The following is a 69,789-nucleotide window of genomic DNA, read 5'->3' as shown; positions in this document are numbered from 1 at the left end:
TATGACAGCCTTGTCTGATCAGGGTGATATCGTAGCCAGGGCACAAGGAAAGCATGAAGGTGATTTGACTATGTTACCCACTGACAGTGCGAAAACTTGTAACAAGGAAAACAATGCTTCTGATCTTGTGACTATGAAGTCTTGAAGTTTGCCTGAAAGGGGTTTTTGTGAAAATCCTCCTGATGGGACAGAGGTGATTCTGGATTTAAGTGAAGCCCAGAAAGAGTCTGTTGTTGCTCAGAAAAATTTTCCTTTAGAGCAAGTCCTAGTTTGCTGCAACTGATGGGTGTGCAAGTGATTTGATTGAGTTAACTCAGGGTGAATCACTGTATAGAGAAAGCAACAGTTTGTCTGGGAGACTTGTTCCAGTTCCTAACTGCCAGAGTCTTTCTGAGGTGTATAGATCCACTGACTTTGCTTTAAAAAGACCCAGTGTGGATAGCTTTGAAAAGTTTTCAAACAAAATACAAATTGTTAGCGAATTTAAACAGCCCTAAAAGCTTAACCAGCTTGTTGGGGAGACAATGTTGTTGGAACATGAATGTCTCTATGTTGATTCTTTAAGTAAGCAGTCTGTGACTCAGGTACTGAGGAAAGATCGGGATACTGGTTACTGGGTTACAAGAATGGAGGAGAGAGCAGGCAAACTCTCATCTCTAGATATTTTGGATATGACTTGTAGTCTCTTAGTGGACTTGACATCTGATTCCATGTGGAAGCAGAGGTTGGTAATGGAAGGACAAAAGAACCTTGAGTCTAACATGCTAGTGAAAATGGATGGAATTTCTTTAAGACATAGTCCAGCCGTGGAATTGGTAAAGGTTGAGAATCTGAAAACTAGTAAACAGGTGAGTGTCTGTGTTGATGCAAATTACCTGACTGACTGGAGGGAGAAAGACTTGCCTGTAGCTGTTAGCAAAAAGGACATACCCAGCCGGCCAATGAATGTTAAGCAAAAGACCTCAGATTCTGACCCTCTGGAACAGGGAGAAAGGGGAAAAGTTTATCATGCAAATAAAGCCACAGGTTAACCCCTAAATACCAAAACCCCAAGGAAGTGGTTAAACTGAAAGCCTATGTTAAGGAAGACCCCGAGGTCAAGAAAAAGCTGCAAAGGTTCAAAAGGGATATTGAACAAGCTGACCTAAAGAATGATTTGTCTGAACCAAAGACTTGGCATGACAAAAATGATTGTAAATGTACACTTGTGATAGAACTGATGTTAATGTTCTTGCTGATGATTGCAACTAACTTAGAATCATAGAATCATAGAATATAAGGGTTGGAAGGGACCCCAGAAGGTCATCTAGTCCAACCCCCTGCTCGAAGCAGGATCAATTCCCAGTTAAATCATCCCAGCCAGGGCTTTGTCAAGCCTGACCTTAAAAACCTCTAAGGAAGGAGATTCTACCACCTCCCTAGGTAACGCATTCCAGTGTTTCACCACCCTCTTAGTGAAAAAGTTTTTCCTAATATCCAATCTAAACCTCCCCCACTGCAACTTGAGACCATTACTCCTCGTTCTGTCATCTGATACCATTGAGAACAGTCTAGAGCCATCCTCTTTGGAACCCCCTTTCAGGTAGTTGAAAGCAGCTATCAAATCCCCCCTCATTCTTCTCTTCTGCAGGCTAAACAATCCCAGCTCCCTCAGTCTCTCCTCATAACTCATGAGTTCCAGACCCCTAATCATTTTTGTTGCCCTTCGCTGGACTCTCTCCAATTTATCCACATCCTTCTTGAAGTGTGGGGCCCAAAACTGGACACAGTACTCCAGATGAGGCCTCACCAATGTCGAATAGAGGGGAACGATCACGTCCCTCGATCTGCTCGCTATGCACCTACTTATACATCCCAAAATGCCATTGGCCTTCTTGGCAACAAGGGCACACTGCTGACTCATATCCAGCTTCTCGTCCACTGTCACCCCTAGGTCCTTTTCCGCAGAACTGCTGCCTAGCCATTCGGTCCCTAGTCTGTAGCTGTGCATTGGGTTCTTCCGTCCTAAGTGCAGGACCCTGCACTTATCCTTATTGAACCTCATCAGATTTCTTTTGGCCCAATCCTCCAATTTGTCTAGGTCCTTCTGTATCCTATCCCTCCCCTCCAGCGTATCTACCACTCCTCCCAGTTTAGTATCATCCGCAAATTTGCTGAGAGTGCAATCCACACCATCCTCCAGATCATTTATGAAGATATTGAACAAAACCGGCCCCAGGACCGACCCTTGGGGCACTCCACTTGATACCGGCTGCCAACTAGACATGGAGCCATTGATAACTACCCGTTGAGCCCGACAATCTAGCCAGCTTTCTACCCACCTTGTAGTGCATTCATCCAGCCCATACTTCCTTAACTTGCTGACAAGAATACTGTGGGAGACCGTGTCAAAAGCTTTGCTAAAGCTTGTTGCTGATACCAAGAACTGTAAAAATGTACAAAGTGCATGGTCTTTTGGAAAAGCCCGTGATCGTTTTAAGAATGGTACATAATAGAAACCCTTATGATTATGTGGTTGGTTCAACAAAAAAACACTTTGTGTTAAAAAGCCTAATAATGTTGAGGCTTCACAGCTAATGCATAGATATATTTCTAAAACTTTCCACAGCAGAAAAACCAGTACAAGCTTGAACTGCTGTGCATGAAGGGAAACTGACTTACAACAGCTCCCAGCCTTCATGGCTGAATACCAGAGTAAGTGCTCTCCGAAGAACATTAATGGCTATGTTAAGTTAACACATAGACCAAGCCCTGGAATCACTGAAGTGTTTCACAAAGTATGGACTAAGTTTTTGGCTGGAGCCAAAGCATGCCTCAATAATTTGGCCTTACAAATAATTCAGTGTAAACACAGCTCATATCAATGTGGGGAGATCCTTAAGGTGTATCCAGGACCTCTCATTTCACCCTTCCACACCAGTCTCACGTTCGGGGTGTGACACATGGCTAGAAAGGGTTAAAAATCCTGCAAAATAAATAGCCCCAAAAAGGCATGTGGGGACATAATGTCTGTGGTTTTGTGTATTTACATATGTATGAGTAGGGAGGACAGTGTAATTAACAGTCCCTGTCTGTGCTGTATTCTGATAATTCAGAAGTCAAAAGAACATCTTATCATGTAAATGAATTGTAAACAGGGGATATCTCAGTATTCATCTCTCTTTGAAATGTACTGTGAAACGGGGAGGAACAAGCAAAAGGCCTTATGTTAATTCGTATAGCTAAGTATCAGTGATGGACCTCCTTCAAAGCCATCCTAATTACCTTTTGTTCCCCCAAGGAAATCGCAACTTGTCAAAGAGGACATGAAATTGTATAAAAGAGCCTTGGGTCCTGATTCTGTCATCTCAGATCTGCTTAGACTTCATCAGGGGAAGTCTGAGGTCAAGACTGAGGTCCCAGTTATGCTGGTACACCCTGAATATGAGATTCGGACATTGGACTATCACCTATGAACTATTTCCGAAAGAACTCTTTGCCACTACAAAGCTCACCGTCTCTGCTGTGAATCTGCACCTCAATGGATTGAACTCATGTCTGTCTGTATATTGATCGTTTAACCAGACTCTCTCTCTTTTGTGTTTTAATACATTTTAGTTAATAAGAATTGGCTGAAGCGTGTGTTTGGGTAAGATCGGAAACATGCGTTCACCTGGGTGGTGACGTGTCCGACCCTTCGGGATAGGGAGAACCTTTTCTTTTATATGAGGAAACAAGATTTACAGAAATTTTCATCATATTTGATGTGGGTATTTGGATGGAGGCCGAGGCTGGATCATTTTAAGGGAACTGTGTTGTTTGGACTTCTGAGTAACCAGTGAGGTAATAAAGAAGCTGTTTTATGCTGGCTTGGTCAATCTAAGTTTTGGAATATCCACCAGCTTTTGGGGGTTTGGCTGCCCCATTTTTTGCAGTTCACCCTAATTGAGTGACCACAGCTGGCTCCCCATTAGGACCCCGGTCACAGGGATACAAACTGAGTCTGACCTCTCTGAGTAGCAGGAGTTATGTAGAGGTTTGTGATCAAATGATGCCTTTGGAGGGAAGGTTATTGCTGGCTGATGGGTGGTGCATAAGAGAGTCACGCATTCAGGTCTATGATGTTGAGAATTAGGATACGGAACCATTTACTATGGCTGATAACACTAGTAGCAGCTAGAGCTGGTTACAAGTTTTCATTTGATTGTGTTAATGAAAATTAGCCTTAAAAAGTAGAAAACTTGGGAAAACACTGACATTTTCGTGATGTTTTCTAATTTCTTAAAACTGAAAATGTGTTTTCGGTGCTTGGCTACTTGAGGTCTGGTGTGAACATGCCCATGTGCCCCCCTCCACTCCATGGTGTCTCTTACTCACCTACCCCCGCCTGACTGGCCACATTAGCTCCCCAGTGGCATTTCTTGAAAATCAAAACTTTTTGGCTTTGGAAAGTTTCCAAAAAACTCTCTGAGAGACAAACACCTTGATGGGAAAACTACTAACATGGAAACAAAAAAACCCACCAGTTTGTGTCTTTTTGAAACCAAGTGAGAATTTCAAAACTCAGGCTGCTACACAATTCACTGTAATAAAATGACCAGCTACAGCGACCCCACCCAGCCAGCGTCTATGCTGAGCCAGAGACAAGCATGCTGGGCTAGCCTGGGATTGGGAGCTTTTACTTACCATTAGCTGCCCTCTGGAAAAGGTGGAAATTCAGCTCCTCTGACTCCTGCTGCACCTCTGGGCCTGGGAGATGAACAAAGAGCAAACAGCAGAGCTGTGATCTCCCAGGGCATCCTTTACACTAGAAACTGCTCCAGGCCCCAGTGGCTGGGTTTCTTCCCCTGCTAGGGGAATCGGTTTGATGGGGAGGAAGGGGAGTCACTTAGTGCTGTCAGTGATAGATTTTTCCAATGCCAGGTGTTCAAAAAGTTATGAATCACGCCCCCACCCCCACCCAAAAAAAAAAAAAACATTAATCCTTTTAAAATAATTTTGGGGATTCTTCTTGTTTGCCCTCTGGTCTCTTGAGCTATTAGTAATTGTGTGTACAAAGGCAGTGTGTAGGGACCAGCCAAGATCGGCGCCCTGTTGGACCGGGCACTGCACAAGCTCAGAGTAGACAGTCCCTGCCCTGAAGAGCTTACGATCTGCATAGCCAAGAGAGACGCAGAGTAGGAGGAAAGGGTCTAACACACAAGACCCCTTGGGGATTGTGTTCTCCAGCTATTCCTTTCCCAGCCATGAGGGCTAAGCATTTATTGGTTTGTTTGGAAATGAGCTAAGAGTCTCCCATCATCCCAGGACTCCGGGAGCTGGGGCTTTAAGGGAAAATGCCAAATATAGTGAGGGTTGGCAGCACTATTAACACCAACCCCTTACTCTTAGGTGGTGATTCCTCATGTTTATAGACCAGGTGCTGAGTGGAGTAAATCCAGAGTTACTCCCTTGCCGATACAGCTCCTTCTGCTGCACTTTGCTCTTCTGCAACTTAGCCTGGGTGCTGATCCTTTAGGGTCCGGCCCTGCTGAGTGCTTCCCTTGCAGGTTTGGGCTCTTCGGTTTGGAGCAAGGACCCACCCTGCCTTCTGGGCCGGATTCGGATCACACTCCTGGCACAGCTACTACGCTGGTTTCAGCGGAGTGATGCTGGATTTCCATCGGGGCCAGTGAGAGCAGAATCGCAGCGTAACACTTTTCAGATACGAATTCTGGCTCCAGGGGAAGAGCGTCCGCTACTGAGATGCAGAGTTGCTCGAGATTTGCCCCCCACCCCCTTCAGATCTGGTGACGCTCGAGTCCGGGTGGCCTTGCCTGTGGACAGAGCTTGCTGGAAAATGCCAGACTTGTCCCCCAGACATTTTTTACACACACACACAAAACTTTAATTTTTGACTAAAATTCATGGAAAATTGATTTTTTTAAGACCTTTTTTCTTCCTATGGTGGAAATCCAAATACTGAAAAACTTTGATTTGGAAATTCTGCCCCGGCACCTCATGGGAGTTGTAGTTTGGATGCCTCATGCCCTCTTCCCCAGTAGGAACTCATCTCCCCACCCAGACTTCATCTCCCATGATGCACCACCACCAGGCCCCATGATGCACTGCCTGTCCTCTCCAAGAGGGGAGACCGTCGCACACCATGTGAGATTTTAATGGTCCAATCAGGGAGCCATCCCTCTCTCCCATGATGCACTGCAGTCTCCCCTCTTGGAAAGTGGAGGTGGTGCATCATGGGAATCCCTGGCAGGGGTGCATTCTGGGAGGTGTAGTCCAGTTGAGGAGACCAGCCCAGAGAGGAGAATGGGGACACGTGGTAGCTGAACTCAGCTCCTTTGAGGCACCATGGCAGCATTTCTGAATGAAAATATTTCTTCTTTCCAGTGCTTGTTTTTTCTCTGACAAAGGCAAAAAGTTTCTGTGGAAACCGACCCCTTTTTGTGAAATTTAGTGGAATCAAAACCTCAATTTTCTGCCCCCAAGTCTCACTGGGAAATTCCTGAGCAGTCCCGTCCCTGTGAGGAATCATTCCTGGCACGGAGAGCCCAGCCTGCATGACCCCACTTGCAGCTGTCCTGACACACCCGGGACCGTACCACACTCACGTTTCATGAGGGCCAGGATGAGGAACACGCTGCACATGAGGAAGCAAACCCCCAGCAGGACGTAGGTGATCAGCAGAGACCTTCCAGGGCAGCCTCTCCGTGAGGCAGGCTTAGGGAGGGGAAGATCTATGGGAAACAGCAGCACTTAGCTCTCTGAGGGGCGAGGGTATCAGGATAGGGGGGAAGCAGGGAGGGCTGGGTAGGACAGGTTATAGCAAAGGACTCTCCCTTCAGTGGGTGACTGGGAAATGTCGGCAGGAGGTACTTGCTGGTACAAATGGGTTTATGGAAAGGAGGAGAGGTTTATGGGGCATCCCACCAGATAGCTGGGTAACTCTACAGAGAGCACCTCCATTTGGCAAGAGCCAAGAAGCCAGACCCCCAGCTCCCTCTTCCCAGCTGTGTCCATACAGGGATCGCTTGTCCCAGCACTTCAGTGCAGCCACCTCTGGGGCGGCGTGCTGCAGCCATTGGAGAGTTGTGTAGCACAGGGCCTGGCTGGATGGAGAGTTCCCTGGGCGGTTGACAGGGCAGGGGGAATCCAGGGAGAGGGAATGGAATTCCCCCCCAATGGGCAGGACGCGGGGGTGAGCACCCCGACTCTCCCCAAAAGCTGCCCCAGGAGCTTTGCTAATTGGCTGTGTTTGGGCGTAATCGTCTGATTGTATGCCTTGCCTAAAAGAGATCACAGCGCCCCCTATGGCACTGGGGCCAGCACTGACTGCGAGGAGAGAGCCCCCTAGCGCTGCACTGTGGCACTGGGGGGTCAGCATTGACAGTGAGGAGAGCGCGCCCCCTACTGAGCCCTCTGGCCCACTCCCAGCACCATAGTGCCCCCTAGGGCCGCACTGGGGTCAGCACTGACGGGGAGGGAAGAGAGCCCCCAACAGAGCCCCCACCCTGCAGCACAGCACCCCCTAGTGCCCCCCTGCCCTGGCAGACTCTACTCACCTCCTCCCGGGGGCTGGAAGGCAGCTGCCACGGCTGCAGATGACAGGTCCAGCCCTGGGCATGGGGGACAAAGAGCGTTAAATCTGCCAGCTCTGCTGGCAAAGGCCATGAAATCGTACCCTCCTTCCTGGGCTGCAGAGGGGGCCGTGCACACAGCCCCTACCTTGCTGGGCTTCACCCTCCCCACGCATCATGGCTTGCTGCTCTGGGACAGTCTGTGCCCCAGTCTGGGGTGCTCCTGCTGGGACCCCCCATCTCCCCACCAACCAGCACTCAGCTACCCCAGCCACCCAGGAAGCAACCGGGCCCCAAGGGATGGACCAGCCGGGATTGATAGCCCCGGGGAACAGACTGGAGGGACGGATTCTGCCCTGGGCCGGGATGTGGGTGCAGGGGGTGTTCTGCCTCAAGCCGAGCAGAGCTCCGAGTCCTCACCGAGCTTGGAAGGCCTAAGGGCCGGGTCCCCCGAGATCACTGAAATGGCCAGGTCTGAAAGGAAACAGGAGGGATTATACCGTGCGAGCTCCCAGCGCCGGGATGGGGGTTTGCATGGGCGAGGGGCAGCCCTGAACTCGGGCAGGGGATGTTCCTTCCAGTGCCGTAGTGAGCAAGGGGGTGCCAGGGAGGTAAAGCCTGCGATGCCCTGGAAATGGGGGGGGGGAATGGGACACACACTGCACAGCCGGGACGTGTCAAAGCAGCTCGGGTATGTGGCGCTGCCCCCTGCTGGCTGGGACATGTCACGGCTGCGTTAGGCCAGCAGTCGTGAGAACAGAAGGTCGCGAGTTCTGTCCCCCGATGCTGCCTGTACATGACGAGCCCTCAGCTGCATGGACCTGCTGCTGGATGGCAGGGGCTGCTCTGTACCCAGGCCTCACTTGCTCCCCAGCAAAAAACTGGAACGTTTCTCACCGGTTTTGGGGGGTCTGCCTGGTGTCGCTGCCGGACCTGGAGAGGAGAGAGAAGGGTGAGTCTGGCCGGTGGCTTGGGGCGCCTAACAGAGACGGGTGCCTGAGTCTGTGCATCAGGGACCCGGGCAGTGCCCAGGGGTCAGGAACTGACCACAGGCCCAGCCTTCCCCTCCGTGTACCCAGCCTGCTCGTTCTGTGCTACCACCTCCCACTGTGGGCTTGCCCAGCCGTTTCCAGCCGGGCCGGTTTGCCAGCAGCCAAGCCAGGCCCAGACTCACTGGCTCCCACGGACCCAAAGGTGGCTCGGGGCTGGATGCTGAGTTCTGCGCTGACAACCCCTCCCCAGCCTCTGAGCAGTGGGGCAAGAGCGATCCCTGCGGAGCGGGGCAGCTGGGGCTCCCTGGTACCTGCTCCTCCTTTGTCCTTCTGGTTCAGCACGGCCGCCTTCGCCTTCTTCCCGCGCGGCAGGGGCGGGGGCTTGGGACAGTTCTCCAGGGACACATTCTCATAGTCATCGTCATTGTCGTACTCAGCGGCCACACCTGGAGATTACAGAGCCACTCAGTCTCACCAGGACAGGCTGGGCCAGCATGGGGGGAATGGGAGATCTCCACGGGAGGGAGCTAGCCATGGGAAGAGAGGCTGGCTGGTCACATACCCTCCCTTGGGTGGGAAGGAAGAGGGAGGGTGGGGGCTCTTTTTGGGCAGCAGACGAGCTGGCTCAGCTGGAGGAGGGGGCTGCTTCACCCAGGGTGGGAGCATGCTCACACACACTGATACAGTCTCTTGACTCTCCCTTTCATCCCAAGGCACTTCATGGGCTCTGGGTGTATTTCTATTGATCTATCACCTCACCCATGCCTGAGATGCAGCCACCTCTGGGGTGGGACACAGGGCTGTTTATACAAGGCTCTCGCACCCAGCGCTGAGATGATGCTGCCTCTGGGGTGTGGCATAGAGGCTGTTTATACAGGGATCCTTCAGCCTGAGATGCAGCCGTCTCTGGGGTGGGGTGTAGGGCTGTTTACACATGCAAATCCTTCATCCAGCATTGAGATGCAACCACTTCTGGGGTAGGACTCAGGGGCTGTTTATACAGGGATTCTTCACCCAGCACTGAGATGCAGTCATCTCTAGGGTGGGGGCACTGAGGGCTATTTAACAGCTATACAGGGTGGGAACAACGAATCCAGTTCTCAGTTGAAACCACAGTGGGGCTTTGGGGGGACAGCTGGAATTGCCTAGGGTGGAATTTGGCCAGGACACAATGGGTAACACCCAGACTTTTATGGAAGGGGCCAGAGGATCTTTAACAACCACACATGGCAAGACTTTGGGTGTACAACTTGTGTGAAAGGCAGCCCTGCACCCTCTAGCACCATGCTGGGGCATTGGGGTCAGCCCTGCCGGGGTGGGAGAGCACCCACCCTGTGACACAGCATCGCCTAGCACCATGCCAGGACATGAGGGTAGCACAGACTAGCAGGGGAGAGAGCCCCTACTAATTTCCCCACTATGCTCCCTGCAGCAGCCTGGGTTTTCCTCTGAGACCTCCCATCCGAGTACCTAGCAAGTGAGATCTGCCAACCCAACAGCCCCCGGAAGGTCTGGTAGCCAGGCCCCCACTCAGATTACTTGGCCATTTACCTCTGCGCTCCGCTGGCTTTTTGCCCTTTGACTGCGAATGACCCATCCAGTTTCCGTAGTCACTTATGTGAGCCATGCCGATCCCCGACCGACGGACTCGAAGGACGTCTGTGGGGACCAGCAACAGCCTGGCTCTACCAGGAGCTCTGTGATTTTCACATGCATGTAACTTCCTTCCTCCCCCAGCCCTACCATGGGTCACTGCCCACATTACCATACGTACCACACCCTGCTCCCAGCTGTGGGTTCAGTTAGCAGAAGAGGAACCCAGCCCATAGCCTTGCCCTTTAGATGCCAGAAAACAGAGTGACTGAAGGTAAGTCCCGTTCTGCAGTGCTTGGGCTGCAGGGATTTCTTATACGGCAGCCGTTGTCCTCTTTTTCATCTTCTACCAAGTGGGATCCAGTCAAGGGCTCGTCTAAGAATACATTTCTTTGGCATCCATGCAACAGGCCCAAACCACGTCAGCCTTCTTTTTCAAATCATTGGCTTTACGGCTGTTGGCCAGGCCTTTGTGACATATCAACGTTTGTCACATTTTCCCGCCTGTGGACGCCAACTATTCTCTGCAAGCGTCTCTGATGGAATGCGTGTTTCCTACTGGGGGCATCTCACATTTGCCAAGTGCCAGAGGTATATCCCAATGTGGATATCACAGCCATATTGTACATCTTCATCTTGGGTCTTGCGTGAAACTCCTTGTTTTCCCATATATTTGCCAGTCTCAGAACAGTTCCGCTTCCCTTCCCAGATCTTACTTCCACCTCCTTGGCCATCAGCACTGATTGTGCTTCCAAGATAAACAAACTTGTTAGCCATGTCGTATTCTTCACTGTCTATCACAGATGCCCCGTCATGGCTGGTTCCTCTTTCAACGAACACAACTTTTGTCTTCTTTTGGCTAATTCTTAATCCTCCTTTGGTGGTCTCATGTTTGACTTTGGTGAGCGTCATCATCTGTGTCCAATGGAACAAAATTGAGATCTTGACGTTTTCCTCTGCTTGACATAACTCTGGTATCTTCCTTTGATGTTGCATTTCACTTTCGCATCACGTAATCTATCATCACACCAAAAAGAAGGAGTGAAGAGATGCGACCGTGCTGCTCTCCAGCAATGATAATCAGCTCCATTGGCCTCCCCACTTTCTGTCCTTACATAGCATTTTACCCTTTGTACAGCATCTTAACCAGCGATATGATCTTTCTAGGAAGCCATATTGTTTCAAGATTTTCCATTGCAATTCTGGATGAATGCAGTCAAACATTTTGATGGACTCTGTGAAAATCTCAGAGTAGCAGCCATGTTAGTCTGTATTCGCAAAAAGAAAAGGAGGACTTGTGGCACCTTAGAAACTAACCAATTTATTTGAGCATAAGCTTTCACGAGCTCCAGTCAAGACTAAGTTTCTCTGCCAGGCAAGCCCTTTCTCTATCAGTCATCTCAGGGCAAATCTTTGGGCTCCACACACTCTCTTTTCAGTCTAAAACCTGCATGCTCATTACAGAGTTTTTCATACATGACCAATTTCATTCCATCCAATAGCACACTACCAAACACTTTTCCAGGTACTGAAAATAATGTTATTTCTGGCCAGTTATCACACACCAAATAGTTGCCTTTCTTTGGTAATTTACAGATCACACCTTTCTTCCAGTCCTCTGGGTAAAATTCTTTCTCCCAAACTATATTACAAAGTTTATAGGTCTCAAATATAACCACATCCTCACCAGCTCTGAGCTTTAAAGGTTCCTCTCTCTGAGAGCCCCTGGCAGGTGGCAAACACACCCACAGGGACCAGAATAGAAACCCCACCAGCTGCAGCCTCCACGCTCCAGTGGAGGGGAGACCCTGGTTTGTGTAAACGCCTGTTTTACAAAACAAGTGCAGCTCATTAGAAGCCAGGCCTAAAGTGGGGCATTGGGATATTCTCAGCAGGATTGCGGGGGGTAAGGGGGGATGCGAACTGGTAAAAGGCCTGTAGCCACCCCACCTTGGACTGAGAGCTCATCAGATCCCACAAGGCTGGGTCTAAAGATCTACAATTTCCCAGGAACAGGCGGGGTGCTGGGGGAGGGGGCAACACAGATGACTTAATGAGGGTGAGGTTTTGTCTAGTTAACTCAGAGGCCAATGCCCAAGCATGGCACTAGAGGGCGCTGTGTGGTTTCCTCAGAAATGGGATCCGAGATGGCTGCGTTTCAATGCACGAAGAGGCATTTTTCCAGAAACCGTGCCTAGAAGCCTCAACCCTGGCCCAAAACCCCATAGTGCTAGGTCCTGCATGTTATTTATTAGCTGTATTATGGTAGTGCCCAGGGCCCTGTAGTGCTAGGCACTGTACATTAGTTATTAGGTTGTGACGTTCCCCTGGTGTTATCTGGACTGGTGATCTGGTAAGTCGCTCCAATCCTTGACTCTGGGAGCCAGCCTTACCTTGCTCTGCTGTGAGAACCCCCACTCCGGGGCTGTTCACGCACAGCCTCTGGCATGGAAGCTGCTCCCAGCTACGTGAGTGAGCACTTTGGGCCAGCCGCTGCTTGGATTGTGCAACCAAATGGCACTAGCCAATATCTCCAGTCCCAGACACAACCCTAGGAACCTCCGTCTTACAGTATCCAATTATGCCCACTGGACGCTGCAAGCTTATATGAGTTTGTCAGTTTAACACAGAAATTGATATATACCAGGCTTGTTATCCCAAGGGGAGCCTCTGACACACTTCAAACCAAATGCACTGCTTCAGGTAGAATAAACAAACAAATTTATTAACTATAAAGGTAGATTTTAAGTGATTAGAAGCCAAAGCATAACAAGTCAGATTTGGTCAAATGAAATAAAAGCAAAACGCATTCTAAGCTGCTCTTAACATGTTCAGTGCCCTTACAAACTTAGATGCTTCTCGCCACAGGCTGGCTGGTTGCCCTTCAGCCAGGCTCTCCCCTTTGATCAGCGCTTCAGTCGTTTGGTGTGGTATCTGTAGATGGAGGTGGAAGAGAGAGAGAGAGCATGGCAAACGTCTCTCCCTTTTATCATGTTCTTTCTTCCCTCTTGGTTTTGCCTGCCCACACTCCCTCTGCCTTCAGAGTCAGGTGAGCATTACCTTATTGTAGTCCCAAACTGACCAAGGGAAGGGGGGTGACTCACTCGAGAGTCCAACAGATCTTTTGTTGCTGCCTAGGACAGTGTCCTTTGTTCCTGTGAGGCTGGGCTGGGTTTGTCCCATACATGCCCTGATGAGGCATGAACTGCCCCTCTGCTCCTGGAGAGTGTTTACCTGGCCTTGTTTTAAGCCATGAGGACACATTTTCAGCCTCATAACTATATACATGACATTATAACCTATAACATCATATAACAACAATGCTCAGTGCATCATGAGCCTTCCGAAGACACCCGACATGACAAACTTTGCATTGGATACCACACAATCATTTTATAAGGATGAACATGGGGGTGCAGGGTGTTCCCCTGAGGCACAGAGCATCACATAGGTGTATTATGGTAGTGCCCAGGGCCCCATGGTGGTAGGTGCTGTACGTTAGTAATTAGGGGCATTATGGCAGCACCCAGGGCCCCGTGGTGCAGGGCACTGTACGTTATTTAGTACATAAGAACATAAGAATGGCCATGCTGGATCAGACTAAAGGTCCATATAGTCCAGTATCCTGTCTTCTGACAGTGGCCAATGCCAGGTGCCCCATAGGGAATGAACAGAACAGGTCATCATCAAGTGATCAATTCCCATTGCCCATACCCAGCTTCTGGCAAATAGAAGCTAGGGACACCATCCCTGCCCATCCTGGCTATTAGCCATTGATGGACCTATCCTCCATGAATTTATCTAGTTCTTTTTTTGAACCCTGTTATAGTCTTGGCCTTCACAACATCCTCTGGCAAGGAGTTCCAGAGGTTGACTGTATGCTGTATGAAGAAATACTTCCTTTTGTTTGTTTTCAACCTGTTGCCTATTAATTTCATTTGGTGACCTTTAGTTCTCGTGTTATGAGAAGGAGTAAATAATACTTCCTTTTTTATTTTCTCCACATCAGTCATGATTTTATAAACCTCTATCATATTCCCCCTTAGTCGTCTCTTTTCCAAGATGAAAAGGCCCAGTTTTATTAATCTCTCCTCATATGGAAGCAGTTCCATACCCCTAATCATTTTTGTAACGCTTTTCTGTACCTTTTCCAATTCCAATATATCTTTTTTGAGATGGAGCGACAACATCTGAATGCAATATTCAAGATGTGGGCATACTATCGATTTATACAGAGGCAATATGATATTTTCTATCTCTTTCTTAATGATTCCCAACATTCTATTAGTTTTTGACGGCCGCTGCACATTGAGTGGATGTTTTCCACAATGACTCCAAGATCTCTTTCTTGAGTGGTAACAGCTAATTCAGATCCCATCATTGTACATATATAGTTGGGATTCTGTTTTCCAATGTGCATTACTTTGCATTTATCAACATTGAATTTCATCTGTCATTTTGTTACCCTGTCACCCAGTTTTGTGAGATCCCTTTGTAACTCTTCGCAGTCTGCTTTGGACTTAACTATCTTGAGTTGTTTTGTATCATCTTCAAATTTTGCCAACTCACTGTTTACCCCTTTTTCCAGATCATTTATGAATATGTTGAATAGGACTGGGCCCAATACAGACCCTTGGGAGAGACCACTATTTACCTCTTTCCGTTCTGAGAACTGACTATTTATTCCTACCCTTTGCTTTATATCTTTTAACCAGTTACAGACCCATGAAAGGATCTTCCCTTTTATTCCATAACAACTTTCTTTGCTTAAGAGCCTTTGCTGAGGGACCTTGTCAAGGGCTTTCTGAAAATCCAAGAACACTACATCCACTGGATCCCTCTCATGCACATGCTTGTTGACTCCCTCAAAGAATTCTAGTAGATTGGTGAGGCATGATTTCCATTTACAAAAACCATGTTGACAATTCCCCCAACAAATCGTGTTCATCTATGTGTCTACTAATTCTGTTCTTTACTATAGTTTCTACCAGTTTGCCCAGTACTGAAGTCAGGCTTACTACCCTGTAATTACCAGGATCGCCTCTGGAGCCTTTTTTAAAAATTGGCGTCACATTAGCTACCCTCCAGTCATGTGCTATAGAAGCTGATTTAAAAGATAGGTTACATACCACAGGTATTAGTTCTGCAATTTCACATTTGAGTTCCTTCAGAACTTTTGGGTGAATACCATCTGGTCCTTGTGACTTATTACTGTTTAATTTATCAGTTTGCTCCAAAACCTCTGTGACGTTGCACCCCCTACTGCTTTATAGAAATATGCTTATGAGTGTAAATATGACATAACTGGAATATGTTTTATGCTAGATATGCCATGTAGCATATCTTTGCAAAGGTTGTGTTCTTCTGCATGTATTCTTCCTATCCATATGCATGTATCATTTTTATATCTGAAGTTATGAGCGTTGGCTCTATGCTTGTATTTAAAGTGTTTGCTGTAGAAAGCACCTAAGGCAAATTTGATCAACATAGTGTGAGGGGATTATTCAAGTAAATGAAAGTACTTGGCAAACTATGGACCTTGATGGACACCAATCCACATCTGAGCTTTTCTGGAAACATTCCTGTAAAGAACTAAGTCATGCATGGACATGGGACTTGCCCATATGACTCCAAAACTCCGTCTTGTAGAAGGGATTCTACACAGGGGGAGGGAGGGGTTAAGACCAACTAGGAGAAACTATATAAAGCCTTGGGAGACCCCTCCATTTTGTCTTCAGCTGACTCAAGAGATAGCTTCTCCACCCCCAAAGCATACCTAAAAGAAATTGGAACAAAGGACAGTAACCACAGCTGGACCCAGACTAGAAGGAGGCTAGTCTGTAAAAGAAATGTATTGGAACATCTCTGAGGGTGAGATTTCATCTGTAATCACGTTCTTACTGTATTAGGGAGTGTTTTATTTTATTTTGCTTGGTAATTCACTTTGTTCTGTCTGTTATTACTTGGAACCACTTAAATCCTACTTTTTATATTTAATAAAATCACTTTTTACTTATTAATTAACCCAGAGTATGTATTAATACCTGGGGCAGGGGGAACAGCTGTGCATATCTCTCTATCAGTGTAATAGAGAGCAAACAATTTATGAGTTTACCCTGTATAAGCTATATACAGGGTAAAACGGATTTATTTGGGGTTTGGACCCCCTTGGGAGTTGGGTATCTGAGTGCTGGAGACAGGAGCACTTCTTAAGCTGTTTTCAGTTAAGCCTGCAGCTTTTGGGGGACATGGTTCAGACGTTGGTCTGTGTTTGCAGCAGGCTAGCATGTCTGGCACAACCAGACCGGGCACTGAAGTGCCAAGCTGCCAGGGAAAACGGGCTTAGAGATAGTCTTAGCACATGAGGTGGCAGTTCCCAACGGGGTTTCTGTGACCCAACCCATCACAACTTCCTCTAATGGCACCTCAGTCTGGGACAGCTCCTCAGATTTGTCACCTAAAAAGAAGGGCTTGGGTTTGGGAATCTCCCTCAAATTCTCAGCCGTGAAGACTGACGCAAAGAATTCATTTAGTTTCTCCGCAATGGCCTTATCGTCCTTGAGTGCTCCTTTAGCATCTCGGTAATCCAGCGGCTCCACTGATGGTTTAGCCGGCTTCCTCTTCTGAGGTACTTAAAAAAAAAATTGCTGTTATTTTTTGAGTCTTTGGCTAGCTGTTCTTCAAATTATTTTTTGGCCTTCCTAATTATATTTTTACATTTCACTTGCCAGAGCGAACAGAATGTTAGGATCATTAAGAAAGGGGTAGATAATAAGACAGAAAATATATTAGCTCTATATAAATCCATGGTACGCCCACATCTTGAATACGGCGTGCAGATGTGGTCGCCCCATCTCAAAAAAGATATATTGGAATTGGAAAAGGTTCGGAAAAGGGCAATAAAAATGATTAGGGGCATGGTAGGCTATGAGGAGAGATTAATAAGACTGGGCCTTTTCAGCTTGGAAAAGAGACAATTAAGGGGGGACATGATTGAGGTCTATAAAATCATGACTGATGTGGAGAAAGTAAATAAGGAAGTGTTATTTACTCCTTCTCATAACATAAGAACTAAAGGTCACCAAATGAAATTAATAGGCAACAGGTTGAAAACAAACAAAAGGAAGAATTTCTTCACACAACACACAGTCAACCTGTGGAACTCCTTGCCAGAGGATGTTGTGAAGGCCAAGACTATAACAGGGTTCAAAAAAGAACTAGATAAATTCATGGAGGATAGGTCCATCAATGGCTATTAGCCAGGATGGGCAGGAATGGTGTCCCTAGACTCTGTTTGCCAGAAGCTGGGAATGAGCAACACTTGATGATGACCTGTTCTGTTCATTGCCTCTGAGGCACCTGGCACTGGCCACTGTCAGAAGACAGGATACTGGGCTAAATGGACTTTGGTCTGACCCAATATTGCCATTCTTATGTTATGTACCATTTATGCTCCTTTCTATTTTACTCAATAGGATTTAACTTCCACTTTTAAAAGGTTGCTCTTCTGCCTCTAATTGCTTCTTTTACTTCGCTGTTCAGCCACAGTGGCTCTTTTTTGGTCCTTTTACTATGGTTTTTAATTTGGGGGTATACATTTAAGTTGAGCCTCTATCATGGCGTCTTTAAAAAGTTTCCATGCAGCTTGCAGGGATTTCACTTTTGGCACTATACCTTTTAACTTCTGTTTAACCAGCTTCCTCATTTTTGTGTAGTTCCCGTTTCTGAAATTAAATGCTACCGTGGTGGGCTGCTCTGGTGTTTTCCCCACCACAGGGATGTTCAATTTTATTATATTGTGGTCAGTATTACCAGTGGTTCAGCTATATTCACCTCTTGGACCAGATCCTCTGCTCCATCTAGAACTAAATCAAGAATTGCTTCCCCTCTTGTGGGTCCCAGGGCTAGCTGCTCCAAGAAGCAGCCATGTAAGGTGTCAAGAAACTTTGTCTCTGCACCCCGTCCTGAGATGACATGTACCCAGCCAATCTGGGGCTAGCAGACATTTATTAGGTGTATTACGGTAGGGCCCCAGTTGTGCTCGGTGCTGTACATTATTAGGTGCACTGTGGTCGCGCTAGGCGCTGTACATACACAGACAAGGAGGGGTCCCAGCACGGGCAGCGGGCGGACACTGGCGGAGGCTGGGGAACAGGCCCCCCTTGGGCCTCACCCACCGGGAGGCCCATGTCTTACCCCAGGAGCTGTGGCAGCCAATAGAATGTTACATGCAAATTCCGCCCCCCCCTCCCGCCCAGCAGAAGGGTGGTGATTGGCTGAGGTGTCCCTGCTCCTGGCGAACGGGATCACACCCTCTGGGGGACCCACGCGCCGGAGGGAGGGACAGCAGCAGGGGTCTCAGGGGAAAAGAGGCGGGGCGAACAGAGGGCCCGCCCCCACGACGACATCGGCCAGAAACCGGAAATCCTCCCCCCCCTATCTAGGAACTGCCCGGTGAACTCTCTGGTACTGGGGGGCGGAGCCATCTCGTCACGTCCGGTTCCGGGTGTGGGGGAAGTGCTTCCGCGGCGGCGCGGCCCCGAGGTGACCGCGGCGGGCATGGGGGCGCACCTGGCCCGGCGCTACCTGGGCGGCGAGGACGTGGAGCCGGACCCGCTCCGCATGCCGAGCTTCGACCCGGAGCTGGGCTTCGCGGAGCGCAAGGAGCGGGGTGAGCCCGGGGCACGGCGGCCTGGCCCCGCCCCTTCGCCACTGGCCCCGCCCTCCCCGGGGGGGCTCAGGCCCCCCCACCCCCTCCAGCGCAGAGGCCCGGGGGCCTGGCGGGGGGGGCCGGGGTGAGCCCCCGGGGGGAGGGGCCGGGGTGAGCCGGGCGGGCTGGGAGGTTCAGGGACCGAGGGGCGAGGGCGGAGCCCCCTGCTTCGAGCTGGGAGTAGCCCGTGGGGGTCCCGCCTGCACCGGCCCGGCGCATGGGGGGCAGAAGGGAGCCGATGTCGCCAATGTAGGGCCCTAATGTGGGGAGGGGGGGAGCCTCCCGCAGGGCTCTGTCCTTGCTGCGGGGGAGGCTGGTGCCATTGAGCCTGTAGGGTCAGCGGATCCCCCTTCACCCTTGTTCTGGGTGAGTGTTTAACAGCTGCCTTGCCCCACCCCAGAGGTGGCCGCGTTTCAACACTGGAGGAGCGTCTGAACTGCCTGTTACAAGGGTCAGTCAGTGCTCTGCGTTGGAAGGACCGGTGTAAACCCAAGATCTTTACAGAGGGCAGCCGAACCCCGTCCTGTGTGTAGAGGCATCGATCCTGAGACAAGTATAAATAATAATCCGTGTAATTGAAATGGAGAGAGAGAGAGCTTGGAGCTAAAGACTCCTGACTTGTATCCCTAGCTCTCCCTCTGTGAGCCTGGACAAGTTGCTTCCTCTCCCCATGCCTCAGTTTCCCCTTGGGGCTTCATCAGAAGGGGTCCTGTATAGGGCGTTCAGAGTCCCACTCTGTGCCCGATCCACGTAGGAGGCAGCTGTTACGGGCCCCCCTGTGGAGCCTGGCTTTTTGCCCAGGAGGTGGGGGGACGCTCGTGTTTTTAGCTCTGGAGGTCCCAGGTTCAGTTCCCACGTCCTGCTCCCAGCCTCACCTCTGCCCCTCCTCTCTGTCCCCCGCAGTGATGGTAGCGACGCAGCAGCAGATGAATGACGCTCAGCTGCCCCTGGATCAGCGCGACTACTGCGCCCACTACCTCATCAAGCTGATGAAGTGCAAGCGCGACAACTTCCCCAACTTCCTGGCCTGCCAGCATGAGCGGCACGACTGGGACTACTGCGAGCACCTTGAGTACGAGGCCACCTGTGCCGGGGAGCTCCTGGCACCATCCACAGGCTACTCCAATCCCAGGGCCACAGAGCTGGGGGTGGCAGCCCTAGGGGTAGAGAGAGGCAGCATGGCCTAGTGGAGAGAGCACAAAGGAGACCAGGGTTTCTATTCCCAGCTGCCACCGGTGTCCTGGGTGACCTGGGGCAAACTGGCCTGCTTTGCGTGGTATTTTGAGATCTACTGATGAGAGGTGCTGCCAGAGCTAGGTGTGATTGGCACCTGCCCTTCCCACATAGGGTATTTAAGCCGAAGAATGTGCTGATGGTCCCCAGTAACCAGCTATGGCAGGGGTTTAGCACAGAAATAAACCGTCTCCTCTCTCCCTCTTTGCGGAAGCCATCTCAGAATGCAGCATTCTGGGCCATTGCTGATTCCCTGGGCTCCACTGTTATGGCTAACCCTGCAGGATGGTGATGAAACACATGCGTAGTGCCCTTCCCACAGAGGGTCAAGCCCTGGGCCTAGGCTGAGTAGACCCCAGGGAGTGAAGGGAGGGGTACTACATAGAACGTGGTTATGTGGTTGGCCTGGCTGTGTCACCGTGGGGATTGTGGGTTGGAGGAGGGATCTGGAGGTGGAAGATGTGGGGCAGAGGATTGTGGGGGGTGGAGGGGCCAGAGATCCCAGGGATTGGTTTAAAGCAGTGAACCTAATTTCAGTGAGCCCCCCCAGCAAGTGGGACAGTCAAACAGCTCTGAGATCTGCCTGTACCTAATGCAGAGTGTGCCAGTCTGCCCCTGCAGTGTGGGGTGCAGCATGCCGGGGCAGGGGCTTGCTTCTAATGGAGATGCAGGTGGACCCCCACCCCCGACTAGTGTCTCCTCTCCCCCCAGCTACGTGATGCGTATGAAGGAATTTGAGCGGGAGCGGCGCTTGCTGGTGAGGAAGAAGAGGCTGGAGCAGGAGAAGGCGGCTGGAGCATAGCAAAGCCCCGTGTCCCCATCCACATGAGAGGCTGGAGGAATCCTCTACTTGTGTCATATGTAAGGGAATAAATAATGGCTCATCAGCATCTGGAGTGGTGACTGGAGTGGGGTGGGCAGGGCAGGGCATGAGCGCGTATCGCACTGAGGCTGTAATGCCCCATCACTGCAGGTGCTGGTAGGGATGGGGAAGCCAGGGTGACTGAGGTAATCTCTCTCACTGGACCAGCTTCAGAGCTTCTTCAGATTTGGACCTGAAGTTATGGGAGCAGAGAGCGGTGGCATAGAGTGGGAGGCGTCAGGACTCCTGGGCTACGTTCCCATTAAGCTGCGTGGCCACGCAGCTGCCTGTTAAACCCTGTGCAGAGGCTCAGGGCTGTGGTGGGGAGAGGTGCTCGTCCATGCCGGCCCCAGCACAGTCCTGCCTGGGGCGAGGCGCCCCTCCCCGCTGGCTCCAGCGGACCTGCCCTGGACTTGCCATGGCCTGGGGAGAGGCACCGCACCCTTGGCCCAGCCCAGCCCTGCCCTGCCCCGAGCTGCTGCAGCAAGAGAGGGCTGAGGGGAGTCCTCTCTCCTCACCGTAGCCTGGGGGCAGCCCGCACCCCAAAGCCCTCACCCCCCAAACCCTCTGCCCCAGCCCTGCGCCCCCTCCCACACTCCAGTGTGCTTGGCCCCACCCCCACATTAATTTTATGTGCACCAATATGAAGGTGATATGTCACCTCATCTCCATATTGGTGCACATAACAAAATTCATTCCGCACATGGACATAAAAAATTAGAGGGAACACTGGTCCTGGGTTCTGTTCCTGCTCTGGGAGGGGGACATGGTCTAGTGACTAGAGCCAGGAGTCCCTGGGCTACCCCCTCTCCCCTCAGTGAGGGGGTGATGCTCTGCTCCTCCCAGAGTTGGAGTGTGTGTGGTTGCGACATGTGTAAAGCACCCTCTGGCTGCCTCAGCACCGACGAGCTCCGCTGGGCTCAGACGCACTCATGCTCTTTGCTGTGAGTTCCAGTTCCCACAGGCACTTGGCTCAGTTCTTGCCCTGGCAGCCAGTGCTGGGAATCTACCCCCGGCCTGGAGCCTGCTCAGACTCGCTCCCTGCTCTCTGTGTGGGGAACCTTTGGACTGAGGCCATGTCTACACTGCACGCACTGCCATGGCACAGCTCCCGTAGTGTCGACATGCACTAAAGCCAAGGAAGGGTTTTATGGCACCCATCTTGCTAAGTGATGGTCACGCTAGCTGTGTCCACAGTGGGGGTTAGGTTGGCACAGCTCTGACTCAGGGGGGTGGATTTGTCACACCCTGAGCCCAGCTTCCCTTGCCCCTCAAGGGCATGTGGGGGCAGCATGCTGTCAGCTGCTCTGGAGAGCCTAGGGTGTGCTGCACCTGCCCAGGGGACTATTTTCTTGCTTCCCTGCCCCTGCCATGGCCTTGGAGAAATGTCTGCCAGCAGCAGAGGGCAGAGCTAGGCTTGCTTCATCCCAAGTGCCTAGTCTCTGCTGCTGCTGTTGTGTACAAAGAAGCCAGAGCTGCCCCTCCCCAGCTGTGCTGCATGGCTGGGTGCAGGGAGGCATGGGTGGCATCAGCTGTGGCTGCACCTGGCCCTTAAGTAGGGCACAGTGCCTGCTGTTCAGGGGCAGGGGCCATGCAAAGAGCACCCCACACATGCCTAGAGCCCAGCTGATCCCCTCTGTAGAGGTGGGGGGGAGCACTGAGACATGGCTGGGCAGGGGCTGGCTTGGTTTATTGCTGTGTCTTGGACAGGGAGAATGATCCTGGACACACGCTTTGGCAGAGGCTCCTTGCAGCTCCTGTGCTAGGGCAGGGCCATTTTCAGTCCTACTTGCGTAGTGGTTGCTGCTCTGGGGGGGGCCTAGCTGGAGCAAGACGCTAGTTCAGCTGTCCAAATCAGAGCCACAATGGGACAAAACAGCGGCCCAAGGAAGCGAGCCTGGCTTATAGCAAGGAATCCTGGGCACAGGGGCCATGATGCATTCATGCTGCAGTGGAGGTGTGGTGGCACGCAGGGAGGCCCCTGTCCTAGGTGCAGCCCCTCTGGGAGACTCAGAGCTCCAGGTGTAGCCATTCAGAGAGGAAGAGCCTGGCCCCTGGCCAGTCTCTGCCCTCCCTGACCCCTTGCCCCATTGGTTTCTCTCCTGCAGACCCCAGAGCCTTCCCCAGGACTCCTCTCAGTGATGGGTTACTTAGCCCAGCCCTCCCCCCGGGGCCTGTGCCTTGTCCAACATGCACCAAACCCCCAGGGCAGGGAAAGACCAGCTCTTCAGGGCCACCCCTCACTCCCCAGCAATCACACGGAGTAAGAGCAAAGGAGACAGAAGCAGCCAAGGAGCCAGTGCAGGAGGGAGCTGAATGGCCTCACCCCATGTCTTTATTAGAATAGCCTGCTCTAGCCCCTGCCATCCCGGCAGAGCCAGGCCTGAGCTACAGCCTGGGACTGCAGGCCAGGGCAGCTGCTCAGCAACACGGGGAAGGATAGAACAGAAGAATGGTACAAAAGAAAACACTTTACTGTGCTTACAATTAACGGTGCTGGCTTGAGTCAAGCAGCTGCCATCTGAGCTCCCCCACACAGCCCTGCTACTGCCCCTCAATCTTGACCTGCTGCTCCTTGCTTTCCCTACACAGTAGTGCTGTTACTCTTCCCTTTTCTCTTGTCACCCCACTCCTGGCTCAGTTCTGCCCCACACCACCCCCACCTACCACCCTGCCTTAGTCCTGACTCCTGCTTGTCCCAGCATGAGACCCTGGAGCATCATTTTAAACAGACTGATCTGTAAACTCGCTGCCCAGGGGGCCTGCTCCAGGCCTGATGCCCTTAACACCTGGGCCAGCAGAGCACAGGGGAAAGGCAGCCTGGGGCTAGGGGACTGACCAGACCCTGCCAGCCTTAGCTACCATCCTGCCCTCTTTCCATCAGCCTGGGGTGCAGGGTAGAAGCCAGAGCCCAGCCGTGTCTTGCAGCAGCCCCCTGGCTCCCTGGGCAGCTTTAGAAGGAGAGGAGTGCTGAACAGGGCCCATGCCTCAGCCCAGCACTCGCCCCCGAGGCCCTGCCATGGAGCTATGACCCAGGAAAGAAGTTGTCTTCCTGCTCAAGAGCCTAAAATGAGGCACCTATGATCCTGAGCTGATACCTAGAGAAGGGGCCTGGTCTCCAGTAGGGCTGAGCACCTGCCACTCCCACCAGCTCCACTGGGGGCACGAGCGCTCAGCTCCTCTGGGATCAGGCCGCATTGGCAGGTGCCTAGGGCCAGGTTAGATGCCTGAGGTTAGGCCAGAGTCCTTCCTCCAGGCCACAGCTCTGAGTGGTTGCATCCAGCCAGAGGCAGCTGCAGCTTCTCCCTGGGTTAGTTTCCAGTTAGGCAGGGTTGTAGATCTGGGCTCACTGGGTGCATGGCGCAGCTGGAGGAGAGCATGGAAACTAGCTCTGAGCAGGGCTTGGATGTTGGCTTCCCTGGGAGGGTGGGGCCAGCCCCCACAGGAGCACAGGGGCAGCTGCAGAAACCCCAGCAGCGAGGAGGGTGAGAGTTTGCACAGCTTCCCCCGAGCCCTGTGCCAGCTGGCCAGATGAGGGGTGCAGAGACCCCCGTGGGGAATGGGCTCCTCCCTGGACTGCACCAATACACAAAGCCCCAGCAGCCCCTGGTGGCTCAGAGCAGGAAGGGGATGATAGGTGAGCGCAGGGGTGGGTAGTCCCGGAACTCCTTCAGGTAGCTGCGGTGCTTCCCCTTCGCCCAAATGGTCATTTGGATGAAGCCGACCAGAGAGAACAGGGCCACTGTGAGCAGAGAGGAAAATGGTGAGGAATGGGGGGGGCACTCTCTTGGCCCCCCCAGCATCACCCCCACCCTACAGTCCTGAGGGGACCCTACTCCAGGGGTTGGATAGGTAAACAGGACCTTGCGGGTCAGCTCTCCCCTTGCCAGGGGGGTTGGCACAACTGCGTGCCCTGCTCCTGTTGGCCACCTCCACCGAGGAGTGTCAGCACCTCTCACATTGCAGCAGGGGCTGGCAGGACCCAGGTAAACAGTCATGGTGCCCTGGGCCCAGCTGAGTCAGCCTCCTGGCATCCCGGCCGGAGGCGGCAGCAACACTGACTCAGGTTCAATGGGAAGGGTCAGGTTGAAAAAACGACTCGAGCCGCTTGGGCTTGGCTCTGGTTCGGCTCGGACGTAAAATGAGAGCTGCCCCCTTGGGCCAGCCCCCACACTAGCTCCCCTCCTCCTCCCACCAAAGGGACTAAGAACCAGATGTTGACAAGATGTGGTGCCTGCATTTCCCTAAGGCAGCAGCCGGGGGCTTCTGCCTGATGGGCTGGAGGCCCCTGGGCAGTGCCACTCCTGAGAAAAGGCAGCCAGCGGATGCCAGGGAAAGCAGCTCACAGCAGGGCAAATCATCCAAGAGCCTCGGCTGCAGGGCAGCTCATGCTGCAGTCTTTGCTTCACCTACTCCCTGCAGACCGGGGCAGGTCCCTCAGAGCTGGGCACCAGGACGAGCCTCGAGCGCAGGAAGCCTAGGGAGGTGGGCTATGAACCCAGCTCATCCTACTTGCCAGGAACTGGGCTGATACCCAACAAACTCCTTGAGTGTGGTCAAGTAGACAGGGGTGGGAATCAGGATTCCTGGATTCTATTCCCCATCTACAGCGACTCCTCAGGCAGGTCCCTTGGCCTGCCTTTGCCTCGGTTTCCCCCTGCGAGAGGGAGATGATCTCTGTGACATGCTGGGAGCCCTATTGCTGGCCATGTAGGGGCTTATTGTTCCCACAGAACAAGGATGGGTGGCCCTGGCAGCAAGAAGGCAAGACCCGCCTGGCCTGTGCCCCCTGGACGTTGTGGGGAGACAATGTGGCATCCCTGGGCCCTGGCGCCTTCCCCCACACCGCGCTCACCTGGGAGACACTGGGTCATGATGGCGAAGCCGATCCAGGAGCCCAGCTGGAAGGGAAGCAGCTGCAGTTAGTGCTGGGGAAGCCAGGGGCTGGGCAGAAGCCTCCCCCCGCATGGCCACAGGGGAGGCCAGGCCCCGGCAAGTGGCGCTCATTCACAGAAAGGGGGCACTCAGTCAAGTTCACTGAGCCATTTGCAGCCAACTGACCAGCCCACATCAGGACTTTTAACATACCTGTCCCTGGGGTGGGGGGAGAGACAACTGAGCTGCGCAATACAACCCCTGGTACACGGGGAAGCAGCCTGGTGACACTGGCCGCTAAGACTCCCTGCACTCGCCTCTACGCGAAACGCCCCTGCCAGGCCCCAGCTCTGACGCCCTCATGGGCAGGGAGAATGATTGTGGGAAGATGGACTGGCCTCTGGGTGGGGGCACATCCTGGGCTCCAGCAGGGCACCTCACAGCCTGCTGCCTTGGCCAAGCAGGACTTCACCAGCTAGGCATGCACTTAATGCTGGCAATCCCATCCCAGTGCCTACCTGCTGCCCCTGCCCTGGGCTTCTCCCCCCATCTCTGCCAGTGCCCCTCAAGCCCAACCCAGTCCCCTGCTATCCCAGCTAGTACAGGGCTGTTGTGAGCAGGAGCTGCAGACCCTGTGACACAGAGCAATGCCCCCAGCCACCACACATTATTAACCCATAGTGCCCCAAGCCGCATGCCCAGAGCATAGGTGGCAGTGGGAGGCAGGGACTCCAGCCCAGCCGGTGAAGTGCTCCCTCCAAATGGGCACAAGCTCAGCACGCCTGCATCAACTGCATTCTCTGTGCAGAGTCTGCTGCGCCCTCCTTTACATGGACTCAAATGGCAGCAGCAATCTCAGACCCTCCTGGGGAGGGGCTGTCCAGCACTGGGGGTGCGGGTGCCCGCCTGGAGGGGTGACCTAATGCCCAGGGGCTGGAAGTATAGTCAAAGGGGCCAGTTCTCAGGGGAAATCCTTCCCCCACCCTGTGCCCCCTATGGGGAGGGAGAAGCTAGGGCAGGAATAAGGGTGCTGGGGATGATGGGACTGGCAAGGGGAATTTCACCCCCTCACCTACACCAGGGATCAGGAGAGGGCAGGGCACTCCCCAAGCTGAGATCAGGGCAGCAGGGGGACCTGGTCTCCCCAGCAATGGGGAGTCCCCAGCCCTGGCAGCAGTTGAGTTGGAGGAAGGGGTGGCTGGGCACATGCAAGGCGGCTGCCAGCCTGGGCAGAGAAAGATCCCTTCCTGGCAGGTGAGTGGCACTCCAGCAAAGGGACGAGCTCTCAGGAAGCAGAGCCATGGAGGGTGGTGCCTGGAGAACTGACTCATGCCCAACTTTAGGAGTCATGATGGTCAAATTCAGCCCCCCCGAACCCAGCTCTGCCAGGGCCTGGGAGCCTAGAGTTGGCTGGAGGTACAGCCCCTGAACACCCAAACCCCTTGTGAGCATCACCAACACTGCCAAGTTGGAGCTGGCTTCAGGACCGAGGCTTTGCTGGTGGTGCCAGGCTGGGCATTTGCGGCCATTTCGCCTCATCAGCTCCAGGAGCTATGCAGGGCTGGGCCAGGCAGAGCACAGGTGCATGCTAATGGCTGCTGCTGATTTAATAGGGGCGCTGTCCTGCAGGCAGTGGCGTGGGGAGTTCAGCAGGGGGTGCTCTGCTCTCTCAGTCAGGGCTGACTCCAGTACAGCACACGGGGGCGCTGTCCTGCAGGGAGCAGAGTCGAGAGCTCAGCCGGGGGGCATTCTCCCTTCTCAGTCAGGGCTGACCCCGGTGTGGCACTGGGGGGGCTGTCTGACAGGGAGTGGGGTGTGAAGTTGAGTAGGAGGCGCTCTCCCTTCTCAGTCAGGGCCGACCCCAATGTCCTAGCGTAGCACTAGGGGTGCTGTGTCGAGTGAAAGCGAGGTCCCAGCTATTGCTGATCACTGGCACTTTTCCCAGAAGCAGGGCTGTTAACTCCCGGTTATCTGGCCAAATTCAAGTCCTACCACCTTCTGAATTCCCCCTGTAGTTTCAGTTAGACAAGGGCATTCTCCCTAATGTGCTCAGCTGTGTGGCTGTTAAGCCACTGCTGCGTTCCACCCCAGACAGTTGCATTTCTGGGGTGAACAGTGACACAAGCTTGTTATTAATTAACAGCAAGCAGGAGGCAGGTAGAAGGTCATTTTCTAGCCACCTGTCTCAGGGAGGGAGCTGCAGCTCATGGAGATGCTTCCAATGAGACCAGAAACAAGATCTGTGGGTCGGGGGGGGGGGGGGGGGGGGCGGCTAGTGCCAGGCAGCCCTCAGCTCAGGGAGCCTGCCAGTTCGCTGCAGGCAGGGGGACGGGGGGGGGAGAGATGCTCACCTCATAGGTATAATTAGGACATGACACTAGCAAGAAGAGCCACGTGAAGGGATTCTTAGTGGGGTATGGGATCTTCCTGGTCTTGGAGCCTGGGAGGGAGAGAAGCAGAAATCCAGCATGGATTTATTTCACATGAACAGTGACCCCCCCCGCCCCACCTCCCAGGGAGTGGCATCAGCTTTCTGGGGGAACATGCAGGCACTGGGAAGACAGCCCTGTCAGACCGTTCTCCAGGAAGATGCTGCTGCAGGACCTCGGGATCGGGTGTCAGATCTCCAGTCACACACAGGCCAGTGCTTCCTGCAGCCCACTGGAGCCCGAGGCAATGGCATGTTCCCCCATCCCTGCTCTGCTGCACTGGGCACCATCGGGGTGACCATCGGACACATGGGGCTGATGGGGCAGTAAAGAGGCAGTGTGCCAGGCTGGCCAGGACTCAGAGAGTTCCCCCACCCCCTCCCCGGCTGCTGGGACTACACAGATCTGGGACAGCCACATCCCGGTCAGGGTGCCATGTCCTGCCCAGAGGGGCTGAGGCCTCCACGGTGCTTGTGCCTGGAGATCGAGGATCTGCCAGCCAGGCTGTTCAGACACTGCTATGAACCAGTCACTGGAGCCACCAGCGTCCAGATGGAGGCGTCTGCACTGGGAGGGCAGGTGTCCTCCGCAACCCAGGAAAGCCGTGGGGGTTTAGAGAGAAACTTGTCTATCGCTGCCCGTCTCTGTCTCTGAGGATGTTTATAGGGGGCCTGAGGAAGACAGGGGGTTTTCTCCTGTGTTTCTTACATTAAACGTTCAGCAAGACCCCGGGGAGCTGGGAGGACAGAGAGCAAGGATGAGAACCCTCTGTGAACGGGAGCCAGGGGCATGGGGGGATGGATTTTCACTCAGACTACGCCCTGGACCCAGAGTGCGCTCCCAATCCCCATACCTCAGCCAGGGATACAAGCAGGCCCCACCCCCACCCTCAGGCTGCCCTCGGACTGACCATCCTTGCCCCGTCACCCCTGAGCGACTGAGGCCCTGGGAGGGCCAGCGGGGCCCCACCCCCACTCACCCGCCGGCCGCAGGTTCCGCAGAGCAATGTGAATGGAGAAGTTCCCCAGCTGGCAGAACTGGGGGGGGGAAAAGCAGAGGAGCGATCAGTGCCCTGGGTCTCAGCAACCCCCTTTCCTCTCCCTGGCCTGGGGGTTCAACCCCCCTTGCAGTGGCAGCATCCCCCATCAGCTCAGAGGGGCATGGGCCTGGAAGGGCATTGGTCTGGCAGCATTCTCACAGTGGCAGCACAGAGCTGTGCCACCCACCACCCATCCTCCTGGCACCCTCATCCCTCCCTCTCCCCAGCCCCACACTCTGGCACCCTCATTCCCCCCCACACACCTTAGCACACCCTGGGAGTACCCCCCTTGGTACTTCTGCCCAAGCCCAGCTGAGCAGCCTCCTTCCCTCCCCGCCACGGCCGGTGGCTCTTACCAGGAATATAATGAGCGCCAGCTTCACCTGCTTGTCTCCGTAGGCTGTGGGGGAGAGGAAGGGCAGAGGTCAGCCTGGCACGGGGGGGGGGGGGGGGGGGAGAGGGAGAAGAGCACTCACATCACGGGGCGCCAGGGGTGAGTTTACAGGGTCAGAGCCTGGCGTCTGCGTAGGGAACATGCTAGCACATGGTCAGCAGGAGGAGCACATAGCCCTACTGCAATAATGGCTCGGAAAGAAACAAAAATTCATAGCAAGGGTGGATCTGTTAAGTGCCCATGAAAGATACCAGATTAACACCCCTAGGCCCGGTGCACATCCAGAGCCGGGCAGCACGGTGACCTTCCCTGTTCACCCCTCCTCTCTAAGGGTGAGGGCAGTGCAGTCCCAGGGGGCCCTCTTCTTCCAGGGTCAGAGCCAGCTAGAGTAATGGACCTGAGCGAGCAAAGGGGGGTGAAGTCGCTGGGCAGGGGTTATGGTACAAGATGCCGGGGGGGGGGGCAGGGAAACATCTGGACCGCACACTCATCAGTGCATGGAGATGAAGAGAAGGAATCGAGGTCACGGGCTGCTGCAGGAGTGAAGGAAAGTTCAATGGAACATGACATGCAAAGAGGAGAGTTTGGGCTTGTTCATGTGGGTTTTTAACCCTTTACGATGCAGGAAGGGACAAAAGGCCTTTAATTAAACAAAACACTGGCTGCTGCTTGTTTTTTACACTAGCAAATCAGGTCTGATCACCGGGGGGGGCTCTGGGGACAGCTGGGGAGCTAGGCAGTTTACGACTAGAGATGCCAAGGAAACGAGACTGATAGGGAAGCAATTTTTCACCCATTTGTTTAAAACTGACATCGGATTTCAGGGCCAGGAGGAACTGTTCTGCCCATTCAGACTGACCCCTGCCTAACCCAGGCCAGAAACCCTGCCCCCTGCACCAACACCTGGTCCAGAACTTGTGTCCGAGCTAAAGCAGAGCTTTGAGAAACTCGTCCAAGATTTGAAGTCTCCACGTTCCAGTGAGCGAGTCGTTCCAAGGGATAGTTACCCTCCTTGTTAAATGTTTGCACCCTATTTCCAGGCTGAGTTCAGCTACCAGCCATTTATCCTGGCTTGGGCTTTGTTTGCTGTAACGCACAACTATTTAATTAGCACATTTGGGAGAAAACCCCTGTGTTAGCAATGCAGGTCCCTCCATTCAGGGCTGATAGTGCTCCCAACCCACACCTCCGAGCCACCACTAAGTCCTGCAGAGACACAAGCCAGACTAGCCTGAAGCCTGGACTTGCCCAATGTCTCTAAGACCTTGGCTACGCTAAGAAGGTGTGCTAGGGACAGGTCTGCCGGCACAGTGCTGCTAACACAACTATCTCTGCAGCATGTGGTCACACTCGGCTGCTTGTGCGAGCGCCTTGTGACCTCACGGTTGTATCAGCAATAGCATGGTGGGTAGGATCCCAGTGTTTTCACATGCCACGCAGACACACTGCCTTGTGGGAAACAGTGCTGTGCGGCAGCCGCTGTGCATTGTGGGATACCCGCACACCTCTCATGGAACTGGGGGGGCTGAGCAAGGCAGCGGAAAAGGAAGGACAGCCCCTGAGGCGATCGGTCTGTCAGAGAGAAGGGCTGGAATCGCATAGCGCCCTCTAGGGCACAGAGAGAGGCAAGGCAGCGGCGAGGGGTCACTTACTTGGCGGGGTGTACAGCGGGTGGTTGATGTAATACGCCATCCAGGCCGCAAAGCCCCAGTAGTAGGTGCAGTTCTAGAGACAAATCAGGAAATGCTCTTTTAATACAGGCTCCACTAACGAGACGAGTCAAAGGGATCCCCCAGGCAACTGCTGCCCTAGTCCCCTGGCTGGCAGGCCCTGCACTTCCCTCACTTCACTTCCCCTGCCCCACCCCTCCACCCCGCTCACCTTGAAGATGTTACGCAAGGGCATCGTCCCGTGGGAGAACCGATGGACAAAGAGGGTCTCCAGCAGGCGCTTGATGTAGTGGAACGAGTGGCAGATGCAGGCCAGGCTGGAAGGGAGGCACAAGGGTGCTAGTGGGTACCAGTGCCACTGAGATACGGGCTGGGGGTACGTTCCCCCCTACGGAATTGTTCTGAGCTGGCAAGTCCCCTGCGTCCCACCAGAGAGCACCTGCCAGATCCCCTGAAGGCTCCTCCCCAGCACGACTGGACAGGGGCCGTGCTGGAGCCTAAAGCAGACCACCCTTGATGAGCCACAAGATGCTCTGAGGGTCCTAAACTGTTCCCTCCTGCCAGGGATCAACTGAGTTTCCAGTGCAACAGCTCAGAGCACTTGCCAGTCCCTAGTCCCTCTCCAAGGCCTGTCCATGGGCTGAATATCCAGTGGCTGCAATGATGGCCAGATCCCAGACTGCCTGAAGAGGCCGGCAGGGAATCTCACGGGCACTGCATCCCTGTAGGGGTGAGATTTTCTCTTCCCCACTCATCCCACTCTAGAGAGGAGGCCAATCCAGGGGCTGCAGGCCTGGCCTGGGAGGCACGGCCCCTCCAGGAGTGGGATGCACGTCCCATCTGTTTGTTTTCCTAGGACTCAGGTTTTCTACAGGGTCTCTGCCCCCAACAGCTCAGGAGAAGGCCCAGATCCCAGGGCACAGCACCAGCGCAGGCTAAGCAGACGCAGTGACGGGCCCCTGGCCGGTACTCACTGCACGACCGAGTGCTTGCTGGAGGTGAAGTCATACTTGGGGCCGTAGATGAAGGGCACTCGGAAGTAGAAGAGCAGGTAGATAAGCAGGGGCCCAGCATACTCGGTGAGGAAGACCTGAAAGGCAGAGCACGCTGTGAGCACAGGGGGGTGTCTATGGGCAGCGGGGCTCTCTCAGGCAGACCCGTGTCACTGCTCACCGTCACCCAGCTGATCTGCGCACCCAGGTCCCGGAAGTACAGCGTGGCTGTGGTGCCCACCGGCAGGTTCTGTAGCACGTCCTCATCCTTCAGGGACTTCCCCTCTGGAAGGAGAGCGGAGACTCAGAGAGGACAATGGGCGGAGAGGGTCCAACCGGGACGCCGATGCAACATGTTACCCTGGCATCAGTTCCGTGGCAACGTGCCTGAGTGATCCCAGCCCCCTGAAACACGGCCTTGCTCTCCTGTTTGCTGCAGCACAGCGACACCCCCATGAAAAGCCATGTGGAGAATGGACCAAAGCCCCTGCTGCTGGGCAGAGCACTCTCATCCTGGATGTTCACGCTCCCCTGCATACAAGCTGGGAAGCCCACGGGGCCCTTCCCCAGAAGTCTGGGTCTTCCTAGAGCCCTAGTCCTTTGGTGGTCGATCAGATCTCTCACCCTTTGGAACAGCGTCAGCACCTGCCCCACAGGCCCCTGTGGCTCGTGTTCCCCTCAGGCCCTTTCCCCACCCATGGGGCGCACGATGAGCAGCAGCAGAGAGGTGTGCCTGGGAACAGACACGGCGAGAGCGGTCAGAACCCACATGGCGCTCTAACTTACTGGGGTCAAGGCGGAGGGACTGTCGGGCTGGGTACCACTGGGGATCTGCGGAGAGAAAAGCAGAGACAATGGCATCACCCCTGTGGCTCCAAATCCCTGACTCTGCCAACTGATCGGCACCAAACCACGCTGCTGTTATGGAGATAAGTCCACCCACACAGAGACTCACGAGGCTGAGCTGGGCCTTCAGGCACCTTGCTAAGGGCAGAAGGCAACAGGCTGGCTCCTGCCTTGGTGGCTCCTGCTGTTGATGGGTCGCCAAGCCCATTGCCCAAGCACTGAAATGTCAGGGTGATGCCCCCCCAGCCAGTACAAGGCCCAGGCGCCTGCTATGCCCCATTTTGAGGACTCCTGTGGGACACAAGCATTGCCTACACTTTGTGCTGGCCCGCTGCACAGGAGGAATTTCACTCAGCGATCTCAGGGCCTAGATGCTGTGGTGACGGGCGCACAACGAACACCGCAAGCTGCAGAGGTTTCTCACCACCCACTTGGAAGCTGGTCAAAGTCTGCCATCATAAACTGGCTGTTGGCGGAAAATTGGATTTTTGACTGAACAAAATTTTTCAGGAGAAGTGGCGGCTTCCCGTGGGAAACTGTTTTTTCTTACGCTCCCCCTTACCACTCCGAATACTTGATACCTTCCTGAGCTCATGGGGCATACAGCACAGCCTGTTCCACCGCCGCTCAGGCCAGGCCTGGGCCCAACGGGATGACACTAGACAGCACCAGCTAGGAGCAAGGTCAGGAGAGCCACAATGTCTGTCTGTGCTCAGCTGCCTCAAGAAAGGGCCCCCTCCATATGCCCATTGCACAGGCAGCTCAGGTGCAAAGGCCCAACGTTGCAGGGCACTCAGCACTCGTGTTTGGTGGGGACAGTCCCACGGGGGCAGTGACCGGGGGAGGGGGGGGGGGGGGGAGTCTGATGAAGTGGGGGTGCAGGGCCGACACAAGCAAGCTCACTCCATACGTACGAGACTTGGTGAAGAGGTTCTTGATTTCGGCGATCGTGGCATTGGGCTCCACCTGCAGAGAAGCAGACAGAAGTGACCACAGTCCTAGGGGCACAGAGTGCGGGTCTGATCCGCTGCCACGGACATCAGCAGGAGCTTGGCTACAGACTTCCCAGGCCCCATAACCTTATACCCGGGGTCTGGGAAGAGACTCAGTGAACTCTGCCAAGGTTCTGCTCGACCCTCAGGGCTCTGATCAAAGAGACAGCGCAGCACTGGAGTCCCTGTGTTTGCCTTTGGAGCTTGCCAATACAACGGGCTGTTTCATAGTTTTCTCTTTGCTGCCAGTGCCACAAATGCCCAGCAAGCTTCGAAGGTCGAGCCAGGCTCTCCATGGGCCACGCGCTGCCCCAGGAATAGAGATTCCGCGGTCGGAATGCGGTTAACAGTTTGGACCATGGTGCACAAGCCGGAAGGAGCTTGACCTGGCCTCCAGACCAAAGCAAGCAATAAAACCTTAGAGGGATTCCAGTGGCAGCAGCCAGGCAAACTGTTCCCCAGGGAGGTGGCTGGGAGGTGCCCTGATGCTTTGGGCTTCTGTAAATAGAAAACAGATACACAAACTCTCCTCCAGCTGCAGCGTGGTACAGGCAGCACGAGCTAGTGAACAGGGTAGGAACGCAGGCCACCTGGGTTCTACTCCCAGCTCTGCTACTGACATGCCATGTGACCTTGGGCAGTCACTTACCCTCTCTGTGCTCGTTTCCTCCTCACCCAACCTATCTTGTTTACTTAGACTGGAAGCTCTTTGGGGCAGGGATTGTCTCTCCCTCTGTGTTTGTGCAGCACGCAGCACAATGGGGCCCTGATCTCAGCTGGGGCCTGTTGTAATAACTGGGCCTACAAGCGTACCCTAACTGGGAGCTCCTCTCTAAAAGGCAGCGTAAGTTCATAAGATGTCAAATAACCTATAACAATGTATGCTGATGGGAAAAGGTGCAAAAAAAAGAGACACACTGAGTTATCCAAACAAAAAGGCCTCTCAAGGTAATGCAAGGACCATTAAGATCATGCCTGGGAAACACAAAAAGAGGGGGACCAGAATTCAGTGAACGAATCAAGTCTAACCGGTGGACAAAATAACGAGGGGCTGGGCTATTCCACCCACCATTTACCTTGGGGTCCTCAAAAATAAGATTTTGGGGAGAAAAAATTGGCTATTGAGTGAGCTGCCACCTGCACCGTTTCCCAGGACTCTGAACCTTACTAGACCACGCCAGAGAGCGGGAGCCAGACGACATCGCCAACTCCACCAGCTCTGGCTGAATCCCAAATACCACTTGGGATGTGACCCTTTGTCCCCCCTCCCCACCTTATTTCTTCTCTTTCCTCTCTCACTTCTTTTGCCTTCTATCTAATAAGAGTCTGGCTTAGCTGGCCACAATTGCTTATTTTGCAACACAACTATGAGTCTGTGACCAGAGAGAGACAACTAAACACAATGCCCATCACCATAACTGCCCAATGCTGGTACAAGTTTGCCAGGTCTTAGAGTGGCTAATCAGACCATCTGCTGGGCCCGTGTTTCTCCAGCAGTGACACGGCAAGTGAGAGCCAACCCCAGAGACCGAAGCTGCATTTTCTATCTTTGCTGTTCTTTTCTCTCCCCTTTTGTGTGTTGGTCTTGTTTTGGTGTCAAGGAAATGAGATCAGGCTTTATCAACAGCTCCAGCTCATTCTTAACTCACTTCTTCTCTTTTCCCCCCAAAAGGGCAGTTATCACCATTTTGATACCATCTAGTCTGACAAGAGGGTTTTTCCTTCTAAAAACTCTATCCCACTAAAGAGGAAGGGAACAAGGGACGCTGCTGAAATGAAAGCCTAGCTTACTACTTTACATTTTAAATGCTTTAACTGTTTTTCCCTCTTTTCTCTATCTTTAATACCACGTTAAAAGGATTGATAATGGCATGTTTGCCATGGTACTATGCAGGCTGAAGTCTCTGCCAAACCCCATCCCTTGTTTAACATTGTTTAATGCTGGACAATGACAGATCATGTCAACACCTTTGACTCTTTGGGCCCCTTTATTCCATCTAAATTAATACAGCAGGCCTCTCGCTGCTATCGTAACACATCTAATAGCAGTCAGCACCAACTCACAGGGCTCAGGAAGGAACCTCTTTCAAGGGCAAGTAATTCCACTGGGGTGTTTTCTGCTCCATTCTCTGAAGCAGCTGAGATACCGGACTAACTGGGCCATTGCTCTGATAGTCCTTGTACAAAGGTCGAAGCACAGCTGCTGTCAGGGTTTGCAAGACGCCGAGTTAGGAAAATGGTTTCAAAGGGAAGGGTTGTTCTCCCACGCTAGTTCTGGGCCTGATCCTGGCAGGCATGGAGTCCACGCCCTGCTCCCCAATGGGTCTGATGCGAGGCTGTGCTGAGTATTACTGTGTACACAGCATGTCAGCAGCTGGGTGAAGCTGGTCACAGATCAGCACTCTGCTGCTCCTCGCGCTGGTTCCTCCCGTTTCTCTCACTGAGAGTGACAGCTTTCACACACAGCTCCTGGGAACCTTCTGTTCCCCTAGGACCCCTCCCACCTTCAGTCCCAGTGTCCTCCCTGGGCGGATCCCAAAATGCAGACTGTGCCTGGCTAAAGGGTGTTCTGTGAATCACCGCAGGACCAGACACTTACATTTAAGGAGGTTGTGGCCACTGCAAACCCAGCTAATCCAAGCAGGTGCTGGTGTAGGGTGTCTACAGCAGCTGACAGCCACTTCCACAGTGGGGAGACCAGGCTCCCGCCTGAGAAAGCTCTCCAGCCAGCCAGCGTAAGTCAAAGGAACCCAAACAAACAGAAGCTGCTCAGAGCAGAACTGGACTTGTGCATTTCGTTGTGGGCACAGGAGGAGTCTTTCTGGCCCTCCTCGCAGGACTGTGTGTTGCGAGTACTCCAGAGCATGGGCCAGGGGTTTACATCCTGCGACAATGGCAAGAGCCCAGCCTGGCTGAAAGTTTAATGTGGGATTAGACTCAGCCAGGCTAATGAAATTTACAAGTCAGCAAAGTGACTAAGCGTTAGAGATCCTCCTCATATGGACGAGGCCGCTTAGCACGTCTGCGGCGCACCCCGTCTGCAACCAGGGATTAGTCAATCCTCCTCGCAGCACCCTTGGGAGCTGGGCAGGACAGTGCCAGCAGCCACTGTTCACAGAGTGGGACACTGAGACACAGGGAGGGGAAGCAGGTACAAAGTGAAATGGTGGCAGTGCCCTGTCCTTTGTACCTAGGCCACACGGCCTCCCTGAGATTGTCTTCTGTGTATCCAGACAAAGGGTGCACACAACAATCAGGACAAGTAAAATAAAGCCACATTCAGTGCAAGGCAGAATGTGCTGTGGGAGCTCATGGGTTCCTTAAAGCCTTTTCAATCACATGGCACAGTGCAAAAAAGAAAAGAAAAAAAGTAAATGGGGCACTGGCTAGGGGACCGAGCCTATCTCCATACCAATCCTGGGCAGAGTGCTCTGCTATAAGTCTATCTCCTGCCCTAGTTCTGTGGGCAGGACCGCCATTGAGGTCAGTAGGAGATTGACACCCACACCTGAAGGGCCTGAAAGGGCAGTTCTGCTTTGAAAAGGGACTCTGTAAGATGGTCCCATGCAGCCACACAGCCACCATCTCTCAGCGACTCCAGGTCCAACAGGCTCACAACACAAGATGGCTTTAGACCCCGCCTCCTGGGATCAGAGAATCAAGCTGGTTCTTTCCTTCTCATGCATCACTAGTATTCATTACGACTGCCCTCAGCAACACCCATGCCAACGCATTAGCAGTTTGTCCAGGCGTGAATGATTGGAACAGTTCTGGTGATGATGCACAAGGCACAGACTTCGGCTGCCTTTCCCGCAGCTGCGTTGACTCTTCAGGGGTAAGAGGAGCAAGAAGCAGCCAGAACTTATTTTTGGCAGGAACTCTGACTCCGTCTGATACACACACAGGGAACAGAGCTGTGCAGTACAGAAAGGCCATTTTTACAGCCAATTTTCAGAGCAGAGCCTCCCTTTTAAATCACGCTAAGATTTACTCCTCAGTTCCTTTGAGGGCAAGGTTAGCTAGTGATTAGAGAGCAGTAGACTGGGAGGGCATCAGGACTCCTGGGTTCTTTCTCTAGCTCTACCACTGATTCATTGTGCCACCTCCTCCTCAGTTCTTCCACTGTAACATGGAGATCAGCTCCTCACAGGGGGGCTGATAATTATTGCTGGCAGGGACCTGCTTGGAGTTCTCTCTCTGGAGGCGGCTGATGGCTTCACTGGTCTGCTGCCTCCACAGCATCAGGATGTTGCTGCTGGATCACGATTGCTACTTCACAGTGCCCTGTGGAAAGTCCAGGGCGGGCTGGAGAAAGTTTCAGATGCCGTCCTCCCCATCTCAGTTTCCAGTGCCGGGCTGCTTCAAGTCTGTGCTGCTCACAGAGATGCTGGGAACCATGAGGTTCCTTTGCAAAAGATGGAAAGACACCCCTGCAAACTGTACAGCCAGGGTCACACCCAGGGCACCCTCATGCCAAGTGAAAACAGTAATACGGGGAGACCCCCACCTTCCCCAGCAGCCTGACAGTTCAGAAGGTGGCAGTATCTGACGGGTTAAAGGGAAAGCACGAGGGTTGTGCCCTTTTTCGCTTCTCTAGGAGGGACAGAAATGCTCTGAAATGGAGACGTTTTATTGGTTCGTCTAAACAAATTTTCTGCCCTTTTTAAAAAAAATTAAATATGAGGTGAGGCAAGTCTGCTTTTGCGGCAGGTCCCAGCTAGCTGACCAGCAAGCGGCGTGAGACAGAACAAGAACCCACAGCTGGAAACTGAAGCCAGACAAACTCACAGTAGAAAGGAGGCACCATTTTACTTTAAATACTGGGGGGGCATTGGAACAAACTCCCAAGGGGAGTGGTGGATGGTCCATCTCTTGATGGCTTCGGATCAGAACTGAAGGCCCTTCTGAAAGATGCTTTAGTCAAATACAAATTGATTGAGCTCAATATGAAGAGAGCTGGACGACATGCCCTGGCCTGTGTTATACAAGGGGTCAGACTAAATAATCTAATATTCTAATATCAATTAATCTTAAAAACCAGGGCTGCTGAATCTTTGAAGAAGGGATTTTTTTTCTCCCAAATGACTCTGTTGAAGAGGTATCCACAAAACCAAAGAGTTTTAAATAGTCTACGCTTTAATTCCCCTCTCCGTTAAGCAGATTTCACTTCCTTGGCACTTGGGTTGTCACAATGCCCACAGACACCCCCGTAAGCCAAAGTCACCCAGGGTGGATGAGATCTGAATATTTAACCTATAATTCAACCGAATAGAGACACCCTTTCATTAAAAGCAGCAGAGAAAAGGGGCCCTGCCCATTTCCTTTGCAGGGCGCCTTTTAAGACTGCACTTTAGAGGACCCACAAAAAGCCACATTTGGGATCCCAATCACTGCGCCTCTGCAAGGTATGGTGGCCTACAGGAGATCATGGACTTTTGATCCCTGCTGCATTGCCACATATGTAGGCCTGACAGAACGAGGTCTGAAACTCCGCGCTTCTTGGCTTTGGTGGGTGACCTGCAAAGGGAGCAGTGAAGTCCCAGGGGCCACCCGCCCAGCCCAGAGCTCAGCAGAGGGAAGAGATTCAGGCCTTACTGCTGATGCCCCTGGTAGCCTCTTGGGCACAAAGCACACAAAGAAGTTCTGATCACTCCCATTGCAGGATTATTTTAATCACATCTCTATATTTCGTTTTCCCATTTCTTCCTTGCCAATCTGAATGGATTTACAACTCACACCGGGTTTATTCAGAGAGGGGCCTCAGACCCGCTCAGACACAAAGTTAAACCACCAACGCCAGTTTGCCCACAGGACTGGGCCTGGAGAGAGTTGGCCTGGGGGCCCTATGGTGCCTTGTGCACAGTTGCTGACCTCAGTACTGCTGCACTTCAAAGCCTGCTGAGTTTATGGGGAATCTTTCCTGACATCAAGAGAGGCAGTGCTGTCTACTGGATAGAGCACTAGACTGGATTGAATGCTAGTTGAATGCTCATCTGTGCATTCAACTCCTGATTCTGACACTGGCCTGCTGAGTGACCTTGGGTGGGTCACTTCCCTGCTCTGTGCCTCAGTTTCCCCATGTGTAAAATGGGGGTGATGCTCCTGACCTTCCTTTGTAAAGCGCTTGGAGATCTATGGATGAAAACTGCTAAATATAACGCCCACTCCCCCATAGACACTTCACAGCAAATTGCTTTGGAAGGACAACGCTCGAGCTCATGAACTAATCTCTCCTTTGCTTGAGCACAGGAGATGCTGCAAAGCATGAGGGGAAGCTCGCTTCAAAGCGGCAACGCTAACGGAGTCACAGGCTCGTGGTGCTGGCAGTGTCTGGTGATCCCCAGATGGCAGCCAGCAACCGGGAGACACCCCATCATGGTGACAGATTCAGTCAGCTCGGGCAGCAGCGTGGCTCTTTTTCTGACCAAGGCCCTTCCCTCCCTGAGGCAGGGGAAAACCTGTCTCCCAGCAGGGGCTGTCAGTGCAACCCTGCAGGTGTCACGGGACAGCCCCGGGGAACTCCAAACCTTTGCTGATGCTCTGGCAGCCAGTCAATTCAGCTAGGATTTGGGGGCATGGACAAGGCTGCTCCCTGCTTTGGGATTCAGCTTGGTAAGGGCAAGCACAAGTGATTGATGGGTGCTGGCAGAGAAGTGGGGCTTGAAATGGGAAGCAGCTAGGTGGGTGGCAGAAACAGAGAAGATCTGCAGTGGCAGGACAGAAAGATTGGTCTCCAGAGGGAAAAGGAACAGCTCAGAACAGGCTGCAGAGGGGGAAACAGAAGTGGGTCTCATAGGATCTGGGAGAGCTGGTCTCTGATGCTGGGCAGCTGGCACCAACTACTATGAAGGACACACAGGAACGGCAGTAAGGTTTGGGCAGCTCTGGTATGTTTAGTTAAACACTACAGCCTCTCTGCATCTGGTGATGGGGCAGAAGAGGTATTTACACCTCGGCTGCTGCAGATCGTCTGGGCGTCCACAGGCTGGGAAGGGAACAGCAGCACAAGTGCAGTGGACGCAACCTTTGGGCCTCCTTCCTAGGGATGCTGAGTGAGGCGGCAGTTCTCAGGTAGAGGAGTTTCTCACAGACCCAGCCCCCTGTACTGACCGCAAAGCCAGTCACCTCTTTCCAGTAGCTGGGCTGGAGAGGAGACTCCACGCGCCTGGCAGGTGGCCCAACAAAAGGCCACAGGATCATAGATTCATTCGTAGTGTCAAGATCAGAAGGTACCATTAGAGCCTCTCATCGGACCTGCCTACAACAGGCCACAGAACGGCAGTCAGTCACCCTGCACTGAGCCCAGTAACTTGTCTGGCTAAAGCATCATCCAAAAGGCAGCCTGTCTCAAAGGCACCAAGAGACAGAGAATCCACCCCTTCCCTGGGAGACTGGTCCCGTGGCTAACCCGTTAAACACGTGTGCCTGTCATCGTTACTGCTGTCCATGCTGCACCAGCATCCAGGGGCTATAATCAGGAGCAAGGCCCCCATTGTGCTAGGTGCTGTACAAACCAAAAAGGAAGGCGCTTCCTGGCTCCGAGGAACCGGTCTCCACTTTTGCACAGACCAAGGTACTTTATGAAGGCGAGTGAGTAGCATTATCCCCATTTTATGGGGGGATACTGAGGCACACAGTGGGGAAGGGACTAGCCCCAAATCACACAGCAAGTCTTCGGCAGAGCTGGGGTTAGAACCCCAGTCTCCCTCCCAGGTTCTAGCCATCAGATCCCGCTGGCTCCCCATCTCATTTGATAAAGTGGTTACAAGATGACACATTGCAGGTGGAATCAGCACAAACGGCCAGACTGCATGAGGCTAGGCTACATTCCCTGTAGCCACTGTAACTCCACCAAGCACCTCAGACTGCAGGCACTTGTTAAACTACAGAAACCGAGAGTTTGTGTTTTGTTTTCTTTCTAAGAAAACCCACAACACACACTGCCAGCTCAGTGCAAATTAACCCACATGTGTGTAAACAGGTCAGGCCTGAAATGCATGCAAAGTCAGGCAGGCCAGGAGCGTATTTACTTTTCTTCAGAATGAGAATTCAGCCCCAGATGTGGCCAAGGTGCCAGAGCCACATGGCTGGGGCTCCCTCCGTCTGAGCCTGCACCCGATGGGAGTATTTTGTTAAGGCTGACGAAAGATGCTGGATTTACAGCCTGAAGGCCTGTGTGTACTCGCAGTCTGGGCAGCACGCACAGTGGCACTTGTTCCTATGCCAACATCCCCTACCCCTCTCTGCTGAGGCTGCCAGTGAGGGCCACTCCCACTGGCAGCTCTCTGGGATGTGGGTGCCTGTCTGCTAGGCACTGGGCCCAGACTCTGCAAACTCAACCAAGGTGCGTAACGACTGCCAGCCTGCAAAAGGCTCAAACCGGCTGTGTCCCTCACGGTCAGAGCCCTGACTCCTCCACTCCCACACAGCAACCGCTGTTTGAAAGGCTGTCCCTACCCATGCTCGCTCACTCTGAACACACCGAAAACCCCAGGCCCCGCTCAGCGAGGCAGTGGGGCTCCCAGCCCTGAACAGAGGCAGCACGCACCTCTCAAGGCACGTAAGGGGATAAAGACAAGGGCCTTGGTGCACCAAAGGCTTTTCCTTCTGCTGGGACAAGGTGGCCAAGCCCGGCTGCTCAGAAGCCCAAGGCTGAGACCTGGCTGCACAGTGTCATCCTCTGGCACCCATCGCTCATGACCACATGTCTTGGGGCTGTAGCTGGGAGGCAAAGGAGGGTCCCTGAACCTGGGAGCTTCAGAATGGCTTTAAGGGAGGGGAGAGCATGCTTCACTCTGGAAGGGATAATCCCCACTGAGAAATGACTCAGGGTCCAGGAGGCATCTTTACAATAACCACAGCAGCCACCCCTCTCCCAGCCCCCAGGGCACAGGCCTACCTTATCCAGGAAGCACAGCTTGTCCCTGGTCTTGGCATCCAGGATCTCCACCTCAAAGAAAAGAACAGCCTTTTTAGATTTCTTGGCCTTGGGGTGACGCTTGAGCCCGATGCCGTTCAGACCCATCAGGAGGGGCTGGCCCCCCTCCAGGGGCACCACGTTCGTGTCCATGCCTCTCCACAACTTTTCCAAGCAAACCCCAGGGAGCGAGTGGAGCCAGGGACTCAACACTGCAGCTTTGCTCTGGCTGTCCCAGTCAGTGGATTCCTGAGGGAGCTGCTTCTCCAAGGCTCAGTAAGATCTCCCCTTGCTCTGGGAGGATTCCAGGGGCCAGCCCATGAACGGGACCCAGCCCGGAGACCAGAGATCTGTTCTGCAGGCTGATTCGGAGGTGTAACCTGATAGCACAGGGAGGTGAATCACTACCGTATCCAGCTAAATATAAAACAGAGCCTAGCTTCTCACAAGCAAGCAGCTTCTACCAGGGGCTTTTTAAAGGCACTGCCAACACCCCAGAGGATAAACACCGCCCAGCATTCGCCTGGATTTGTTAGTTGCTTTCAGACTTTGCAGTTATTAAATGGGCCACTGCAGGCTACAACATACCCAGCCTGGTGAAAGTGTCTCTGTCCTGAAGTACCCACAAGCACCCAGGAGCCGACCAGGTGCTAATCTCACATCAGCAAGAGTTTGCATTCCTGTGAGATCGATTTGTCAGTATTATAGCAATACATAGAGGGCCCAATTAGAAAGGAGGATCTATTGTGCTAAGTACTATACAGATATGAACTAAACAGTCATCTCCCTTATGGTGCTCAGTAATGGTTTCGTTTGTATCAACCCGTTAGACGGATGGATTTCCCTCTGCTACTTAAAAAAATAGCATGCATAATTCATCTGTGGAACTCTCTGCTGCAGGATATAATTGAGACAAAGGGGCCAGCAGGTTTAAAATACAGGGCTAGGCATTTATAAGAGTTGCCTCTGAAATTACAGTGGCTAGCCTAAAACCTCCCGCTTGAAGGCAAAAGCTGCTCATTGCATTCACAGACATCTCCATCCCCGTCACCAGGAAATGGCATTACAGTAGGTATAGTATAGACACATTATGCCTTCTGAAGCAGCTAGCACTGGCCAACTTCAGAGACGTGACCCAGGACTAGATGGACTCCAGGTCTGTTCCAGTCCAGCAATTCCTGAATTCCAAGGTGCACACATGACAAGCTTGGCCCTGGATTTGGAAAGATCTTCTGCTGGAAGGACCTCTGGCTCATTCTTCTCACTGCATTTTAAATGCAGTATATTTTTTCACTTTAACTGCATTCTCCCGATTTCCCTATTCTCTCCCCACCTGTTCTTAATGCACCCCCCCCCCTTCAACAAATCAGAAGCATTGGAAGCTTTGTACTGACAGATTAGAGCCTCAACTCCACCAGGGAAATATTACAGCAATGCCACTGTTGCAGAGATGGGCTCCCACTGGCATTTCATCACTAGGCATCTTAGATCTCCTCTGAGGAGGGTTAGAAGAGATTATGCTTATCACACCCAAACCAGCTGACAAACCATCTCCACTAGGGCTCTGGTGCTGCTAACACAGGTGATGCTGACCCTTGGCTTAAGCAGAAAGGCATTTTCCTAAAGCTAAGCCTGGTTAGGGATTTTTCCCCAAAAGAAGTAGTATTTGTTTCTTACTCTTAAGAGTGCGGGATTTGACATTGTGCATCAATTAGCCAGTCTGAGGCTTGCCTGCTAGGAGCATGGATGTCTACAATATTGCAACACACAGTCTGTGAGCAATAGAACAGGGACTGCACTGCGGAGAGCAAAAACTAAATGCCGTTACCATATGAAACATGTCCCACTCTCTCCCCAGGCAATTAGGCAAACTTCTGAGAACTAGCTAAAAGTTAGAACTGGCTTGCACAGAAGAGTGAGAAGTCTGTGGGCGGTTTACACTTGAATTAACACTGCATTTTTAAAAGGAGCTGCCGAAGGCCTGGTTTTGAGTTCAGAGCACGCAGCATGGAAACTTGGGTCCAGGATGGGATGGACCTTTCAGATCTTGAGTGATGTCCAGCCATTAAGTTTCAATCATTCTGTTGGAGTAGCTGGAAACTTGCAGTCAAAGGCACCGACTCCGTGGGTGCTCCAGGGCTGGAGCACCCACGGTGAAAAATTAGTGGGTGCTCTGCACCCACCGGCAGCCAAGCTCCCCTCCTCACCTCACCTCCGCCTCCTCCCCTGAGCGCGCCGCATCCCCGCTTCTCCGCCTACCTCCCAGCACTTGCCGCCACACAACAGCTGTTTCGCGGCATAACAAGCTCCGGGAGGGAGGGGGGCGGAGCGGGAATGCAGCTCACTCAGGGGAGGTGGTGAGAAAGAGGCGGGGCCGGGGTGGGGATTGGGGGAAGGGGCAGAGACTTTGGGGAAGGTATTGGAATGGGTGTGGAGCAGGAGTAGAGTCGGGGCAGGGCCCGGAAGTAGAGGGGAGTCGAGCACCCACCAGCACCAGCAAAAGTCGTCACCTATGTGTGCAGATCATCTCTTAGGGGCTTAAGGAGGTGGCAGGGATCTCAAATGTGGAGAAGACACAGCACTAGTTACGTATTTTAAATAATGAAGATATAGCTCTTCCTCTCCCCCCTTGGAGACCCTGAAACCAACCTGGGGATCACGAAATTACAACATAGTGAAGTTTGTCCCTAAGAATTACAGGTCTAGTTTTCAGAGGTGCAGCCAATAGAAGCTGCACGGGCTCATACTCTGTGAAAAGAAGTCTGACCCTCGGTACTATGGCATATTCCTACCCACAACAAACTCAGTGCACATGGTGGAAAGAGATGAATAGGGGAAACCTAAGCCGGTCTCCTTGGAACACAGCAAGGGGTTACTACAGGAGCTTCTACCTTTGGTAACTGCAGGAAGGATTTCCAACAGCCTTGAACCAAAAAAGGCATCATCAGCCATGAGTGCAGGAGGAAACCCAGAGCAGAGGTCATGTTATTGATTCTCACCTGGATGAAGTCAGCCATCTAGGACTGGCCTCAGGAGACCTGGGTTCTACTCCTTGCTCTGTCACCAACCTGCTCCGTAACCATGGGGCAGTCGCTTCCAATCTCTGTGCCTCTGTTTTCCATCCCTCTGTCTGCCTGGTTTATAGATTATCTGGGAAGAGGAGGTGTCTTATTATGGGCAGGTCTACACTTAAAGCGCTGTACCAGTGCAGCTCAGCCACTGTAGCGCTTCAGCGGAGATGCCACCATGCCACTGAGAGAGCGTCTCCTGTCATAGTTAAATCGAGCTCCATGAGAAGCAGTAGCTAGGTCAACGGGAGAAGCCCTCCCATTAACATGGGTTTGGTCGGTATAACTACATTGCTCAGGGGTGTGGATTTTTGAGTGACACAGTTATTCTGATATAAGTTCATAGTGTAGACCTGGCCTCAGTGTCTGTACATGGTTTAGCACAATGGGGCCCTGATCTCAGCTGGAGCCTCTAGGTGTTACTATAAACACAAATAAGAATAAGCCAATTTACTGGCTGTAAAGGTTTTAGGGCCTGATTTGCAGTCGTTCTGAATCTGCCTCAGCTCCCACTGACTTCAGCCAGACTTGCAGGTGCTTAGCGCCTCAGAAAAAAACAAGCCTTAAATGCCCATGCAAAGATTACAGAATAAAAAAAAACTAGCAGTTTCTCTCCTCCTGCTGCTTCTACTCATTGCCATTCTGAACCATTAATTATTATTAAACAGTTCAAAATTCACAGCCACGGGGGCGTTCAGTTAGCCCTCTCCCAGCTGTCGGGGAGTTCTGGGTATCTGCAGAATTCAGAAGGCAGAGAGTGCCATTTCCTGCTGCACTCCCCAGGGACACTTGGGATTATTTTCGCTTTGCATTGAAGCGGTGGAGAAGGTGACAAATTCCTGAGCTTGTGGATTCCTGAAAACTGCCCCCAGACAAGCTGGGAGAGAAAGGGTCAGGGACTGTGTCAGAGGCACCCAGAAGCTCCCCAACATATGAACAACTCATTGTCTCAAAGATAACACACACAAGTCTGTGCTTCAAGGGACCCTGATGCATGGATTGGAAAGGCTTTAAATTCAAGGGGAACACTACCAAAAAATCAGATCAAAACGGCACAGAGGTGCACGTCAGCAAATGTGTTTGTCTGTAACTCATCCTTTCCTTCCCTTCCCCCCCCCCCCCCCAGCACTCACCCTCAAAGCCCCCTTCCTAGCCACATCCACAAACAGAAGGGAAGAAAGCCTCTCTCCTTCCTGATGGTTTCATGAGACCCATCGCTCTGGAAGGATGCAGCCCATGGCTGCTTGCAGGGGGCAGGGACAGCGTGTTCTGCACTCTCAGCAGATCGGAAGGACTGAGTCCAAGCAGGTGTATTAATAGAAGCTGTGCTCTAGAGGCTAGGGCAGTTTATCATATGCCTCTAAACCCTGGAAACAACAAGAATCTCATGCAGGGGTAGCAGCAGGAGAGATACTGCTGAGGCAGTCAACATCTGAAAATACAAACAGCCAACTCTGGACATGAGGGACAGACTGGGGGACTTAGTACACCAGAAGGGGGTCGGGCAGAGCCACAGATCAAGAGAGCTTGAATCAGCAAGTGGTTGGAATCAGAGAAATCGATCTCAAGCCACCATGACCCTGCAGGCCGCCTATGGGATCCCCATGGGAAAGAAGAGGCTCTCCACTGTAGACGGAGCTGGAGACAGAAAGCATGCTCATTTCAAGAGCAAAGCGGAGGGACGGTGGAGCAGCCCACTGGTCACAGAAAGGTAAGGGACATCCCTGCTAAACAAAACAACTCCCTGCTACAGAGAAAAAGCTGCTAACTGTAAAACAGTCAGGCTGGGCTCTGCTGCACAGACTGGACTCACCAATCTGGGTACTGAGAAAGTTTACCCTGAGTCTGGACTAACTGCCTGAGGTTCCTTGCAAGAACCTCAAAACAGGTCTAACCTGTTCCCAACAGAAACAACAGCATGTGGTAGAAAGCCACAGGCGTATGTGCAGGGTACATATCCCTGGCAATGAGATGGGCTAAACAGTGATTCTCAAACTTTTTTACTAGTGACCCCTTTCACATAGCAAGGCTCTGAGTGCGAATCCCCCATCAATTAAAAATGCCTTTTTATATATTTAACACCATTATAAATGCTGGAGGCAAAGCAGGGTTTGGGGTGGAGGCTGACAGCTCGTGACCCCCTGTGTAAGAACCTTCCGACCCCCCGAGGGATCCCGACCCCCAACTTGAGAACCCCTGAGCTAAAAGGTTGCAAACAGGATCAATTGGGCACATGTAATTATTTCTCCTCTTGCACAACTTCTCCCTAGAGATTCCCAGTCACAGAGCTCGCTTGGAGCGAATTAGAAAGCAGCATGCACCATCTGAAATCAAGCCATCTGCTTTGGCCTCTTAACACCAGAGGGACACAAGTAATTATGACCTTGCCAATAATCAGACACATCGTGAGCCCAGGGCCTAAAACTCTGCTTGCTGTAATTATTTAAGAGACCATAGGCGGGGGTAGGGGGAAGGTGTTCTGGTGTAAATGGCACATGCCATTACTGTACAGATGGACTGTGGTTTTCCAGCAATGGCTGACACTGACTCAGACTCCAAAGTCCAGGCTGGTGACTAGGAAGGACAAACAGGTGTCTGGGGAGCAGCCAGCTGCCCCACAAGTGAAGACAGGAATTTTCACATAGGCAGCACTTTTCATCTGAGAATCTCAAAGGTGGGTCAGTATCATTATCCTCATTTCACAGAGGGGGAAACTGAGGCCCAAAATGATATACCCGAGGTTTCACAATCCGTCAGGGTGGGGCCACAAACAGAACCCAGATCTGCCAACTTCCACCCCCTGGCTCTAACCACTGGAAACACTGCTGCTCCCCAGGATGGAGACAGCAGAACCGGCACATGCTTTAGAAGGGAGCGTCTGGTATGCGGGCTTCTGAGAGAGATTGGCTACTGGGCCCACCCAGCATGCTCAATATGTTGAATACTAATCCTCCCAGGACCCAGAGAAGGAGTTTCTTAGGGAAGGACAGAATCCAGGGATGGTTGGGGAGAGGCCTTTCTCACGGACACTGGTTGCAGGGGGATCTTAGGCTCGGCATACAGTGTCTGGAACAGTGCGTACTGCGGGGCAGAGAGCCAAAGCCCCCAGGAAGCTGTGGGCTGCCTCACCCATGTTTATTAGGGGAAGAGCTGACCAGAAGTGGAGGGCATAGCACGTGGTAAAGCGTCAAGCAGCTGCGGCTCCGTGCATGCTGGGAGCAGAACCCAGAATCCATGTGTAGTCTCAGAACCAGATGCAGAGCTCAGCACGCTCTTGTCTGTGCTTAACGGTCAGTGACACCAATTGCTGAACTGGGGCTATTCCCCAGAGTGGAGACAAGGCCCAGGAGACAGCCGGGATGGGGATGGAGTTCTATTTCCCCATTTACCAGGTTCTCTTCTAGTTAACACTGAATGAGGAGATGAGCTGATCATATTCCTGTAAGAAGCACGAGCCATCTCTGGGATATGGACTGGATCTCATGGTCAGTGCATGTGGGGGCTTTAATATAGGGACAGTCTCATCCGCACAGGGGAAGTTCTCCTAAAGGAGCAGCATTCCTTTTGTGGGGCACCAACGGCTGGACAATGAAGGAACTCTTCTGCTGGAGGATTGCAACGTCAGCAGCTAGTGGTTGTCAGTGCACAGCACAGCTACCATAGGGCAGGAGATTCTCCCACCTGAAACACAGCTTCATCCTAGCCCCCTTTAGCACTCCATGTCCCCTTAGGCTAGGGAGTGTGTTGTGCACTCAGTGCTCCTGCATGGGGCTGTCTGGCCATCAGGAAGCTGCATCTCTAAAAGCCTCATTTACCCTGATCTGTTAGAGCAGAGGGTCCCAGAGGCAGTTCCACTGAACTGGCGACCGAAAATGGAAGGGGCCCCACCCATGGGAAACCCAGCACTGGGTTAGGCCTGCTTTGGCAGGCTGACTGCAGAGCACCTGCAGAGCTGCTGTTTCTAGGACATCCTTGACAGGTACCAGAAAGGACGTTCTAATGAGGAGAGACAGACACAGACAGCCACTGTTGCTTTAGTGCTGTGACAATGACCACTCAGAAGATACCTCACTAGCTGTAGCAGCGAGCAGACCTTAGCAGCGAGCAGACCTTAGCAGCGAGAACCAACTAGAGAAGCTATGACCAATCTGTATAAAGTGCTTGGTTCAGAAGACACTTCTTGGTAAATTAAGTGGTGGCCAGATCCCCACTGGAGCTTCCTAGAGGAGTCTAGCTCTCCCCATCTTGGAAGCACCATCACTCAGGACACCCCTCCTGGCAGCAAGAGGGGCTGGTCAAGGCGCCCCTCCAGAAGCAGTCACAGTGGTCCTTGAATTGTTCAGAGGCCAGTACCCTAAAAGGGACTTACACCACAGTCAGCCTTCTCTAGGTTCCTGGATAGCAGTGGAGTCATGCAATGCCCAATTCCCTAGCCTCTAATGCCAAAGCCTCCCTTGCACAGATCCTTCCACGATTCAATTCATTTTACCACCGGTTGCACCTGTCCCGTACGAATCTGGTTTTAAGAGGCTACAAAGACCACACTCCAAACTGAAGAGCAGAGACGGGGAGAACTCTGAAGGCTGAATGAGGGGGTGCAAACCCAAATATCTTCCCCCACTAGCAGGGACCCCAGAAAGATCAGATCAAATGAGGGGAGAGAACAAAAGTTGTAGAAGACAGTGAATCCTGTACATTACAGCAAAGGAGGATAGAAAAGTGGGGACTGGGGGGGTACACGGCTTCTTTAAAAGGAAAAAATTGGGGTGATAAATTAACAATAGAAGTTTGGGTCTAATCTACCAGCTTTTCCTGGAAGACCCAATGGATAGAGAACTTGTAAGAGGACTACATCACAAGCACAAAGGACGTGAAACCTGAGCACTAAGAAGTGATTTGCATTCAGACCACTGAAAATTTTGGTTTTGCACAACAGCAATTTAACATGAAAGCCTAACAAACAGTGGGAAGGAACGTTCTTTGGTAACTGTTTGGCACCTTCATCCAAAACCCCAACCTGTTCTATTAAGGGCTGAGAAAGCTCCCAGGTTAGCTCTCTGGACCTCCATGAGGACTGTAGCATAAGACAGGATGAGAAGGCTAGATAGTCATGATATTTTTAGAGGAGGGGGTGAACTAAGTGGGGAAAAAATAACTTTTAGATGAACTTTCAAAGAAGCAAACAAAGGCATGAGCCCAACTCCTTCCCAAAACCATCCCCACATGCAGATCACAGTTAAGCTACTCATCAGAAGAATGGTGCCAGGCTGGCAGGTGAAAGTAGCAGAGCTGTTTATAAGAAAGATCCTACAACATGGCCTTGTTAGTACAGGCCTGGTGCCAGCAAACAGTGGGCTCTGCAGCCTTCAAAGCACCAAAGGAAGGGCCACTAGACTTCAGCCCTTTCCTCCTAGCCTTTGCTAATGCCAATGGGAGGCGCATTGCAAAATCCACAAGCTCCAAAGGGCATGGAGCAGAAAGCAGTGAAGAGAGACACACCAAAAATCCTTGTCTGGGAGAGCCAGTCACAGCCCACAAGGCAGAGAGCTGCTGCAGCAGGGGCCCCTCCCTCTGTACAGGGTGAACTCAGAGACTGGAGACCTCTTCTGGGGCAGACTCCACTCCTTCCCCCCTTCAAGGGTAACCACATACAGCACTGGAATGTGGGAACTTTATCCCTTAACTCCTGCTAATTGGGAACATAAACAGCCTCAGTCTGTGCCTGGCCATCGGACGCTCCTGGAACTTCTCAACCAAGGCAGACATAGCCCCGTAAAATGCTCCACCTTGTTAGGTGTAACGTGCAGCACAGTTCTGCGTTCCATTCGCTCAGGGCCCATGATAGCGTGTTTCACTCCGACTCAAGTTTGCTTCTCCTCCCTCAGTGCTCAGCCCACATGTGGAAAGCAACGATGATCTCCGTTACATCATGGCAAATCCACTGGAGCTAGCAGGATTACACTAGATTTACACCCGTATAAGTGACAGCAGAATCTGGCCCACGTTTCACACACACAGCCTGTACAAACTTGGTACTTGGAATCGGATCAAGGGGTCAGACTTACAGCATGATGGAGGTGTTTGGACACTTGCAGTGATCTATATCTTGGCAGGTGGATGGCACTTGTCCCAGACATATATTGGCAGTGAGAGTTATTTTCCCATCCCCTGTGGGTGCGTTTGAAATAGCAACAGGGTAGAAGGAGCAAGAGCTATAGACATCCACGTTAGTTCTGAAAAATTGTCCATTAGAACAGGAGAAAATAAAGATATTTTTAGAGGGCAAAAGCAGCATAGAGCAGTAGAATCATCAGCCAGTGGAGTGAGGAAGGTGTGTGAGAAAAGACCCGATACAGAAAAGACTTGTGCTGGAATTATCTTTATAAAAGAAGATACAAGAACAGCCCTGCTGGGTCAGGCCAATGCTGCATCTAGCCCAGTGTCCTGTCTTCTGATGGTTAGGCAGATAGATGCCTGGGGCACATGGAAGGGATGAGCCTGGGGCTAAAGTACAGGAGTGGGGGGGGGTCAAGACTGCTGGGTTCTACTCCCAGCTTTGACATCGATCAAGTCCTTTCCCCTCTCCGCGCCTCAACTTCTCCCTCATAAAATGGAGGTGGTGATACTGACCTAGCTCAAAGGGTTGAAGTTTAATTAATTAATGGTTGCAAAGAGCTTTAAAAGCATTATTGCAGGGCCAGATTTTCAAGAGCTCTTACTGTGACACTATGCCCCCATATTCTTCATAGAGATATTGTTATGATAGGATTATGGCATAACTAAGATGTGTTCTATGCAAGATGGACCACATGAGAGATCACTGGAAAAGTTATGATTTACTGAATATGATTATCCTATCCTGTTGGGAAGGGCCATTAGGGCAAACAATACGTCTTTGAAGACGCTAATCTCCCACCTTCCTGGGAAGCTGCAAACAGCCTCCGAGTTATGGCTGCAGGGCCATGTGACCAAGCTACCTGGTACTAGACTCCATGATGATATGAGTGTTTTTCCACTGATTGTGGGTGGGAATCGCATTGTTGGGATTATTTTTCACTTATCAGTGTTGAATTTCATCTGCTATTTTGTTGTTGCCCAGTCACCCAATTGTGTGAAATCCCTTTGTAACTCTTCGCACTCAACTTTGGACTTAACTGTCTTGAATAACTTTGTATCATGTGCAAACTTTGCCTCTTCACTATTCACTGCCTTTTCCAGATCATTAATGAATATGTTGACCAGCACGGGCCCCAGTACAGTTCCTTAACCTCTTTCCATTATGAAAACGGACCCATTTATTTCTACCCTTCATTTCCTGTCTTTTAACCAATTGCTGATCCATGAGAGGACCTTCCCTCTTATCCCATGACTACTTAGTTTCCTTAAGAGCCTTTGGAGAGGCACTTTGTCAAAGGCTTTCTTAAAATCCAAGTACATTATATACCCTGGATCTGCCTTATCCACGTGCTTGTTGACTTCCTCAAAGAATTCTAATAGACAGGTGAGTCACGACTTCCCTTTACAAAAGCTGTGTTGACTCTTCCCCCAACAAATCGTGTTCATCTATGCGTCTGATAATTCTGTTGTTTACTATAGTTTCAGCCAATTAGCCAGGGACTGAAGTTAGGTTTACAGGCCTGTAATTATCAGGATCACCTTTTGAGCCCTTCTTAAAAATCAGCCTTACATTAGCTACCTTCCAGTCATTTGGTACAGAGGCGTGTTTCAGTGATAGGTTACATATTACAGTTAATAGTTCGCAATTCTGTATTTGAGTTCCTTCAGAACTCTTGGGTGAATACCATCAGGTCCTGGTAACTTTTATTACTGTTTATCAATTTGTTCTAAAACCTCTGCTATTGACTCATCAGTGCGGGGACAGCACTTCAGATTTGTTGCCCAAAAAGGAGAGCTCTGATGAGGAGATCTCCCCTACATTCTCTGTAGTGAAGACCGATGCAAAGAATTCATTTAGCTTCACTGCAATGACCTTGTATTCCCTGAATGCTGCTTTAAAACCTTGGTCATCTAGTGGCCCTACTGCTTTTTTGGCAGGCTTCTGTTTCTTAAAAAAAAAAAATCTTACTGTCAGTTTTTGCATCTTTAGCAAGTTGCTTCTCAAATTATTTCTTCCAGTCTTATTATACTTTTACACATACCCTGCTGGAGTTTGTGCTCCTTCCTATTATCCTCACCAGGATCTGCGTTCCAAGTTTTAAAAGGTGTCTTTTTGGGTATGTCTACACTGCAGTTAGACACCCACAGCTGGCCCATGCCAGCTGACTCGGGCTCATGGAGCTGTTTGTGGTGTAGACTTTTGGGCTCAAGCTGCCCAGAGCTCTGGGACTCTCCCACTTTGCAGGGGCCTAGAACTGAAGCTCCAGCCAGAGCCTGAACATCTACTCTGCAATTAAACAGCCCCTTAGCCCAAACCCCGTGAGCCTGAGTCAGTTGGCATGAACCAGCTGGGGGTTTTTAATTGCAGTTAGACATACCCATAGCCTCTAACAGCCTTCAGTATTCTGCTGTTTAGCCATGATGGCATTTTTTTTGGTCCTCTTAGTCTTTTGTGATTTGGGGTATACAGTTAGTCTGAGCCTCTATTATGGTGTTTTTAAGTAGTCCCATACTGCTTGCAGGCATTTAACCCTTGTGGTAGCTCCTTTTAATTTCTAAGTGTCCTCGTTTTTGTGTAGTTCCCCTTTTTAAAGTTAAACATTACTGTAGTGGGATTTTTTGGTATTATCCCCCCTACAAGGATGTTAGATTTAACCACTTTATGGTCACTATTACCAAGCAGTTCAGATATAGTTACCTCTTGGACCAGATCCTGTGATCCACTTAAGACTAAATCAAGAATTACCTCTCCCCTTGTGGGTTTCCAGGACCAGCTGCTCCAGGAAGCAGTCATTTATGCTGTCTAGAAATGTTCTCTATATCACACTTTAAGGGGACATTTACCCAGTCAATATGAGGCTAGTTGAAGTCACCCATTATTACTGAACTTTCTGCTTTTGTAGCCTTTCAAACCTCCCTGAACATTTCACAATCATTGTCACTCAGTCTCCTCCTTAAGACCAGACTCCTTTCCTCTAAAGTCCTGTCCTGTACGGTCTTGAGTTCTTATTTTTTAAAGCCAGATTCTCCTCTCATTTTACACCCTGCAAAATCTGGAGCAACTCCATCATCTCCAGCAGTTACCCCAGATTAAGAAAGCAGGGCTTTAAACTAGGTTCACCGGGGGAAGGAGACCAAAGCCCTGAGTTAAGTGGGGAAGTGGGATACCAGGAGGAAGCACGAGCAGTAGTGCATGAGAGGGGAGGGCTCCTGCCTCATACTGAGAAAGAGGGGCGATCAGCGGGTTATACACAAATGCACGAAGCCTGGGAAACAAGCAGGGAGAACTGGAAGTCCTGGCCAAGTCAATGAATTATGATGTGATTGGAATAACAGAGACTTGGTGGGATAACTCACATGATTGGAGTACTGTCATGGATGGATATAAGCTGTTCAGGAAAGACAAGCAGGGCAGAAAATGTGGGGGAGTTGCACTATATGTAAGAGAGCAGTATGACTGCTCAGAGCTCAAGTATGAAACTGCAGAAAAACCTGAGAGTCTCTGAATTAAGTTTAGGAGTGTGAGCAACAAGGGTGATGTCGTGGTGGGAGTCTGCTATCGACCACCGGACCAGGGGGATGAGGTGGACAAGGCTTTCTTCCAGCAACTTGCAGAAGTTACTAGATCGCAGGCCCTGGTTCTCATGGGAGACTTCAATCACCCTGATATCTGCTGGGAGAGCAATACAGCGGTGCACAGACAATCCAGTAAATTTTTGGAAAATGTAGGGGACAATTTCCTGGTGCAAGTACTGGAGGAACCAACTAGGGGCAGAGCTCTTCTTGACCGGCTGCTCACAAACCGGGAAGAATTAGTAGGGGAAGCAAAAGTGGATGGGAACTTGGAAGGCAGTGACCACGAGATGATCGAGTTCAGGATCCTGACACTAGGAAGAAAGGAAAGCAGCAGAATACGGACCCTGGACTTCAGAAAAGCAGACTGACTCCCTCAGGGAACTGATGGGCAAGATCCCCTGGGAGAATAACATGAGGGGGAAAGGAGTCCAGGAGACCTGGCTGTATTTTAAAGAATCCTTATTGAGGTTACAAGGACAAACCATCCCGACGTGTAGAAAGAATAGTAAATATGGCAGGCGACCAGCTTGGCTGAACAGTGAAATCCTTTCTGATCTTAAACACAAAAAAGAAGCTTACAAGAAGTGGAAGATTGGACAAATGACCAGGGATGAGTATATAAATATTGCTCGGGCATGCAGGAGTGAAATCAGGAAGGCCAAATCACACCTGGAGTTGCAGCTAGCAAGAGATTTTAAGAGTACCAAGAAGGGTTTCTTCAGGTATGTTAGCAACAAGAAGAAAGTCAAGGAAAGTGTAGGCCCCTTACTGAAGGAGGGAGGGAACCTAGTGACAGAGGAAGTGGAAAAAGCTAATGTTCTCAATGCTTTTTTTGCCTCTGTCTTCACAAACAAGGTCAGCTCCCAGACTACTGCACTGGGCAGCACAGCATGGGGAGGAGGTGACCAGCCCTCTGTGGAGAAAGAAGTGGTTCGGGACTATTTAGAAAAGATGGATGTGCACAAATCCATGGGGCCGGATGCGTTGCATCCGAGAGTGCTAAAGGAGTTGGCGGATGTGATTGCAGAGCCATTGGCCATTATCTTTGAAAACTCATGCAATCGGGGGAAGTCCCGGACGACTGGAAAAAGGCTAATGTAGTGCCCATCTTTAAAAAAGGGAAGGAGGAGGATCCTGGGAACTACAGGCCAGTCAGCCTCACCTCAGTCCCTGGAAAAATCATGAAGCAGGTCCTTAAGGAATCTATTCTGAAGCACTTAGAGGAGAGGAACGTGATCAGGAACAGTCGGCATGGATTCACCAAGGACAAGTCATGCCTGACTAATCTAATTGCCTTCTATGACGAGATAACTGGTTCTGTGGATGAAGGGAAAGCAGTGGACGTGTTGTTCCTTGACTTTAGCAAAGCTTTTGACACCGTCTCCCACAGTATTCTTGCCAGCAAGTTAAAGTAGTATGGGCTGGATGAATGGACTATAAGGTGGATAGAAGAAAGCTGACTAGATTGTCGTGCTCAACGGGTAGTGATCAATGGCTCCATGTCTAGTTAGCAGCTGGTATCAAGTGGAGTGCCCCAAGGGTCGGTCCTGGGGCCGGTTTTGTTCAATATCTTCATAAATGATCTGGAGGATGGTGTGGATTGCACCCTCAGCAAGTTTGCAGGTGACACTAAACTGGGAGGAGAGGTAGATATGCTAGAGGGTAGGGACAGGTTACAGAGGGACCTAGGCAAATTGGAGGATTGGACCAAAAGAAATCTGATGAGGTTCAACAAGGACAAGTGCAGAGTCCTGCACTTAGGACGGAAGAATCCAATGCACCGCTACAGACTAGGGACCAAATGGCTAGGCAGCATTGCTGCAGAAAAGGACCTAGGGGTTACAGTGGACGAAAAGCTGGATATGAGTCAACAGTGTGCCTTTGTTGCCAAGAAGGCCAATGGCATTTTGGGATGTATAAGTAGGGGCACTGCCAGCAGATGGAGGGATGTGATCGTTCCCCTCTATTCGACACTGGTGAGGCCTCATCTGGAGTCCTGTGTCCAGCTTTGGGCCCCACACTACAAGAAGGATGTGGAAAAATTGGAAAGAGTCCAGCGGAGGGCAACAAAAATGATTAGGGGACTGGAACACATGACTTATGAGGAGAGGCTGAGGGAACTGAGGATGTTTAGTCTTCAGAAGAGAAGAATGAGGGGGGATTTGATAGCTGCTTTCAACTACCTGAAAGGGGGTTCCAAAGAGGATGGCTCTAGACTGTTCTCAATGGTAGCAGATGACAGAACAAGGAGTAATGGTCTCAAGTTGCAGTGGGGGAGGTTTAGGTTGGATATTAGGAAAAACTTTTTCACTAGGAGGGTGGTGAAACACTGGAATGCGTTACCTAGGGAGGTGGTGGAATCTCCTTCCTTAGAAGTTTTTACGGTCAGTCTTGACAAAGCCCTGGCTGGGATGATTTAATTGGGGATCAGTCCTGCTTTGAGCAGGGGTTTGGACTAGATGACGTCCTGAGGTCCCTTCCAACCCTGATATTCTATGATTCTATGAATTTGGCCCTCAGATTTGCAATGCATCTTTGTAGCTGCACAAAACATCATGTGCAAAGTTTACAGGACCACAAGCCAGAGTTCAGCACCCAACGTGCTCCCAGCCCCATGTGCCGAGTGCTTTTGAAAACCAGGCCCCTTATTTTGGTGCCTGAACTAAAGCTTGGCTTTTTTTAAAAAAAATATATCTGGCTCCAAATAAATCATTAATCCAACCCCGTAAATTGTCCTGCGGTTATTGCAACCGACAGCAGAGCTTGATTTTGCATGAAGTGACGTGGCAGTGGCGTCTCTTTAATACTGTGCTGTATGAGGTTTATTTCATAGCTGTGCTGGCTCTCCAGTTATAGCAAGCAACAGGTGTTTGTCTTGGCAGAGCTTGGGAGCTTCGCTTGGGAGCATGACTCTGCAGAGGGCAGCAATAATGGAAACCCCGGCACAAGCCTTAGCCAGAGACATTTTCCAGCAAGAGGGTCTTTCTGAGCAATCACATAACTGATTGTGGAAAGAGTCCTGAAATCCATGGTAAACAGGGGGTGGGGAGACATCTATGTACTTATCTGGCCCTGTTACTATGGTACCCAAGGATCTCACAATCTTCAATTTATTTATCCTCACAGTCCCCCTGTGAGGCAGGGCAGTGCCATTATCCGCATTATACAGATGGGGAACTCAGACACAGAGAGACTAAGTGACTTGTCCAAGGTCATGCAAAAAGTCAGCTGCAGAGCAGGGAAATGAAACGGGGTCTCCAAAGTTCTTGGCTAGCACCTGGACCACCGATGCTCAAGATTATTTCAGTGGGCACCATGACAGGGCAAGACAAAAGGGTGCCTGCCTCACCAACTGGACTCTGCTGACAGGAGAGGACTGGCTCAAGGACACTTGCAGAAGTGGGGGGCCTCATGTGGGCGAGAGCAGCAGGTTAACATATAACAGGCTTTTGGGGAGGATGCATTCCTGATATGCACATGAGCTCAGCCAGTCAGTTGTCAATTTCACCAGCCAGCAGCTCCTTCATGGGGTATGGAAACCAGAACAAGACTGAGCTAGCAGAGATGGGCCCTGGAATAGGGGGCAGGCCTGGTGTTTGGGGCGACACTGTGCTCAGAGGCTTTGTAAGATGTCAGAATCCAGGTGTGACTGTATTTTGGTATTAGGCAGCTGTGTCCACTCCCCAGCTTCAACCGCATCCTGCTTTCTATGGAGCTGCTGATCCCAAGCGGTGCAGACAGCCAAAAGCACGATTAAGTTGCAACATTAAAAAAAAACAACCCAGGCCCGTCTCTACAGTTTATATAAATGCTTATCAAGCTGGGCTCCTGTTTCAGGAGGGCTTTTACTGCTAAATACCATGCTAAGCCAGGGCAGGATAGGACCTAACTGAAAATAGAATAAATCAAAAAACATCTGTTCGGCATCAAAGAGCCAACAGCACCCTCTTGCGTACACACGAATGCCCTAGTGCGAAAGAGACTCCAACACCCTCATCCGGATCTGAGGAGTAATTACACGCTAACCGTCCCTTCACATCACTGGAGTAGCAGCACCACTAGAGGCAAGGCAGAGATCTGTACGACAGCACCAGCCAAGAATAAGACCCCCACTGTGGTAGGCACTCTACAGCAGGGGTCTCAAACTCAATTTACCTTAGGGCGAGTGCCAGTCCTCAAATCCTCTCAGCGGGCCAATATCATCGCTGAAGGTGGTGTTCAGAAAAGAAAACGTTTATATTGTATTTTTTATTTCAAATTTCTTAGAAATAATAAAACTGTCATACAACTTTATACAATTCTTCACCTGTCATGGCTGACTCTGCCCGGCAACTAGTGATGGTATCTCTGTCCCTCTCCGCTAGCCAATGGGAGCTGCGCTTGCGTCTCCCCGCCACGGGCCACAGTGGGGAAGTTCTCGGGCTGCAGCTGGCCTGCGGGCCGGGACTTTGAGACCCCTGTTCTACAGACACAAGCGAGAGACAACCCCTGGCCTGGAGCACTTAGGAAACAGCCATTGACACAAGGCCCAACATTTTAAATATGATAACAAGCTTATCATATTTAAATATGATAAGCACACGGAAACATTTTCTTTTAAAGCGCAAACAACTGTTTTAAGAATGCGCGTCGCCAGTGGTGTCTGCAAGCCAGCCATGGCTACTAACCACCTGAAGGTGAAAAGGACTGTATGAACAACACAAACTGATTTAAATCACTTTTGCTGTCTGAGCAGCAAGAAATGCAGAGGAAACAGAATAGTGACAAGTGCAATTTAATAAACTGTTCCAGGAGAAGTAATAACAAGGAAAAGACCTTTCTGTTTATAGCACCTATTTAAAAAAAAAAAACAATGGAGAGAGTGGCCCTTTGATTTGCCCAATTCAAGACCTCTCTGCTAGGAACAAGCACCTGAAGTTTACCAAACCCCTGCTGGCAGGTTTACTCACAATGCACCCTCCTCCTCTGCCAGCAGTACGAGTGTCTGCATCCACAAAAACAACAAGGAGTCTGGTGGCACCTTAAAGACGAACAGATTTATTTGCTCAAATAAATCTGTTAGTCTTTAAGGTGCCACCGGACTCCTTGTTGTTAGTGTCTGCAAGAGGGTTAGAGATGAAGCATGGACAGGAGCAGAGCACTGAGGGCAACCACAGAAAGGGAGGTCACTTGATCTTTATTTGCTGTGAGGCAATAGCATTAAAGAACAGCATCAGCTGAAGAGATGTAAGCCAGACCAAACAAACGTGTTTGGCTGTGGGCACCATGCCCACCTGCTCCATCAGACCGATATCCACCCATGAACAGGGCACTGATATTTACAAGCACCCTGCTCCTTGTAGATTTCCAAGAAGCACATGGGGATCACAAATCAACCCAGAACCCTGCGTTTGCCAAGGTGGGATCCCATCCATTGTGCATCGCTCCTTTCCCTGAGGAGCTGATCAATATTTTGGATACAGGAGGAATGGGGAATTTAAGAGTTAGTTTTTAGAGCAGGAGTTTTGGACAATCCCACCCCAAAAACTCCAACCAAATTCTATTAATACTTGGCACTTAGAGGGGCTTTACATCTTGGGATCGCAGCACACTTTACAAAGGTCAGTACTGTTACCCCCATTTAACAGATGGGTAAATGGAGGCAAGGAAACAGTGAAATGACTGGCACATAAGGTATCAGTGGCAAAGCCAGTCTCCTGACTCCCAGTCTGGTGCCTGATCTCAAATTCCATACTGATCTGCAGAGTTTCTGACTGGCTACACTAACAATAGGACAGAGATGCTGGTTGAAGTTTCTGGGAGACGTAATACCAGTTGTGAGTTTGTCCTGAAATGTCTCATCACTCTACTGCATTCCTAGGGCCACTTACCACATTAGTTCTAGCCTCATCAATGGCTCGCCATGAGCAGTGGCATTGCACTGGCTTTTGAAGTTGCATCCCAGTGCAACCCACAAGCAGGTTAATCCTTCAGCAGCATTAGCAGGAGCTGCCGGATGCAGAGCAGCTAGGGGAGAGGCTTCAAAGAAGCACTTCCATCAAGAAATCCCAGAACTATTATGTTCCAGCCACAGAAAAGATTAAAATTGCCTCCTCCAGAGCATTCTTCAAGGTGACCAGAGAAGAGAGGGGAAATGTGTGTTCCCTTTGTTTCTCTGGGATGTAGACACTGAAGGGGGCTGTGTCAGGTTTTAATATTACAAGTTAGGTCATGTCTACTAAGAAGTGGGGAACTGGGCAGATGAGGACACCACACATACCAAAAAAGAGAATCCCAACTGACTAATAGGGGCAGTGATTTTTATTCTGCCTGTTGGTCTCTTAACACCCTCACACAGCAGCAAAAATAGATTCAATGTTTGAAAGACCCTTTGCTTCTTTTATTTGGAGTAGAGTTAGACACCCAATTCCAGAATTAATAATTTGGCATCTTAAACAGTTTTTCTTTCTTTAAAAGATTTTTTAAAACCCTTGCTGTACCCTGAACGTTGCCTTAGGGGAGGAGTTGTTCGAGGAATACAAAGGCTAAGGGGCCATCAGTTGTTTAAGTGACACTGTTTGACAGTTGTTTGCACACTCTGATTCATCCAGGACTTTAATTCCCAGGCTGTTCAGCAAAGAAAGTCCTTGCGGGAAGCTCCAAGATTCCCAGTACCCAGGCACTGGACCTTGGCATGCTGGGGAGTTTAAACTTAGCTGTCTAACTGATGACTCCAAAGACCGTGGAGGTCAGTATCTGTTACCACAGCTCATCAGATGTATATATGTTATATACTGGATATGCTGTCCTCCTGGAAGTGTACTGTCCCACCTAATTTTTGGTCCTCTATAATGCATTGCTACATTCAAGCCTAGTAACAAGTGCTTTATGTTGTTTGCAAGCCGAGATCCACAGACCATCAGCTTTCAAATGAGATTTGATACAACACCTCTTTCCGCCTCTAGCTGGTCATGAGGCGTTAACCTTGGAAGTCACATCATTCTGATTACCCCCTCTTGCCCCTCCCCCCCACTACTTGACTCCCATACACTTTGACAGCCTTACCACAACAGCCATTACTTTACACTGTCTCAAAGAGGTGAAGCCAGCAGTACATTAGTATGCAGAAGTGGGAGATAATGCATTGATTGTTAGCTCCAGAAGACTGGAAATATTAGCTGGTAAAGTCACGCAGGCAGCTTCACCTCTATAATTCCTTGGAGGTAGATCCAACTGTGCCGTGGGTCTGATGTGCCCAACTGACAGCCTCCCTGTCCTGAAGAGCTTGTTTTCTAAAGGCACAAGATAAAACACAGACCTGGCAGAGTTTCATAGTTTCAGACCAGAAGGGACCACTAGATCATCCAGTCTGACCTGGAGAGCACAGGCTATTCCATTTCACCCAGATACCGCAATACTGAGCCCAATGATTTCAATTAGACCAAAGCACTTCAGTCCTCAGGAGACCAAGAGAGACCAAAGTGCCTGTGATGGCAGCAAACTGATTAGGTGAGATAGGCCCAGCTGACCTAGCAGAGGATCCAGCATGAAGAGGAGTCTCCCATCAAAAGGCTCACAAGGGGGCTACAGAGCCAACTAAAGCTCAAGTGTGCATGCATAACAACCCTCCCAAGGCTCAATGGGCCATCTCCCCTCCTGCAGACCTAACAAGCAACCCCACACACCCAGTTCTCACCCCCTCCCTGTGGTTCACAGCAGCAACAAGACGCTACTGGTACAAGAAACAGGACATTCAGCGGAGATGCATTAGTTTTTACACACACACACACCTGGCCAAGGTGGGAAGTCTCCCCATCATGGGTGCCTTTGGGTGGGAAAACCTCGTTTCCATTTACAAGTCTTCCTAACAATTAGGTTACATTTTGAGCTCTCTTGGCACGAAAAAGGGCTAGAGACATTTTAAGAAAATGAAAAGCTTAAGTGTTCTCCAGCAGGCACTGAATGATCTGGACCAAGGTTGGCCAACAGCGATCTATTGAAAGCTGCACACTCAAGAGTAAGAGCTTACTAATCCCCTGAAAGTAGATTTTAAATCAACTCAATTGATTTGGTCACTAGGTCTCATTGAAGGGAGTCCAGCAAGCCAAATTGTGTCTCTTCTGCTTTTTGCTAGAAAGTGGTGCAAAAACATTAAGACTTCTTGAACTCTGAAATGGAAACCATTCACTGCCAGTCTGGTAGAAAAGTTATACTTAACGTCACATTGACCTCATACAGTAAGTTACTTGGTAGATGTTAATGGTAAGGCCAAAAATGCAATGTCAGCTGCAACTTTAATTATGGAGCAATTACCACGCCTGTGTCATATTGCTCCACCCTTAGCAATAACAGGAGAGAGAGAGAGAGAGAGAACACTTATTGCAAAATCTAAGCTAGCCTGGGGGATCCCTTTATGCCATTTATACACAGGCAGCATGAGATGTGCCAAAGTGTCACCCTGAAGAAGGAAGCAAGATTCAATATATTTCAAGAGTCTCATCAGTAACCAGCGATACAGATTGTTTTACTGACTACCCAGTACAAGTCCTCACAAATGGACCATTATGGAAGCTCTTCTCCCTCTCCACACATCCCCTCTGCTCCAAGCAGCCACAGAACATTATTTCTATTGTGGCAGGACCTCACAGCCTTAGTCCTCCCAGACCAGGACCCAATTGTACTAGGTGCTGCACAAACACAGAACTAAAAGATCCAAAGAGCTCACAATAACCCTGCAAGTTCCACATTCTCAGGGAAGCTCAAAGTTTGCCTCTCTTACAAAAACGTTAGTTTGAGCTGGTGTTTCAGAGGTTTCATTACCTAACTGGCTTCTGTGGGTTTCCCTGATCCTCCCAGCACAGCCATGTGCTCGGTAAGAACAAGAGTAAAGGAACCTTGAGGTTTTTAAATACAAAATTGTTAATGAAGCACGTTTAGTGCTACTGTAAATGTGCCCTGAACAGGAGTGGCTGAGCAAGCTTCCCTCTCCTGGAAATATCCTCAGCCTTTATTTGAGATGAGAAGGGAAGTCAGTTTTCTGCAGCTGATTTGAATTATTTTGGGGACTTTCTCTAGCCTGTGTTCTACAGGAAAGCAGACTAGATGATCACAGTGGCCCCTTCAGACCTCGGAATCTGTGAATCATTGCTGTCTGTTGAGGCTGTCAGCTAAGGCACCAGTTAGTGTCCGTATGGGGGTCAGTGACATGGATGCCTGACTCATGGGAACTGGACTGTAACCCAACAAATTGTTTCACACACAGGTCACTGAAAGCCAATAAGACAGTAAATAAGATTTTTTTCACTCACTACCAACCAGGGTTGAATTTAAACCAGCCACCTAGGAGCACAAGACTCCATATTCCATTATCACTCCCCTACTGAATGTTCTGCTAGCGGTAACATGCAGGTGGGAGAGTCGCTTACTCCTACTGACAGGGAGAACAAGACTCACTAGTCTAGAACAGTGACAAGCATTTTCAGGGCTGCAGAGCAATGAGGAGCTCCCGCGGTATCTTTAGAGGCCCTGGTCCGATTAGTCAGATCACACGCCACACCCAATCCAAGCAGCCTTTCCAAGATTTCTCCCAACTCCTCCGTGGTGGGAGTAAAATCAGGGCTTAGAAACTAGAGGCTGACACTGTAAATACATGAGATACAGCGACAGAGAGGGTGCCTCAGGCGATTTCTCCCTTGGTGTGGAATCCTTCCGTTGGAAGACTATGTGCCAAAGGTCCCTGCACGTCCCCCTTCCATATTTGCCGGGCTCCGTGGTGCCCACTAACATAGGTTGGGAGCCACATAAAAAGGTGTTTAGTGGCAATCCCACTGAGACAATCTAAAGTCTGAGGACACAAGCCAGTATTCCTGAACTAGTTCCTTGGGGTGAGCAGAATGTGATGCACAGGTACCGGTTTTCTGAACTGCAAATACAGCTGTCTTTTGGGGGAGTCCTCCTTGTCAGGGAAATCCCTGAACCCCAGGCTTTGGGGAACAAATGGTTCTTCCCTTTTCTATGCTCAGGGAGGTGATCCAAAGGGCACAGAGCTATGATAAGGCAGTAAGACAAGCAAAGAAAGAACTGTCCACACTGGTGCAGACCTTTGTCCCCTCTAGCAGCCCAGACTGCTAGGAGCAGCACAAATCCTACACCTCTTTATGTAGCTTTTAATTTTCACCAGGTGGTTGTCATCTCACCCCTAGGTGTGCCTACAGTTTTCAACTACCTGTATCCTTATTAGTACAACTGCCAGGGATCATTAATAGCCATAAAAGGTTCAGCTGCCATTTTCAATAGAGGTAAATAGATGGTGTTAAGACCACAGCTGACATGAGCCGACCTGCATAAGATAACCAGTTCTGACCTTGTCAGCGAATCAGGAAGAGCATGTCCACGCACACACATCTGTCCTTGAGGGTGGGAAGAGTCAGGAGTACAATGTTCAGTTTGCAGGATAGTCTGTCGCACTCCAGATTCTCCTCCCAGATCAAAAGAGCACATGTGGAGTTATTAAATCTTCCCCTACTTCATGCCCTGCATTCAACATTCTGGTTGGACAGTTTGCCAAGTGAAGCATTTGGCAAACTGCTGAACTTGCTGAGAGAGCTGTACTTACAGCCAATATTAATAGCCCTGCATATCTGGGTATATATCTGTTTACAAGACAGGTGCAAGGATTGCTGTGACCTCCTCTCCCCATAGCTGTCCAAGCTGATTTCAGCAGCTTCTCTTTACAGGCTCAAGTAGTTTTCTAGGTTGGTGGGTAGTCTGCACACTCACTCCAAAAACATCACTCTGAAAGCAGAGGACTTCAGAACTTTCAAACAATTAAGGAAAGAACAAAAATCATTTTACATTCATATAAGCAGCTTTTATTCGGAAGGAAGACACCCCAAAGCACTTATACTATATTCATCCAGAACCACTGAAATGCAACCACTTCTGGCCGTGGGAGGGGAAATTTTTGATCAAAGCCAATGGGCCATGCCCACCTTTTATGAAGACTGCCATAGGATATTTGGCATTCATGCTAATTACAGTAAAAGTCTGTTCACATTTCACCAGAAATAACCCCATGAGCAGAAATCTCCTTCTAGAGACCACAGCAGTGCTTGGACTTGAAATCATTACACAAACCCACTCCTCTTCCTTTCTAATTGAAGGGGGCGGAGGGGAGGTAGGGCACAGGGTTGAGACACCGGATGGTTCAAGGGAACATAAGCAGGAATCCAGCCCAACAGAGATGGTGAGTTACCATCTGACGTGTCCACAAGACCCGAAACAGCCACAGAGTCCAAATCCTCCTCTACACTGGCCAGGGAAGATACTGGGGGTACGCTGAGGCTGCCAGTTCTGCCCCTGCTCAGGGGACAGAGGCGCCCAGCGTTGTCAAGCCAGCACTAAATTCCGCACACGCAGAGGATGGTTCCGAGGGCGACAAGTGCCTTGTTAGTGAGTTAGCTGGCAGTGAATGAAAAGAGGCTGCTCAGGCAGCGGTGGAGCCAGCACGACCCGGTGACTCTGGGGATGCCCCTGCTGGGGGAAGGGACGTGCAGAGAGGGGCACGTGCATGCAAGCTGCTGGAGCTGGCACCTGCAACAGTCAAGGGCAGGCAGATCTGGAAGGACGGGCAGGTGGGGGGTATCTGCCCCCCTACCCAGCAGCCCCCCCCCCTTGCTTGCGATATAAATCCACCCAATTCATGCGCACCCAGGCCCTTGTCCACCATGTGCGCATGCGTGCTCTCACCCTCCCACCCACATCATTCACTGAGCGCATGTGCCCTTCGCCTGCTCGTCCAGAGATCAGTTATGCGCATGCGCACTCTCACCTCTCCGTCACATTTTTCGCGCTTTACGCGTATGTTCCCCCGCCCACTCATCCCACGCGTGCGCACGAGCGCCGCCTGGTTGGTCTTGCGCATGCGCAGTGGGCGCCCACCGCCTCTCAGGGCGGAGCCTGTGGGACCGGTTCTCTCGCCGCCGGGCTGAGTGAGGGCCCGCAGAGGGGGGCCCCTGCGTTCGAGCGTTGCGGGGCTGGGGCTACGGTCGCCGCCGCCTCCTCACCTCATAGTGCTTCATAGTTCCTCCCGCTCCAACCGCCGCTGCTACCGCCGCCGCCTGGCACCCGCTCCCCTCACGTGACTCGTCCCCACTCTCACCTGGGGGGCGGGGCCTGACTAGTCGGAACGGCCAATTGTAGGAGCCAGGCCGCCGAGAGCCAGACAATCAGAGCTCGGGGGGCTCCACGTCCCGCCCCTCCGCGTGCGAGCCCGCCCCAAGCGTCCCCATGGAAACTGAAGCGCGTGACAAGGCTCCGGCCAATCGGAAGCCAGCTAGGTGGACGGGAATGACGGAACGGCGCGCCAATCCCCTCAGAGCTTTGCCCGCCTGGAGCCAATCAAGACACAAGGCGCGGAGGCCATAACACGGAAGGGTCCGCTACGCAGCCACGTGGCTGTGGAATAACCTTTGTCTCTGCCTGCCAGCATCTGCCCGGCCCCGGCCCCGGCCCCGGCCCCGGCCCCATCGTGCCGCTTTCCTGGTGACTGGTCCCTCTGGCCAGGGGGCCCCGCAGCCGGTCCGAGTGGGCCGGAAAGGCCTGGGCAGGGTTTGGGGGAGGGCATTGGCAGGGTTTGGGGGATCTGGGGGGAACTGGCAGGACTGGGGGGGGGGCTAGAAGGGCACAGGGAGGGTTTGTGGGGGAAGGCATTGGCAGGGTTCGGGGGACATGGGGGGAACTGGCAGGACTCGGGGGGGAGGGCTGGAAGGGCACAGGGAGGGTTTGTGGGGGAGGGCATTGGCAGGGTTTGGGGGATCTGGGGGGAACTGGCAGGACTGGGGGGGGGGGAGGGCTGGAAGGGCACAGGGAGGGTTTGTGGGGGAGGGGGCCGGGAAGGCATTGGCAGGGTTGGGGGGAACTGGCAGGACTCGGGGTCGGGGGGGAGGGCTAGAAGGGCACAGGGAGGGTTTGTGGGGGAGGGGGCCGGGAAGGCATTGGCAGGGTTCGGGGGACATGGGGGGAACTGGCAGGACTCGGGGGGGAGGGCTGGAAGGGCACAGGGAGGGTTTGTGGGGGAGGGCATTGGCAGAGTTCGGGGGACATGGGGGGAACTGGCAGGACTGGCGGGAGGGAGGGCTGGAAGGGCACAGGGAAGGTTTGTGCGGGAGGGGGCTGGAAGGCATTGGCAGAGTTTGGGGGACATGGGGGAAACTGGCAGGACTGGGGGCGTGGGAGGGCGGGAAGGGCAGAGGGAGGGTTTGTGGGGGAGGGGCCTGGAAAGCATGGGAAGGGTTTGGGGAGGGAATGGTATGAGTCTGGGAACCAGGATCTCGTTCCTTCCTGCTATTGTTTGTGCCAGCACTAAGTCACCTGCTGATCTGTGCTCTCGCAGGGCGTAGCCAGCTGTAGGGACACCCTAAGACTCAGCTACCCGCTGGGCACAGTGGGTGGGGAAGGTACAGAGGAAGCAGCACCAGGCAAAGAAATCCAGGTGGATAAAAATCAATGATTTTTTAAAAAAAAAAATCAGATTTTTTTTATTTAAATTGTATGTTTTTGATAAAATGCTTTTTGAGGAAAAAAACTATCTAAAGATAGATACATTATAGCTCAAATATATCTCATTATGGAACAGGGATTATAACTTCTATAGTATGAGATAATATATTCATGTAATGTTTAAGAACAGTTTTGTAAATGAGTTCCAATAGTTCATGGATTAGGGACTCAATCTTATGAGGTTCCAGGGGCTTCTGTATAGATTATTTAGGTTATTCTTTCTATCTACCTAATGGGACTCGGTGCTCAGTCTAGAAGATGCCATCAGAGATGCTTAATTTTACAGTTCTCAAACTGGATTTGTGTCTCCAGAGATAACATGCTTGTTAACAGCAAACATTGTTTTAAAATAAATAATATATAGAGGTGAGAAATAACAGACATCAGCCCTA

The 69,789-nt window shown here is 51.4% G+C and overlaps 3 protein-coding genes across 7 annotated transcripts in view; 1 reads left to right on the top strand and 2 right to left on the bottom strand.

The window, feature by feature from the left end:
• LOC125627646 (C-type lectin domain family 4 member G) overlaps positions 1-10,228 on the bottom strand; it is a 20,349-nt gene extending 10,121 nt beyond the window's left edge. For 3 of the 4 annotated variants that reach the window (XR_012665585.1, XM_048831974.2, XM_048831976.2), the window contains exons 1-7: positions 10,097-10,228; positions 8,857-8,991; positions 8,451-8,486; positions 7,974-8,027; positions 7,539-7,592; positions 6,588-6,713; positions 4,666-4,728 (exon numbers count right to left, since the gene is read on the bottom strand). Coding sequence is in view for 3 of the 4 variants with exons in the window: in XM_048831974.2 (XP_048687931.1) it covers positions 4,666-4,728; positions 6,588-6,713; positions 7,539-7,592; positions 7,974-8,027; positions 8,451-8,486; positions 8,857-8,991; positions 10,097-10,172 (544 nt within the window). In the remaining variant the exon portion in view is untranslated. The remainder of the gene's footprint in view (positions 1-4,665; positions 4,729-6,587; positions 6,714-7,538; positions 7,593-7,973; positions 8,028-8,450; positions 8,487-8,856; positions 8,992-10,096) is intronic. The other variant, XM_048831975.2, reaches the window with a different exon arrangement.
• Positions 10,229-18,623: 8,395 nt separating this feature from the next.
• On the top strand, positions 18,624-20,968 carry NDUFB7 (NADH:ubiquinone oxidoreductase subunit B7). Its single transcript, XM_048831691.2, has 3 exons — positions 18,624-18,809; positions 19,752-19,920; positions 20,793-20,968. Exons 1-3 carry the CDS (start codon positions 18,698-18,700, stop codon positions 20,881-20,883), a joined length of 372 nt encoding a protein of 123 aa, XP_048687648.1. The 5' UTR covers positions 18,624-18,697; the 3' UTR covers positions 20,884-20,968.
• A 2,270-nt stretch (positions 20,969-23,238) lies between these two features.
• On the bottom strand, positions 23,239-68,064 carry TECR (trans-2,3-enoyl-CoA reductase). 2 transcript variants are annotated; one of them, XM_048831689.2, is made up of 14 exons: positions 67,903-68,064; positions 46,097-46,247; positions 43,080-43,130; positions 34,103-34,154; positions 33,129-33,173; positions 32,524-32,627; positions 32,325-32,440; positions 31,562-31,667; positions 31,333-31,405; positions 29,643-29,686; positions 29,227-29,284; positions 28,170-28,258; positions 25,799-25,844; positions 23,239-24,685 (listed from the first exon to the last, which is right to left on the bottom strand). In XM_048831689.2, the coding sequence occupies exons 2-14, from the start codon at positions 46,112-46,114 to the stop codon at positions 24,558-24,560; spliced, it is 930 nt and encodes a 309-aa protein (XP_048687646.1). In that variant the 5' UTR covers positions 46,115-46,247; positions 67,903-68,064; the 3' UTR covers positions 23,239-24,557. The 2 variants fall into 2 exon arrangements, with proteins under 2 accessions (XP_048687646.1, XP_048687647.1); XM_048831690.2 differs by lacking the exon at positions 46,097-46,247 and having other exon boundaries at positions 67,903-68,061.
• Positions 68,065-69,789: the final 1,725 nt, after the last annotated feature.

The sequence above is a fragment of the Caretta caretta genome, chromosome 20, assembly GCF_965140235.1.
Source record: "Caretta caretta isolate rCarCar2 chromosome 20, rCarCar1.hap1, whole genome shotgun sequence".
NCBI lineage: Eukaryota > Metazoa > Chordata > Testudines > Cheloniidae > Caretta > Caretta caretta.
Note: the sequence above shows the minus strand (reverse complement) of the source record. Positions and strands in the feature narration are given on the sequence as shown.

Coding starts and splice junctions, on each gene's coding strand:
- NDUFB7 (XM_048831691.2), top strand. CDS start 18,698: ATGGGGGCGCACCTGGCCCGGCGCTACCTGGGCGGCGAGGACGTGGAG. Junction 18,810..19,751: donor CGCGGAGCGCAAGGAGCGGG/GTGAGCCCGGGG, acceptor TGTCCCCCGCAG/TGATGGTAGCGACGCAGCAG. Junction 19,921..20,792: donor GACTACTGCGAGCACCTTGA/GTACGAGGCCAC, acceptor CTCTCCCCCCAG/CTACGTGATGCGTATGAAGG.
- TECR (XM_048831689.2), bottom strand. Junction 31,668..32,324: donor AGCAAGCACTCGGTCGTGCA/GTGAGTACCGGC, acceptor CCTCCCTTCCAG/CCTGGCCTGCATCTGCCACT. Junction 29,687..31,332: donor CCCGCTGTACACCCCGCCAA/GTAAGTGACCCC, acceptor TCTCCCCCACAG/CCTACGGAGACAAGCAGGTG.